Source organism: Cannabis sativa, chromosome 3, assembly GCF_029168945.1.
Source record: "Cannabis sativa cultivar Pink pepper isolate KNU-18-1 chromosome 3, ASM2916894v1, whole genome shotgun sequence".
Classification (NCBI taxonomy): domain Eukaryota; kingdom Viridiplantae; phylum Streptophyta; class Magnoliopsida; order Rosales; family Cannabaceae; genus Cannabis; species Cannabis sativa.
Window position 1 is genome coordinate 9,656,263 of NC_083603.1, and position 72,089 is coordinate 9,728,351.

A 72,089-nucleotide genomic window follows, 5' to 3' on the forward strand; every position below is an offset into this window, starting at 1 on the left:
AGTAGAAACAAAACAGGAAATAGGGGAAAGCACAAGGGCAAGAACGGTTATGGTAGTCACAAATTGAAAGCAGTGGACAAGAAGAAGAACACGAAGCAAAGGAAGATATGTAAAAAGGTAGTTAAAAAAAAAGGAACAGTTAAAAACTAAAAAACTGCAACAGACCTAAATACAGGCACAATTATTTAAGCTAGTTTAAGTTTAGATTTATTATATGTATTTGATATTTTTATTAGGCTAATTTGCAATTTTCCCCTCCGAACTATGACACTTGCTAAATCGTGCCCCTTGAACTATTTTTGACGTTAAAAATTCCCCTCAAACTATTGACAATGCTTAATTTAAGGTATTCTGTAGTGTTCCGTTCATTTTAGTAACGGAGTGATGACGTGGCTGCCATTAGGCAGTCCACGTCATTTTACACATGTAAATTTATTTTATTTTATTTTTATTTTTTATTTTTAAATCTAATTAGGGTAAACACTACCCCACCATCATACACACAACCACCCCACTGTATCTTCACCAGCCACACGAACCCATCCCCACGAACCCACACCCCACCCACACGAACCCACACCCACCCACGCGAACGCAGCCACCCTCATCCACCACCGGACTGGAACCGACGCCGGTCACCGCTCCGAGCAGACGCAGCAGCCCCACCATCGACCAGACGCGAACCCAACCACCCACCAGCCACGAACTCGCGTCTCCATTATTTTGGGTCTTCTCCTTCTACGGTAAGTGAAATTGGAATATTAAAGGTGTGAGTTTTGGTGTTTTTTTTGTATATCTTGTTATTACTCCTGATTATTGTTAATTGCCTCAACTCTAATTCAGGGATTGATATATATATATATATATAGTCAACACTATCATATTTTGAATAGTGTATAAAAGCAGACTATGATAACATCACAGTAAATTAGTCACTCACTTTTAAATGATATTATAGAACATTTCATATTAATCGTAAATCTATTCAGATTTAAAAGAACATGTTCATTTTCATTTATAATCAAAGGAATCAAATCTGTATTTTTTTTTAAAAAAAAAGGTAATAATAATTAAACAACTAAACTCATAAATACAGTGGGACTTGGTAGATCGATATATACAGTTTCATATGATATATTTGCTCTCTTTAACAAAAAAAAAATTAAACATTTCACCACTATAGAAAGGCAACACTATATATAAATATAAACCACATATTATAATTACATTGTTTCATCAACATTCACCATGTAAAACAAATGCAGTATATATATAATCGTGTCAGAAAACCCAACACATATGAGAGATATCACAACAACAACAACAACAATACGTATATTATATGCATGAGTTCAAAACAAGAAATTGCAAAGTATGATAGTAATGGCAGAGAAGGCATAGATGATGCAAGTTGTTATGACTGAGGCGAAGAAAGCCGTGACAGCAGACAAGAATCCTAGATGTTCTTACATACGAGCTATTATGGGAAACTTGGAGGCAATGCATTTGCTTATCAATACTAAAGCAAATGACAGTAAGATGGCCATTGAAATTAAATCATTTATATTGTATTTAAATTTGAGTTAATTTGGGAACAAAAACACAACTTCAGAATCTCACACAATGAACAAAAATCAAGTTTCAACCTCTTCCCTATCACTAGCTAGGATATGTTACATAGTGTTACATTTCTCGAAATTGATATGGATATCAAAATCAAGATTCACATATGCTTAGTAATATCAACCCATATAATAATCATACACTATGACAAGATTAAAATATAGTAATTTACACACCTATTGACTTGTGAATTCTCTCCGATTTCCAGCCCACTTTGTAGATGAGATATCTGCGAACTAGGTCCACCTTCTTTTATTGGGGTCACATTTTCATCATCCAAATTAGGCCCACCATCTTTACCCACATCACCCAACTCAACCACAGTAGGAAAAGTGGCTTCACTTTCATAAGCTACATTTTCATTTAATTGTGGATGACTAAAAAAACACTCAATCTCATGATCATAATCCTTCAAAGCAGCTGCAATTTTCTCGGTTAACACAAAGTCTGTGGTCACACACTCCAATGTCACACATTGTGGCCACTTGAAATAAAAAGTAATTGAACTACTATCTTTCACATAACCTAAATCCCTTGCTATTAGCTCTAACTCAAACATAGACATATATTTCAAATCTAGCCAATGAACATACTCAACTACCCCACCATTGTAACTAGTAGGAACATTAAGTGTGAAATCAATTGTCCCTTTGTGATGCACTTTTAGAGTGAAAAAGGTACTAGTGGGCTCTGCAAAGACAATAATAGAATATAATATAAGCATTTGTCATTAACTAAACAATCAATGGTCCCTACAACTTTTAACTTATTCAATACAAAGAATCAAATAACAAAGCTAAAGCTAGGGTCAAACACACACATCCATACCGATACATGTGCAATTAGTACAAAAAGACAAAGTTAAACCACACAAACATCACTAAAATGACCAAAAACACCTCTCTTTACTGTAAAGAAACAATATTTTAAACTAAATAGAGACATAAAGGAATTGAAAAAAAAAACTGACCATAAAATGGAATTTCATTCTCATCATCCTTAGGAATAGGCCAACCCTTCTTCCTTCCAGCATATTGCTTCTTCCTCCCCATTTAGAGGTGTTCAAATATCAAAAAACACTACCTGAACAAAGATCAAAAAAATAATTATTATGGAAGCACTATGAAAGATTCCCACCCAAACTTAGAAATAAAAAAAAACCCAAAAAAAACAAACACCAAAACTCACACCTTTAATATTCCAATTTCACTTACCGTAGAAGGAGAAGACCCAAAACAATGGAGACGCGAGTTCGTGGCTGGTGGGTGGTTGGGTTCGCGTCTGGTCGATGGTGGGGCTGCTGCGTCTGCTCGGAGCGGTGACCGGCGTCGGTTCCAGTCCGGTGGTGGATGAGGGTGGCTGGTTCGCGTGGGTGGGTGTGGGTTTGTGTGGGTGGGGTGTGGGTTCGTGGGGATGGGTTCGTGTGGCTGGTGAAGATACAGTGGGGTGGTTGTGTGTATGATGGTGGGGTAGTGTTTACCCTAATTAGATTTAAAAAAAAATAAATAATAAAATAAAATAAATTTACATTTGTAAAATGACGTGGACTGCCTAATGGCAGCCACGTCATCACTCCGTTACTAAAATGAACGAAACACTACAGAATACCTAAAATTAAGCATTGTCAATAGTTTGAGGGGAATGTTTAACGTCAAAAATAGTTCAGGGGGCACGATTTAGCAAGTGTCATAGTTCGGGGGAAAATTGCAAATTAGCCTTTTTATTATATTTAATGTTTTCTACACTACCTTTTTATAAATTAATTTTTAGTTAGTTATTAAGAAAAATTATTGTATATTCTTTTGTATTAGCCTATTAAGATTAGTTTATAATTCTCTTTCGTATTTTTATTATAAGGTAGATATTATTAGTACTACTAAAATCATTAGTTGTTTATTATTAAAGTATATTAGTTATTAGTTATTAGAGTTTGAGTGATTTAAGTTATTAATTATTTATTAGTTATTAGTACTATTGTTACTATGTATCAATACTAGGGGTGTACATCAAACCGCTTAAACCGCTCAAACCGCCCGCACCGCACCACACCGCAAAAAAAATGCGGTTTGAAATTCTTCGCGGTGCGGTTGCGGTTTGAAATTTTCCCAAACCGCGCGGTGCGGTGCGGTTTGCGGTTTGGAATTATTAAACCGCGATTCAAACCGCACCGCATGTTTTAAAATTTTAATTTTTATATTTATTTAATTAAGCCCATATATATGAGCCCAACCCAAGCCCATAAATCTTAGGATAAAATCCATAACTCTTCACAAACCCTCTCTTCTTAGCAACAAACCAAAGCCCATACATATGTATTAAAATTTGGAGTTAGAAGTTTGTGTTTGTACATTTATATTGTTGTTGGAATTTAATTAGTTTCAAGTTTATTATTTTGATTTAGGTGTGTTGTTGAAACTTTTAAAAAATTATTAACTTATTGTTGTTGTTATAACTTTTATTAGTCTCAAGTTTGTTGTATTTTCTTAAGTGTTTTGGAATAATTATATTAATGATGTTTAATTATTTTGTGATGACTTCAAAAAAAAAATTGTGATAGTTCAAACCGCATAAACCGCAAAAACCGCACCGCACCGCATCATTTTTTGCGGTGCGGTTTTTGCGGTTTTTTAGTATCGCGGTGCGGGTGCGGTTTGGAAAATTGGAAAAACCGCATGTGCGGGTTGGTTTGAAAAAATGGTTAAAAACCGCACCACCCGCACCGCGAACACCCCTAATCAATACTATTTATCTGTAGTGAAAATTTATTATAAAATTTATAATAATGTTTATTTATTTGTTATAATTATTATTTTTTTTTATTTTTTTCTTACTAATGTATTTTTTTTTTTTTTGTTTATTTACAGATTTTTTTTTTTTTTTCAAGGGAGACAATCCTTTCAAGTACAAGATTCTCACATTTATCCTGATAAAATTTTCCTCCGGCCAAGAAATGTTCATTGCTGGGTTTTTTCATTTCTTTCATAGAGAGTGATGCTGAAGTATTTGAATTATTTTTTTTTTTTTTTAAAAAAAATTTATTAAGTTTTTGTTATTTCTCTTTCTAAATGTATGTCTTTTAGATATAATGTAAAATTTCTATTTATTTAATAACCAATGTATTAATAGGATTTGAGAAATGAATATGAGAGAGGTCTGCCCACTTTGTGCTCTGTGGCAGTTGGTTTCGGTTTTGGTAGTTATTTTTTAAAATTTTTTGAGTTTTTTCTTTCCCTCCTGTTTCTTTCGCCAGTTACTCTACCGGGTTTGTTCTTCTGGGTTTGATTTGTATCTCTCACCTTTGAATTCTGCATCATGGATCCTTTTATTGATCGTATGAAGTCTACTGTTTCTTTAACCGATGATGAGAAATTGGTGGTAGCCATTGCTGATGATGGTGCCTCTGCTTTGAACGAGAGACTTGACTTAGTGCTGGTTGTTCGAATTCTTTCTCCTAAGAAAGTCTGGCTTTCAACCTTACAAAACCAGATGTCTCAACACTGGGATGGACGATTCAAGGCTGTCATCTCGGAACATCATTCTGATTTATTTTTAATCACTTTTGGCTGCATTGGTGACAAAATTCGGGCTTTAGATAAGGAACCGTGGCATTTCCAAGGTCACCATATTGTTCTGCTTCAACCCTCTGCATTGCATTCAATCACTCCACAACAAATGATTTTCTCACCCTTTTGGGTTCAGGCCTATCGTCTCCCTTTCCTTAGTAAAACTCAATCTCTTGCTAAGGCTTTAGGGAACCTTATTGGAGAATTCATGGAAGTTTATCAGGACTCTTGCTTTGAAGGATGGGGTCCCTTCCTTCGTTTTAGAGTTCGAATGGATATTACCAAACCTCTGCTGCGAGGGAAAATGATTTCTCTTCCTAATATTAAAGATGAATTCTGGGTGGAATTCCGTTATGAACGTCTTCCGGACTACTGTATGGAGTGTGGACGAATTGGACATGTTTTTAACAAGTGTGTTGTGCATCTTGAAAATATGGATAATGGGATTGAGTCTGAACTGGCTTACAGACCAACTCTCAAGGGTGCTCCTTTGCCTACTTCTAGTTATGATCGGTACAGATCGGATTTCTCTAAAGGAAGCGCTTGGCCTCTCTTGACACGTTTGGCTCGATCTACCCTTACTGCTACTCTCCCACAGTTAAACAACAGACCTCTCTCTCACCCGAATCCACTCTTATATGGGGAATCCTCTAACACAGATCAGAGTAACCAAACTCCCATTGCTTCCTCTGTTCTTACTCAAATAACTACTCCGACCACATCCATCACCAATTCCCCAGTGCCTGTAGTTGTGACTACACATGTGCCTACTGCTGCAATACATACTTTTCCTACTACTGGTGCAAACACTACAAGGCCTGCTATTGACACTCTACCTGTCTCCAGTGGTTCTGCTGTTGTTCATCTTAAAGATGTTTATACTCCTGACATTGGCTCTTTATCTACAAATCATACCTTTGCCACATACCCTCCAACTACCACTCTTCACCACGAAACCAAGTGCCAGGATATTACTATGGATTTCTCTTCAAAAAGGGCTGGCAAGGCTATCGCTACAACCATTACCTCTCATCAGCCTTCTTCCCCTTTGGATGACATGGATGATTTTATTGATCAGGAGAATACACATCCCAACAAGACCTTTAAGAGACAGTTTGATAATCTTTCTCTTCGAAAAACTCTCAAACGATGTCGTGCTACTAATGTCCAAAGTGCTTCTCCCTCCTCAGTTGAAGCATCTGCTCACCTGCAAGTTTCAGATTCTGGTGCTGATTTTGCTGGTATGGAGGATCATTCAGCGGTGATTGCTCGGCAATCCCGCCAATCATCATGAATATTGTAAGTTGGAATGCACGGGGCCTGGGGAATCCGAGTGCATTCCGTCACTTGTGTTTGCTTGTTCGTGAGCAAACTCCCCATCTGTTGTTTCTTATGGAAACAAAGTTAAATTCTGGTTGTATTACTCGTTTTAAGCAATGTTTAAAGTTTAATAATGGTCTGGAAGTCCCTCGCTCTGGTCTGAAGGGTGGCTTAATGCTATTATGGCATGATGATGTGAATGTAACTCTTTTATCAATGAACTCTAATTATTTTGATTGTTACATCTCGTACAATGATGGCCCTCGATGGCACTTTTCGGCTGTATATGGTTTTCCTGAAGCAATCAATAAAAAACACACTTGGACACTTTTAGAGAGACTTGCTGATGTTTCTCCTTTGGATCCGTGGCTACTAGTAGGAGATTTGAATGAAATTTTTTCACATTCGCACAAAAACTCTGGTCCTTTAAGATCTGACAATCATATGATGGCATTCCGTACTACTTTAGACCTTTGCGCTCTCCTTGAAATTCCTTTTGCTGGTCCAGACTTCACCTGGTGCAAAAACAGACGAGATCCTCAAGCTTTACAGGAACGTCTAGACTGGGTCTTTATTAATATGGTTTGGAATGATCGTTTTGCCACACCACATGTGACACACCTTGGCTACTACGGATCAGATCATCGTGCAATCCTGAGTACTATTAACTTGCAATCTACCATTTCAGAGTTCAAATATCGTTCGCGATTTCGTTTTGAAAAGATGTGGATTAAAGATGCTGAATGTTCTCACATTATCTCTCATTGCTGGAATTCCTCTACAGCTAATCCAATTGAGGTTCTAAATGGAAATTTATCTCAGTGTGCATCAGACCTGCGATCGTGGCACAGAGCTAAATATGGAAATTTTAAGCAACAAATTACTTCAGCTCAAGCTACTGTCACGGCTCTTTCTAACACATCAATTCACTCCACTTCTCACTACCAGCAAGTGCAGCAGGCAGAAGCAATTTTGGATGATTTGCTTGCTTCTGAAGAACAATATTGGAAACAGCGTGCAAGGATTGATTGGTTGCAATCTGGAGATCAAAACACGAAGTTTTTTCATGCGAAAGCTTCTGCAAGATTTTCCAACAATAAGATCAAGTTTTTAACAGATGAACAGGGCAAAGTCCACACGTCAAAGAATGAAATTTCTGGTTTGGTTGCTGCTTATTTTGAAAATCTTTTTCAAGCTCAAACTGAAGACCATTGGGCACTGCAACATGTTCTAAATGTTATTCCACCTACGGTTACAGATCAACATAATGAATTCCTTGGTCGTGAGTTTACTGCTGCTGATGTTTTGGAAGCTCTAAAAACTATGAATGGTGATGGCAGTCCAGGCATTGATGGGATGTCGGCTCTTTTTTACCAACATAATTGGCATATTGTTGGTGATCTAGTCACTCGTGCGGTTCTTTATGTCCTGAATGAAGGGGGAAGTCCTGAAGCTCTCAACAAAACACTGATTACTCTCATTCCGAAGACTAAAAAACCAAAATCAATGAAAGATTTCAGGCCCATCAGTTTGTGTAATGTTGTCTACAAGCTTATCTCAAAGTCTTTGGTGATTCGATTTAAAGCAGTCCTTCCACATGTAATCTCGGAGACACAAAGTGCTTTCTTGCCTAATAGACTTATTACAGATAACATCTTGGTGGCTTTTGAGTTGGTTCACTGCCTCAAACACAAGACCCGAGGCAAAAAAGGTTTTTCAGCTCTTAAACTCGACATGAGTAAGGCATTTGATAGAGTGGAGTGGTCTTTTTTAGCAGCTGTAATGGGCAAGATGGGGTTCAGCATTCGTTGGATCACCCTCATCTTGAATTGTTTACAAACTACACAGCTTTCATTTATCATCAATGGTGCAATTTCGGGCAATGTGAAACCACAACGGGGTCTTAGACAAGGAGATCCTTTATCTCCTTACTTATTTCTGATTTGTTCTGAAGGCTTGTCTCGATTGTTACAATATGAAGAGTCCATTGGATGTTTAAAAGGATTAGCTGTTTCTAGGCATTCTCCATCTGTATCGCACCTTCTTTTTGCTGATGATAGTTTGTTGTTTTGTGAAGCGGATGATCGATCTTGTGGTGCCATCAAAAGAGTCTTGGATACATATCACAAAGCCTCGGGTCAACAGCTCAACACGGACAAATCAGTTATGTCTTTTTCACCAAATACTTCTGAGGCTTCAAAACAATCCTTTCAAAATATTCTTGGCATGCCCATTTGTGAGTGTCATGAATCATACCTGGGCCTTCCTGCGTATTCTGAACGGGATAAAAAACAATTGTTCAATCAAATTAAAGAGCGCATTTGGAAGTTGTTAAATGCATGGACTGATAAGATTTTCTCGGTTGGTGGTAAGGAGGTTCTTCTCAAGGCTGTCATTCAATCTATTCCCACCTATGCTATGAGCTGCTTCAAGCTTCCCGTTAAATTTTGCCATGAAATTGAGAGTTTGATGTCTAATTTTTGGTGGGGCTCTACTTCTGATAAAAAGAAAATTCATTGGAAACAATGGAAGTTTCTTTGTAAATCAAAATTGGAAGGTGGTCTTGGTTTCAGGAATTTTATCCACTTCAATCAAGCACTTTTGGCTAAACAAGCTTGGAGGTTGTTTCAAAATCCAGAGTCTCTTCTATTTCGTGTTCTCAAAGGACGATATTTCTCAAGATCTGATTTCCTTTCTGCTGCTACTTGTGGTGTTTCATCTCTCACTTGGCAAGGAATTTGCTGGGGCCGAGAGTTGCTGAAGAAAGGATTACGTTTGCAAGTGGGGAATGGTTTTGATATAGCCTGTGCAACTGACCCTTGGATCCCTGGTAACTCCATTTTCACTCCTATATATTTTACGGGTGCTCCAACTAATACTGTGGCGGACTATATCACACCAGAAAAAGAATGGAATGTTAGCAAATTGAATGCTGATTTTTCATCAGCTGATGTAGAGCGGATTCTTTCCTTACCTTTGTCTCATCATGCTCACTCTGATTACTGGGTTTGGCATGCTACTGGTGGGCAGTATGAGGTAAAGTCGGGTTATCATTTTGCTTGTATGTTAGCAGATGAGACTCCTGTTTCTGTATCCAGCCCACATGTTTCATGGTGGAAGTCCTTTTGGCAGCTCAAACTTCCTCCTAAAGTGAAGCTTTTTGCTTGGAAAGCTATCCATAATGCTTTGCCGGTTGCTTCAGAGCTTTATAAGAGGAAATCGCTCACTTCTGCCTCATGTAGTTTGTGCCTCAATGCTTGGGAATCTGTGGGGCATGCAATGTTTGCTTGTAAACATGCTCGACATGTGTGGAAAATTGCTGGGTTTTCTTTTAACAACAAAGCTGCTGTTTCAATGAAAATTGAAGATTTTTTGTTTCAGATATCAGAATGCTACACCAAATCTGAGTTGGAAATGATTTTTTGCACTTTGTGGTCTATTTGGTCTGATCGAAACAATGTTCTTCATGGTAAAATTGCCCAACAACCTTCGGTTATTTCTGCTAAAGCTGCCTCTTTCCTTAGCAGTTTTCAATCGGCCCAGCAGCTTTCTCTTCATGCTGGTTTGGCACCAGCTGACACTCCAACCGCACACAAAGCATGGACTCCACCTCCTCCTAATCTCCTAAAATTGAATGTCGATGCAGCCTTTGATGACACCAGAAAACGGATTGGGTTCGGTGCTATTATAAGAGACTCTACTGGTAATGTAAAGGCTGCAATGTCTCACCCTATTGATGGTTGCTGTCGTCCTCAAGACATGGAAGCCAAGGGACTGTTTTACAGCCTCAAATGGGCTAGACAACTTAATTTCAAGGTCGATTTGGTGGAAACGGATTCCTTGATTCTTGTTAATGCTCTTCGCAAATCAACATCAAAAAGTTCTTCTTTTCAAGATTTAATTTTTGATGTTCAAACTCAATTATCCTATCTCCCTACTGTTTGTGTTCATCATGTTTATCGTGATGGTAACCAAGCTGCTCACGGCTTGGCTAAACATGCCCTAGTGTTGGATAATGTTTGTACATGGCTTGAGGATTTCCCCTCAGCTATTCTCTCTGTTATTGTAAAAGACTCTCTTATTTTATAATAACAGTTCTATTTCTCAAAAAAAAAAAAAAATAGGATTTGAGCAATAAATTAGTTATTATATTCACAAATAAAAAAAATAAATCCCTAATATTATAAATTTAGGGGACGACGAAGTCTGTAGCATCCAAAACTGAGAGGGTCACTTCTTCTCCGTTTTATCCAAATGGATGAACCAAATCCCACGCCACCACCCACCTCCGCCACCAGTGCCGCAAACCCACCTACCGTACCACCATTACAAGCACAACCCCCTCCTCAGATTCCACAACCTCCGCCCCAAGCACCACCTCCATCGTCCACGACAGCTCCGTCGATCTCTACTCCCGCGACGCCCTCCACAAACTCAAACCCAAACCCCAATCCCAGCCTAAACCTTAACCCTAAGCCCCAAACCCAATTTCAGTCTCACCAGTCACCGCTGCAGCATTCTCAGTCCCTTCCCGGTGCTCTTCTTCCTAACCGTCCTCCGGCCACATTGGTTCGAGCTTGGCAACAGTCCCATTTTCAGCCTCCTTCTTCTTCTCCTTCCGTTGCTGTTTCGGCTGGGCCTCCTTCTTCATCGACTCCCACGTTGCCGTCGACCTCTGCTGCGCCGACGCCCAGAGGTGGCATTGCACTTGGCGTTCCGGCACATCGTCCGACCACTTCGCCATCGCAGCCTGCTCCTTTTTCTTCTACGTATGGGCATTTTGGTGGCTTGGGTCGCAGTGGGGTCAATTTGCCCGAACCCTCCTCAAATTCCAGTGCTTCGCAGGTACTATAGTGGGCACTTCATTTATGATCCTTTAAAACAACAAATTTTCATTCAAGGTTTTAAATGTTGTTTAATGATATTGTAACCAAAAGAACCAAATTTCAATGCTTGAACAATAAGTGTCTTTGTAAATGTAGGTGAGACCTTCCATGCAAGGTGTGCAGGGAATGGGGATGTTGGGATCGATCAATTCTAGTTCTCAAATGCGCCCAGTTGGGATTCCGGCACACCATCAACAGCGACCTTTACAGTCTTCGCTAAGGCCAGTATCTACTCCCAGTAATCAGCTTCCTTCGTCTCAAGTTAGTATCATTTCTTTTTACAGTTCATTTTCATTTAAATAGTCAATACCTCTGCTTTATTAGTCATTAGATGAAGTAAGTGATGAACTTTTCGTGGTTAAGGTTTGGAAGGAAAATTTAATGGTAGAACAAAAAAATTATTTTAGAAGTTCTAGTAGGTTGTTCCACGTTCAGAACCCTCTATAAGGCATGTGGATATGAGCATTTCACTTTTCGTAGCAGAGAAAAAATCCTTCTTTTTTCTGTATTGATAGATAAACTTACATTTTCATCATTTATGGAGAAATGACTGCAATTTTCTTTTTTTTAACTAATAAGTATTACAACTGCTGTTTACTGCAAGATGCCAAAATTAGTGCTGGAATAACATATTACTTACTTTTTTATTGATTAAAATCAAATATATTGGAATGGTGCAATTAGGAATATATCTTCCTTCTGCGTTGAACTTGGTTATAATTGAAACTAGTACTTGCTTGCATATTTCCTTTGCAATTTGCTTCTTTAATTTACAGGAGATACCTGATTATTATGAGTTCCTATTCCTGTTATACTAGTTTGTTTGTTAATGTGGTTTATCTGGATTAGAATTATCAAGGGCCTGGCCTTCTAAGAGTCTCATCAGCGGTATCTCCAAGTTCACCTTCACCAACTACGTCCCAAGGTATGCAGTCCCCTAATCAGCCATGGTTGGCATCTGGACCACAAGGAAAGCCTCCTCTTCCATCCCCATCTTTTAGGCAGCCGGTGACAGCACAATCTCTGCAGCAGAGATCGCATGTTCAACAGCAATCACATCATTCTCTGCCTTTGACTTCCCAGCAACAGCATATGTCGCCTTTGCAGCAACAACAGCCACAGCAGCAGCAGCAGCAACCTTCTTCATCACAGCAGGCACATGAACATTTTGGGCAACAAGTTCCACAATCAAGGGTTCAACCAGTTTTACCCCATCAGCAGCAGGTTACAAGGGTTCAGAGTTTAGCAAACCAGAAGTCCTCTACTCCTGCAAGTCTACAACCTAGCACAGTTCAACCTGGGCTTCAGAGTAAAATAGCCACTACAGATACTGATGAAACTTGTAATAGAATTCTTAGCAAAAGAAGCATCCATGAGCTCGTCAACCAGGTGAGTTATAGCAGCCCTTTGCTAGATTACTTTGAAATTGGTGGATGCTAGTATTAAATCCTTATGAATTTAAATTTGTTATGTAGCAATGTTAATTGCCAAAAATAATGTTAGAAGAAATCTAATTTGCATTTGGGGTACCATTTGTGCCACCATGATTGTGATTTAGCTCTACCCTTTATATTTGTTGAAAATGGTTTTACATTTCATTATGTTTTTATATTGTTTCTTTTTGGACAAATAATACTCTCTGATTTTGCCTTAAAAGGGGTTAGACAGAGCTGCAGTGCTAAATTCCTTAATTCTTTATGAACCCACTTTATTACTTTAACCAATGGTTTTTTCTTTTCTTTTTCTATAATGATCTTCTTTGATTTAAGTTTTTCTTCGTTTAACCCCAATTTAAATGTCTCCTATTTATTGGACAGATTGATCCTTCTGAAAAATTGGATCCTGAAGTTGAAGACATTCTTATGGATATTGCCGATGATTTTGTTGAGTCTGTAAGTAATCAAACTAAATTTTTATTTATTTGTCTTGTTTTATGTATAATTTTAATAGCTACCTAGATTTGGGTTTGTTTGTAGAGAAATATTATTGTTATTATTTTCTTTTTCTCATTGTTTACTTTGCTATGTAGTTTTTTTTACCTTCCCTAGTTTATCTCCTTCATGATATTTCCATTTTCAAATTGGTTATGTATGTGATAGGTTTTCTAGTCTCAATAATATTTTTTCCTTGTTTGGTAGATTACAACATTTGGTTGTTCACTGGCCAAGCATCGAAAGTCAACAACGTTGGAAGCAAAGGATATACTTATACATCTTGGTTAGTTTTGTTGGGAAAGACATAGTTGTTCTTTCTCAATTATGGACCTTTGAAGCTCAAAATATATTCTCATTTGGTTTGATGCAGAACGAAATTGGAGCATAACTCTGCCTGGGTTTGCTGGTGATGAAATTAAAAGCTACAGAAAACCCGTAAGAATTGTCATGTACTTGACTGTGCTATATCGTGCCAGAATTTTGGCTTTTGACGATGATCTTATTGATAATGGTTTTGCAGCTTGTTAATGATACTCACAAGGAACGCCTTGCAGCAGTAAGTTGCTAGTAGAGGTGTATATTTATATGCATATTCTCTATTATGTTTTATGCGTAGAATCATTGTTTCTAAAACAACCATTTGTATACAATTCTGCAGATAAAGAAATCCATCGTATCAACCGAGACAACAAACACCAGACATGGCCCTGGACAAGCCACTGGAAACGCCAAAGGAAGTTTGACAAAAGCCCCTGCCAATGTCATAGGCTCCCCAAATGTCAAAATATAGTTACACCAAAGGCATTGATCAGTTCGTCTTCTTTCGAGTAATTTTAAGCTAACAAAGGTACGCCAAATTTACATGCAATTTTTTCACGAAAAACTTGTGGAACATCTGTGACCAAGTTCTGCAGAATGAAGTTCTGACTTGATGATGGGAGTCAAATTTTGGTTTTTTGAAGTCTGCCTTGGTCCATATCCATACACAACTATGTATTTGCCATATGATAACTTCACTTACTGATCCATTTTGCTTGCACAAACTTTCTGGTGCTTATCCCCTAACTGTGATGTAAATGGTGGGACAACTTGGTAAATCTTATTATCATTTTTTCAGTTTGTGTCTGCTGGAAATGGGCAAACTAAAATGTTGTTACTTAAGTTGTGTATAAAGAAAAACAGAAGAAAGAAATGACGACCATTTTTGTTTATTCTTTAAAAGCAGTGCTTTTATTTATTTTTATTTCCCACTCTTTGTCAATTATCATCATACATGCTCTTTTGTGGGATTGTTCGTTCATGATGTTATTGCAAATTTTCTGTCGTAGAGAATTATGCATTACACGTGTGTGCACATGCAATTGTTATATAAATCTGAAAAAAAAAAATACATGATCCGATGGGACACCAAAACATTTGGCAGTGTATCATGTGCCAAACCAACAACTTAAGTTTTCAAGGTATGTTACTTTAATTAATTGTGCCAAATTATGTAACAGTTTTAGTCAATGAATTTAAAAAAGACTATGAATAGACCATGCCTCCATTGTATGTTTCTCTTCACAAAAATCAATTGGTTTCTTTAAAATTTTGTCTTTAGTATTTTATAAATTTTACTTATCTGTTTTGTAATGATGCACGTGGGGCGAGTGCCTCTCTCGTTCCTATTAAGAATTTTAATTTTCATTCTTGCCATGAAAATTAAAGTTTAAATTTAAATTTTAATTATATAAGAGAATTAACAAAAGTTTTAATTTTTTTTTTTTTTTTATAGGGTTTCTTGTTCTTAAATTTGTAGTTATAGGAGGTTATATTTTTTCTCCGGCAAGGTCTGTCAGCCTTTCCTGAGTATATGTGCATCTCAGTCGGAGTTGTGTTTTGCTATTGCAATTCAATTTCTGCTACTGCGATTAGTCTTGTTTCTGTAACATGGTTTTGACTTTTGAGTGTTTTACTCTTATTTTTTAAATATGATTTTGAGTGTTTGTCTTGTTTCTATGATATGATTTTTAGTGTTTTAATTTGTATGTGTGATATAGTTTTATTTTGTTTTTTTTTATTGTTGGTTATTTTTTGTTCTTTGATGGTTCACCATCAAATTACCGTTAGTGATTGGGAATAACAAGTTTTATACGATTGAAGGAAGGAGTTGTTAGTTGTGTAGTTACGTGCCTTGCATAATAGTTGAGTGCTCAAGCTACGAGGTTTAATAAACCTGTTACAACAGTTTTTATTATTGTGCCTTCTAAGCACTATATGAAACTGAATATTGTTCTTAAGGTTAATTGTGATGTTGCAATTTTTTTTATTTGATTTTATTTTTAGTTTTTTGTCAAACGAATTGGAAATTAGATGGTTGATTATTTGATTTATTTTTCTAATTGTAATCTTGGTTGTCTTCAAATTGGGGAGATGTCTGATTGAATTGTAAACTATTATTTTAGTTGATTGTTATTAATAAATTACATAATTAATTAAAAAAAATGATTTACATAAAAATTAAAATATTAAAAATTATTTATCATTAAATATACTAATTATTATTCAAAATAAAAAAATACTAATATATTAGAAAAAAGTGTAAATAAAAGGGGAATTACCCCGTATATTATTATTATTTTTAATTTACAGTTTGAGTTCTAGTAATTTTTTTGTGAATTGCTATGTAGATTTCGTTGCGATTTGATTGTTATATGGTTTTTTTATGTGAATTTATGTAAAAATATAAAAGAAATTTTTTTTGAAGTGAAAATGAAAAAAATATAAAACTATATTAGAAGTTTATTTAAAATATTAAACGGATATGGAGAGTGCTATCTTCATCCTTGCCTCATTTAACATTCCGGGATAAAAAAATTATTTCATCCCCACTGCAGTACAATCTTTCACTTTCATCAGTGGACCATTATATGAATTTCAAGTTTGATGTCCAAAATTCAACCATGTTGAACGTGACCAGGCTTGCACCAAATGTAAAAGCAAGCATTAGCTGTAACAGATAGAGACACCAAATTTGAGGTTAACAATAATAATAAATTAATTCTTATAAAATAATAATAATAATTTTAGTGTAATCCAATACATGTTTTTAATAATACAAGTTTCAACACGTTACATGATTTTTTTTTTTGAAGCTTTATTTTTACACATGAATTAATAGGTAATCACATGTGTTTTATAAGTTAAAACCATCAACATGGCACAGGGAAGTCATTTTTTTATTAAATGGAAATTCTAGACGCAAACAGGCAAACATTTTCTTTTTTCAATAAAAATTATAAAAAAGTTTCATATGATATATATTTTAAAATTTAAAATAAAAAGAGAAAAATAAAAATTAGGCCCCTCTAGCTTCTTCATCAATGTTTTTATTCAAAATTGGTAACCATAAATGTATGATGTCTCAAGTTGTAGGGACTTTCTTTACAATATTTGTACTTATTTGTTGCCTTTTTTTGACCTAAGCAAAAGAAGCGAAAAAGTGTTTCTCTCACTTTTTTTTTTCTTTACAAAAGCTAAAAATAGAAACCATGTACAACGTTTTTTTTTTTTTTTTTGAGTGTAGTGTAATAGTTTTTATAATTATATATTAAGTTGTCCTGGATTCGAACCCATGACCTCTCCTTTTTTCCCATCCTTCCCTCACCACTAAGCTAGCCTTAGTGGCTTAAACCATGTACAACGTTACAAACTCACAAATATTCATTTCATTTTTATATTTCATTTCGAAAAACGTTATTAAAATTATAAATAAAGAGTAACACGTTATGGAAAAATAAATAAATTAAATAAAATTGGAATAATTTGATCATCCAATCAGAGTAGTTAGGCTGTGAATCATCTCTTTCATAGCGATCTCCGGGAATATCCAAATAATATTTTTTAATAAATAATTAAAATAAAAAACATAATACCTTTTTATATGCACTACGTGGCAGTTTCTCATTGGTTGATATTAAATCTGAACAAAACTTCGTCCTCTTCGTACACATACCTACCTTAAGACTCTATAAACCATTTGTATATATTTTCATCCAGAGTGCAGCTCAGCTCAGCGTCACCCCATCGATCACGACAAACCCTAATCTACTCATAATCTCAATTCATATACAATTATATATATATGTATATAAATATTCGCTCTCTATCTATATAGTAACGTCACATGCATATATATATTTATTAGGATTTGATTAATCGATTCAGATTGTGCTGTGCGGAGAGCTCTAAGAGATTGTGTGTTGTATCTCGCCATGAATTGCCACAACGGAGATTTGGGTTCGCATTCGAAGCTTGAGAAGCTCATTATCGATACTGATCCCGGAATCGGTGAGTTCACATCTCTCTCTCTCTCTCTGTTTTGCTTTTGTTGTTGATGAGATTCTTAATACGGGAAAAGGAAAAGCACTTTTGAGTTTGTGGATGATGATTTTGTTTAAACAAGGCGAAGAATGATTGAATTAGGCTGGGTTTGGTTCACTTTCTTATTTTGACTCTGTAATTTTGTTTTTTTTGGTGAATTTGGAACTGTGCAATGTGTTTAAATCACTTTTAATGTGTTTGTTTTCCCTTTATTTTCTTCATTGCACATTTTTGAAGTTTTTCGAGGTTTATGTTTTGGTCTGAAAATGTTTCCCTTTATACGAGTGGGTCTGTAAAAGAGATTCTCATTCTCCATTAAATTGTGACTTGAAAAAGACATGGCTCTTTCTTCGTAAAGGATTTATTTAAGATAAATAAATATAAATTTTCGGGATTTGTTCTTTGGTCCGAAAAAGTTTCATGACTTTTGCTTCTTTTGTGAAATTTTATTTTGGTTTTGTTATTTTTAATCCCAGAAAGCAAACTTCCTTACTGTCTAAACTAGAACCAAAAAACAAAAGGTCATTTTCTTGAAGAAAAATAAAGGACTTAAATAATGGTTTATTTATGAAGACTTTTCTTAAACCCATTTGCTCAGTTGGTTTTGTCTTGTGTTGTTTACATAATTTTACTAACAATCAAAAGATTTTGATTTAGATCCTTTTCTGCGGTTTTAACACCCAGAGACAAAGAAAAAGGGGGAAACGATTGTTTTATCTTCCGATGGCTAATGTTGCTAGATAGTCCGCCCTCTTGTAGAAAGATTTTGTTTGTTTATGCATTTGTTACTTATTTTTATCACATTGACATAATTTGGTGGGTTTTTGTTTATTCACAGATGATAGCATGGCCATCTTAATGGCGTTTCAAACTCCAGGACTGGAAATTTTGGGCCTGACTACAGTTTTTGGTAATGTCACGACAAAAGATGCCACACGGAATGCATTGCTTCTGGTAGGTGATCGTTTTAGTTGATTTTAAATTCTTGTATGTGCAGCTTTGATTCTCTTCATGGACTCTCTTTTCGGAATAAATTTGTGATCGATTAATGTTTTGATGTTCAAAAGGATAGTGTGAGATTGCAGGATGTCCAGATTTGCCTGTGGCGGAGGGCAGTCCTGAGCCTCTAAAGGTGATTATTCTAACTTTAATTCATTATTTATAAAGAAATACATCTTCACCACAATTAACCAATTATACCCTATTTACACTTTTTCTTATTTATTACTTTTTAGTATGTTACACTATTTTTATTATATCCTCAAAATGTTTTAATACTTTATTAGATCAATTAGTCTCAGGAGCCTTATTTATCTCATTATGCTTGAACTTGTTTATTTTAAAATAGGGAGTAGAACCACGTGTAGCTGATTTTGTCCATGGCTCTGATGGTATGGGAAACATGTTCCTACCTTCTCCAAAAGCGAAGAAAATTGAAAAGCATGCTTCTGAATTCTTAGTTGACAAGGTCTCTGAATATCCTGGTGAAGTATCAGTCCTTGCTTTGGGACCCCTGACAAACATAGCTTTGGTAAGTTGTAATGTCTTTTGTTTTCTTCCTGTAGATTTTACAACTGAACATTGTAATTAATTACAGTTATGTTTATCTTGATTAGGCAATCAAACGGGATTCTTCCTTTGCAAAGAATGTGAAGAGACTAGTGATTCTTGGTGGAGCTTTCTTTGCTTTGGGAAATGTAAATCCTGCTGCCGAAGCAAATGTAAGCATTACATTTCCTTTGTTTGTCATCACGAAACAGATAACAGGCAAAACTAATCAAACATTCTGCAACATATCTTGTTTGCTAAAATGGAATAATTTTTGGTTATAATGGAAACCTTGTTTTGGTTTATTGCTGCTAAAATTGTTTCCTTATCTAAATTGTTTCCTTATCTTTCTGTTTCTTGGTAAATTTAGTTTCTTTTTCCCCTAGTAGTAACAGTCTCTTATCTAATACAATTAATTCTGAACTCCATACTTATCTGTTATAACAATTTACAAAATCTCAAGTAAATTTTCACTTTAGAAGTGTCAACCAACTGTAAATAACAGGATCTGTCTAATTTGCAGATTTATGGAGACCCAGAGGCTGCAGATATTGTGTTTACTTCTGGAGCAAATATCGTTGTCGTTGGAATAAACATTACAACTCAAGTCAAACTTACAGGTGACATTTTCTGATCAGTTTCTCACTGATATTTGAGTTCTGATTCTGAAATAGTATCATTTAGAGTTTAATAACAAATTTGTTGGTTTCAGATGCTGACCTCCTTAACTTAAAGCAATCAAAAGGAAAGCATGCTCAAATTCTAAGCACCATGACCAAATTCTACAGAGACTGGCATGTGAAGTCGGACGGTGTCTATGGTACTCCCTGTCATGTTTTATAGATGCTTCAACTGCCCTGTTTGTAACTCTATTATTTTCCATCAACTTTTAAATTTATTTAAACTGTTTTCAGGTATTTTTCTTCATGACCCGGTTAGTTTTGTTGCACTAGTTCGACCTGACCTCTTTACATACAAGAAAGGAGTTGTGCGGGTCGAAACGCAGGGCTTATGTACAGGCCATACTTTAATGGATCAAGGACTTAAAAAGTAAGAGCACCATATTCCTTAGTATCTTTTTTCCACAATAAATTTTATGATTGTTGTTGGTTTTTTTTTTCTCATTTCCATTTTTAATTTTTACTCTTGCATGGTATACAGATGGAATACAAGCAACCCTTGGACAGGCTACTCTCCCATCTCTGTTGCTTGGACAGTGAATGTAGATGAGGTGGTCAGCTATATTAAGAATACATTATTCAATCCATGAAAACCTTGGGAATTTAGCTTCAAATTACAGAAGATGCTAAAGCTAAAATGAAGATTGGGTTACCTTTACTAATATTCCTGTCTTCTTTCCTCTTTTTCCGGGGGACAACCGGATCGATGCTCGATGCCAAGAGCTCAATGTGAATCCTTTCTTCCCCTTGTTTATTCAGCTTGTAAAAAACTTTTCTATAATGAATTGATGCTAATGTTTGCGTGGTAATTAAAAAAAATTCATTTGCACCCTCTACGTAATTTGAGATTCTTATTCATTTTTTCCCCTATTTTTGATGAGAAATAATTTGAGATTCTTGTTCTTTTCATTTAAAGATATGAACGCAATCTTAAAACTGACTATTAATCTGTTTTATTTTCATTTTTTCCTTCTCAATTTCTTGGGCTGAAAAGAATGACTAGCTCAATTGTCATTGTTAATAAATTCATAATGAGCAGTAGTTACCTAATTGCAGGCACTATTTTCAAGACTCACCATCTTTAAACTGAGCCAATAGACCTTCCCTATGAATAGGAATGAGTAGAAAGAAAACAACTGAAATGTTAGCCAATAATATAGGATTGGTACATTTCTTTCTCATCTAGATTTTTACCTAAATTTCCTAGACAAACATAATATTGGTACATTAACTAGAGCATATAGGGTTGACATATTTCATTGACTTATATATGTAACATTAATATCAATCACACCCCAACCTGTCAATGACTCCTTTGTCGATTTTATAAATTAATTGCATGGTTGTCAAAGGATTTAATTTGTACAAATACGTGAAGATACTGTAAGAACACATTAATGACCGTGGACCATATATCAATACCAAATATATAAAGAAACCAAAGGCTTAAAACTTAATCACATTTCATAAAAGCAGTTAAACTAACTCACTCTTTCCTCCCTACTAGTTTTTTTGGACAGTCACCTACTACACTTAGACTTGAGAAGATAACCATTTCAATTCTTTCTTGCCAAGACTTGTTGTCTTAGTTCCAACCACCAAGAAAGAAAACAAACCCTTCTCTTATATATAACTCCTCTAAACCTAGTCATAATCATAGAACAGAAAAATACATATTTTATCATGGTTTTTGGTTCATCTTCTACTGCAATGGCTGATAGAGTTTCATTGTACTGTGCTTTGTTATTAGCAGTTTTGTTGGTTATGAGCTGCTGCGAATCAAGGGAGAGCGAAATCGCGCCACCAAAACACATCAACAATCACAAGATTTGTGATGAAATTTATGTTGTTCGCGAAGGCGAAACGCTGCAAACAATCAGTGAAAGGTGTGGTGATCCTTATATTGTTGAAGAGAATCCTCATATTCATGATCTTGATGATATTTACCCTGGTTTAGTCATCAAGGTAACTCCATTCAGGGATAGGTACTAATACTAGTGTTTTTAACCTTCTTTTTGAAGTGAAAATCTACTTGATTTTAAAAGTAGCTCTAAGTCTTGTATCTTGAGCTTATGAAGGAAATGTTATATGTATTTGAGAGGCACTTTAGCCCTTATATATCTATTCTATGCAGTTCTATATATATTCTCAGAAAATTCCCATGAATATAATGTATTTCAGTTTATTCTTCTTGATGAAATACATTCATTACTCTGTTTTTTTACACAACATTCATTACTTGTATATATTGGATTTCGGAAGTTTGTCTATTTTATTTTATTGGGGATGCTAATAACCACTATATAAGACCAAAATCACTTATAAGTTTATATTTAGGGATTTTAGCAGTTAAATTACTTGAATTTTAATTTTTTTAATACTTAACCACAAAAATTAATTTTTTTGGGCAAAACTACATAAATTCTCATTCCGTTTTGCTCAGTACCCCTATCCAAAAATCACAGTTAAGTGCCACAGTGGACTGCTCATGTGTACATACTTGTACACGTGGCCCACGTAATATTAATTTTAAAAAATAATTATAAATATTTAAAATATTAAAAAACCAGAAAAAAAAATAATCTTAAAAATATTTTCTTTTTGAGATATTGGCGGCTAAACCATCCAAACTTAAAATTTTTTAATACTTAACCACAAAAAATCGATTTAGGGTTAATTGCGGCAAAACCCCCAATACTTTCATTTTACTTGCACTTAACCCCCAAAACTCATCTTTTGGCAGCAAAACCCCCAAAACCACGATTTTGTTAGTAATTTACACATTTCATCCAAATTTAGCTGTTAAGTGCCATGTTGGATTGTTCACGTGGACACATTGTACACGTTGCACAATTTTATTGGTCCACATAAATATATATTTTTCAAAAAATAAAAAATCATTAAAAAAAAATAAAAATATTTTTTAAATAATTAATTTTAAAAAAAATTAAAACAAAAATCATAATATTTTTTTCTTCTATTCTTTCTTTTCTTTTTCTTTTTTCTTTCTTTTTCATTTTCTCGATACCTTCTTCTTCTTCTCTCTCTCTCTGGTATGGATGCAAATACTAGGTGCGACGCCATTGCCGAGGACCACCGAGTCGGTCGAGGACCACCAAGCCAGCGCCGTTGCTGAGGACCACCGACCCAGGTGTAGTCACCGATAACCACCGCGTAGAACCGATCGATCTTAACCACTGCGTAGAACCACCGAGGACCACTACGTAGAATCGTCGATCTCTTAGCCGGTTAGCCCCGATTCTCTCTCTCAACCCCGATCGATCTCAGCCACGATCGATCTCCTCTCTCTCCCAATATCGATCACCTTTCGCTCTCTCCCGATCTAGAGTTTTTCAGATTTTTTTTGCAATCTTTGTTGTTGATATTTCTGTGTATACATATCCCTCTTTGGATATTTTTGTGTTTTTAGATTTAGATGAGAAAAGATAATAGTTTGGGAAAATAAATTTAGGGTTTTTAAGTATGAGTTTTGGGGCTGAGATTTTGTGTATATATATATGTATATGTGTGTGTTTGTTTTTTTTTTGTTGGATTTGAATTTGTTTAAATTAATTTGAGTTTTATTTTGTTGATTCTTTTTTTTTGTGATTTGGATTTGAAAAATAGATTGTGTGGTGATTTCGGTAGTGATGGGTGGTGTTTTACTTTGATTTTTTTTTTTTTTTTTTTTTTTGTGATTTGGATTTGAAAATAGGCAGTGGTGGTGGTTTCGGCACCAGTAGGTGGTGGTGATTTTAGAAGTGGTGGGTGGTGGTTTCGATGGCTGTGGATGGTGGTGGTGGTGATAATTTGTGACTGAAAGAAGAAGAAGGAAGAAGAAAATGAAAACTGAAAAAAAAATGTATGAAAAATATGATATTTAGGGAAAAAATATTTTTATTTTTGTAATGATTTTTTTTTTAAAAAAAATATATATTTATGTGGACCAATAAAATTGTGCCACGTGTACACTGTGTCCACATGGATAATCCAACATGGCACTTAACAACTAAATTTGGACAGAAAGTGTAAATTGTTAACGATATCATGGTTTGGGGGGTTTTACCGCCAAAAAATGAGTTTTGGAGGTTAAGTGCAAGCAAAATGAAAGTATTGGGGGTTTTGCCGCAATTAACCCAATCGATTTATTGGGGGCAAAACTACCTAAACTCCAATTCCGTTTTTAACACTTTTCCTTTTCTTTTTCTTCTTCTTCTTAACTGATATTGCTTGCCATATTACTTGTATTTATTTGATTAAGTGTTCAATTGCTTAATTTTGTGTTAAAAGTTTTAATTTATTGAAATTAGTTTAAATTTCCAATTCACTCCCCTCTTGGAAACATATCTTGGGCTAACAAATGACATCGATTACCTAGGGTTGGCGAAGAGATTGAAGAAGGTCAAAGACCAATAATTTGCAATTTCGGCTGCACAGACTGAGATGAAGGCTACCTTTCAGAGTAGTTAGAAAGAGATGAAGAATCTTATCATGGATTAAGTTGCGACCGTGATAGTTTGTTACAAAAGCAACCATCACAGCCGGTAGATGATGGAGGTCGTGAGTATGATTTTGATGAGGATGATGTGTATCCAGAATATTAGGAACCCAACGTAGATGAGGTTCCTTCTACTCCAATGAATGCCATTATTATTGCCTTCGGTGATACACAGTCTCAGGATGTGCAACACTTGGATGACCCTAATTATTACTTACTTGAAAACTGGTAAATTTCCTGACAATAATCTCGAAGCCAGAAGATTCCGATACTAAATCGCTCGATATGTGATCTATGACGACAAGCTATATTGCAGAAATTTCAATCAGCCACTTTTGAGGTGTATCGATGGTGAAGAATGCGATTACATCCTCCGAGAGGTACACGGAGGCATATGTGGTAACCATATTGGTGGAAACTCCCTAGCCCTGAAAATCATGCGACAAGGCTATTATTAGCCAAATTTATGGGCAGATGCGATTAACTTCGCAAAAAGGTGCGACAAATGTTAGCGGATTGTCACATATGTGAACAAACTACCAAGCTATTTAAATTCTATCACCAGCTCATGACATTTTACAGTCTAGGACATAGATTTGATTGGTGAATTACCAAAAGGTAAGAGAGGAGTAAAATATGCAGTAGTGGCTGTAGACTATTTCACTAAGTGGGTTGAGGTCGAAGCCTTAGCGATAATAACAACTATGAAATTGCGTGAGTTTGTGTGCCGTACAATTATCTGTAGATTTGGCATTCTGTACAAATTATTTTTTAATAACATGAAACAATTTGATTGCAAAGAAATGCAAAAATTATCCGAAGATTTGGGAATACAAAAAGCCTTTTTCAGCGGTCGCATATCCCCAGAGCAACGGACAGAATGAAGCAGTCAATAAAATAATTAAACACACCATAATTACCACAAGTCTTATGGCCTTTTAATACAACCCCTCAGTCAATGATTGGTGAAACCCCTTTCTCATTCTCTTACGGGTGCAAAGCCATGGTTCCAGTCGAGGTAGGAGTTGGGTCCTTACGACAAGATATTTTAAACATCGAAGACAATGAGAAGAACCAAATACTTCAGTTAGATCTACTAGAAGTGTAAAGCCCGCTTAGTTAATTTGGAAATTAGCAGTTATTTATGTTAATCAGGAAATTATTTATAGCTATTTAAATAATTTATTATGGAATTCAGATATGCATGTGTATGTTATCAGCAGTTTTTATATTTCGCATTTCCGGTGTCCGGTATTTTGGAACGCGGCGTTTGGCTCAGTAGAAATCACAACTTAGTATGTTAGTATTTTGGGGACGGGTTTAGACATTTGGAATGTCGGGAATGGCCGGGAATTTAGAATGTCCCAAAAATACCCCTTTAGTGGTTATTATGTGGTTTTAGTATGGAGGGGCAAAATGGTCTTTTTGCCCCAATGATATTTTGTCTTATGTGATTTTTAAATGGAATTAAATGTTTATTTCTAATTAATCTTTTGGCTGAAATGGTTTTATTAAGATGGTATTAAATGACTTTTCTTTCATTTTATAACACTTAGAAAAATTCCAAAAAAAGTTTCAAACTCTCTCTTTCTTTCTCTTCCATTTTCGGCCAGCCTTGAGCAGCTTGGAGAGGGTGTTTTTCCTTTGATTTTGGCTGGTTATTCTTCATCCTTTAAGGTCTATTGCAAGCTAGGTTGGTTCATGTCCCTTTCCCTCTTTAAATTCTTGAAGAAAATGTATGAAAATGTGAATTGCATGTTGGATTTTTATGTTGTTGTTGCTGCTGTAATCTGATGATCATTTTGTGTTTAAGCATGTTAGTTTAGGGTTGTTTTTGATGCTTGATTACTAGGTTGAACATGCTAGAGGTTTATATGTGAAAATATGTGATTTTGTGAGAAAATGCCATGTTTTGTTGCTGTGAAGTTCTTTGGGTGTTTCGTATATTTTACGAGGTGATTATATGCTTAGTTAAGTAGAATTAACTAGGCTAGGGTGCATGCTAGTGGGTTTAACCAAGTTTGAGTTCTTGAACTCAAAGCTTGGTCTTCAATGGTGAAATTTGCTTGTGAGGTTTACGGGTAGGTTTGAGGCCTTGAAATGGTCATTTGGGACCTATGTAGGAGGTACGGGAAAGTTTGGGACCATTTGGGTTCGAATTGGTCAAGATATGGGGATTTTTGGTTCTTTGCTGCGAGGAACCGGAATTCGGTTGAGCATCCGGAATTCGGATGGGGGTTCGAATTTTCCCGACCGGAATTCGGTTGGGCAACGGACTTCGGATGGGGGATTTTTCCGAACCCTAGTTTTCCTCGTTTTTGGGTTTTTAGGGGTATTGCCATGCTTTTTATCGATAGGGAAACTTTTAGTTTCGAGTTTTAGTCCCGGGAAGTGATTTAGCGTGTCACTTATAGAGTTGTGATTTTTATGGTTTAGGAGCCGATCCGCCGTTCGGCTTCGGTTCCGGTCGGGTTGGCCAAGCACACACGAAATCGGAATCCGAGTAAGATTAGTATAACGGTATGCATATGTAGATTACATGTTTAGCGTGCATGTAGGAAGCTCGTTAGATTACATTAGATATGTATTAGGCTTCGAACCATCCAACCCCGTCACGTCGGTACGAGGCCGGAGTATGACCAAGGCGGAGTATGACCGGTTTGACCGATCAGTGACACTTGGTTGGTGGTTCCGTGCTATTGACGTATCCGTCGGTACGAAATTTGGAGTATGACCGACGGAGTATGACCAGGTTCGACCGATCGGGAGGATATAGTAACACGTCGGTACGAGCCGGAGTATGACCAAGAATGAGTATGACCGGTTCGACCGATCGGGTTGTTACGTGTCAATAGTACCGTCCCCCGAACGTTCAAAACTCGGTACCATGTTGGACATGGCGGTAGTGCTCGGTACCATGTTGGACATGGCGATGGCGGGACTCGGCATCGTGTTGGACACGGCGGTCGGTTTTATGTATGATATTATTATGCTTTTCTTGCGAGTACGTCGACTCACGGTTTACGTTGCATGTGTAGGTAAAGGCAAGGCGATTCTTGATGGACCGTGAGCGAGCTTATGGGATTGTACATGTCGGGGCGGTTAGGCACAGGAGCGTACGATCCTCGGGACAGCACGGCTGAGATTTTGTAATTGTCGTTAGACGACTCTATTTTGATGTAAAAGTTGAACAGTGAAAACGTTTGTAAATATTTTTATAAATCGGGATCCCGAGACTTTTTGTAAAATGGTTTATAAGTTAATGAAAAAGCAAAATTTTAATTAATCACGTTTTTCCATAAACCTCGTTGATTAGCAACGAGCTGCACAGTACGTTTAAAAATCACGTAATACGCCTAAGATAGTTAGGGTGTTACAATTTGGTATCGTAGCCGCTGTGTTGTCTTCCGAAGATCGTCACGACATGTACAATCATCATCAGCAGTTAGCTCGGTTCACGGTTCAGTAAGCCTTTATTGCTTTAGTAGTTTATTTTATTCAGTTATGAAAAAGAAAAGCCTGTTAGGAAGCATGTTAGTAGCCTGATAGTAGAATAGGCGCATGTTTCATTTCTAATTTCCAAATTAAGCGGCATTAGTAAGCTCGCCCTGAATACGACCTGATATGCCAACTCTTGGTTTCGCAGGCGGTTCTAGCTAGATGGACGCCAGGCGGACCACGAGGAGTCAGGGCAACTCAGTGGGGTCGAATCGGGGACGGGGAGCTCGGTTTCCCCACCCGCGGGCCGAGGCGAGAGGTCCCCGAGGCGGGGCTCGTGGTCGGGGTGATGAGAACCCGCCACGAGCTGCCCGTGCTCCCGGCCGATCGGGGAGCCCCGAATCGGGAGTTGCGGTTTGCGGAGATGCAAGCCGGGATCGAAGAACAAGACCTCGAGATTCGAGAGGTTGAGACGGCGGGGTGCTCCTGCCGGTTCCGGTGCGGTAGTTCCGGCGGCACTCGCCCCTCGCCCGTGCCGAGATAGTAGTGGCGGCCCACAGATTGGAACCTTTATATGAGCGGTTCCGGAAGCAAGCACCTCCGGTATTCCTGGGAGGTCCAGATGTGTCGAAAGCCGAGCAGTGGCTTACGGTGATCACCAGGATTCTGAACTTTATGGGTGTCACCGGCAATGACAGAGTGGTGTGCGCCACATTTCAGTTCCTGTGAGGATGCCCTGGTATGGTGGGACATGGTGTCACAGATTCACGATGTCACCACCATGACCTGGGAAAGGTTCCAGGAACTTTTCAACGCGAAGTACTACAACGAGGCGGTTAGAAGCGCCAAGAGAAAGGAATTCGTTCACCTGACTCAGCGGGAGAACATGAGTGTCACTGAGTATACTACTCAGTTTGACCGGTTGGCGAGGTTAGCCTCGGGTATTGTGCCGACCGACTTCAGTAGAAAGGAGAAGTATCTGGACGGGTTGAATCCCAAGATCAGGCATGACCTGATGATTACCACCGACGATAGCACCACCTACGCTCAGATGGTGGAGAAGGCACTGCGAGCTGAGGGCGCAGTGGGGTGTATGTCAGATTCAGCCAGTACTCCGGTTGGTGGCGGAGCTCCTACCCCTCCTGCATCAGGATTTAGCAGGGGGAGTAGTGGTTCGGCCATTGATCAGAGGAAGAGGGCACCCACTGCTTCCGGCGGCTCGAGTCAGAACAAGAGGTTCCGGGGGAACCAGAACAGAGGAAGTCGTCCCGGTGGTAATGAGACTCGCTTCTCCTATCCCGAGTGCCCTATCTGTAAGAGGCATCATCGGGGAGAGTGCAAGGGGCAGGGATGCTTTCATTGTGGCATGCCCGGGCACTTCAAGAGGGAATGTCCCCAGCTCCGGCCAGAGGCACCGAGAGCTCCAGCGATGCCCACTCCAGCCAGGGTATTCGCGATCACGCAGGCTGATGCAGATGCCAGCCCATCAGTTGTTACAGGTCAGATTCTTATTAACGACTCGCTTTATTCAGTGTTGTTTGATTCTGGGGCTACACGTTCTTATGTGGCGGCCAGAATCTTTAGTAAGTTGGGTAGACCCTATGATAGATATGAGTCAGGGTTTGGAACCCTGTTACCTGGCGGAGAATTGGTTATCTCCAATAGGTGGATTAGGTCTATGCCGATCAGGATAGATGGTAGAGAGTTGAGCGCTGATCTGATAGAGATGAGCTTAGTCGAATTTGATATTATTTTAGGAATGGATTTCCTATCTAAATATTCGGCGAGCATTGATTGTAAGAGGAAGATGGTGGTCTTCCAACCGGAAAGTGAAGAACCGTTCGTGTTTGTGGGTTCGGTTCAGGGATCTCGGATCCCGGTGATCTCGGCTATGTCAGCGAGAGAATTATTGCACGGTGGGTGCTTAGGGTTTCTGGCCGTGGTGGTGGACACCACTCGGCCAGACACCATTCGGCCAGAGGACATCAGAGTGGTTCGGGAATTTTTGGACGTTTTTCCCGAAGAACTTCCAGGGTTACCACCTCATCGGGAGATTGACTTTGTGATTGACTTGGCACCAGGGGTGGATCCGGTTTCTAAAGCCCCGTATAGGATGGCTCCAGCTGAACTTAAGGAGTTAAAGATTCAGCTCCAGGGGTTGCTTGACATAGGGTTCATTCGGCCCAGTGTATCACCTTGGGGAGCCCCGGTTTTGTTCGTGAAGAAGAAGGATGGCTCTATGAGGATGTGCATCGACTACAGAGAGTTGAACAAGCTGACGGTGAAGAATAGATATCCATTACCTAGGATCGATGACTTGTTCGATCAGCTTCAGGGGAAGACGGTCTTTTCTAAGATTGATCTCCGTTCGGGTTATCATCAGTTGAGGATCCGAGAGGAGGACATTCCAAAGACGGCTTTCCGCACTAGGTATGGACACTACGAGTTTCTGGTTATGTCATTCGGACTAACCAATGCTCCTGCGGACATTCATGGACACGATGAATAGAGTATTCAAGGATTTCCTCGATATCTGTGTGATTGTGTTTATCGACGACATCCTCGTGTACTCTCAGTCAGAAGAGGAGCATGAGTTACATCTTCAGATGGTACTGCAACGACTTCGAGAACATAGACTCTACGCCAAGTTCAAGAAATGTGAGTTCTGGTTGTCTCAGGTGTCCTTCCTAGGGCACATAGTGAGTAAAGATGGGATCAAGGTGGATCCCGGGAAGATCGAATCCGTCAGGGATTGGCCGAGACCGAAGACAGTGACAGAGATCAGAAGCTTTTTGGGATTAGCTGGGTATTACCGTAGGTTCGTGGAGGGGTTCTCCAAAATTTCTATGCCCCTAACCGAGCTTACAAAGAAGAATCAGCGATTTATTTGGACAGATAAATGCGAAGCTAGTTTTCAGGAGCTGAAACAGAGGTTGATTACTGCTCCGGTACTAGCTTTGCCTTCGGACAAGGAGAAGTTCGTGGTCTATTGTGACGCATCCAAACAGGGTTTGGGGTGCGTATTGATGCAAGCCGATCGGGTTATCGCTTACGCCTCCCGTCAGTTAAAGGATTATGAACAGCGATACCCGACTCATGATTTAGAATTGGCCGCGGTGGTTTTTGCACTGAAGATTTGGCGGCATTACTTGTATGGTGAGAAGTGCGAGATCTATACCGAGCCATAAAAGTCTCAAGTATTTCTTTACTCGAAAGATTTGAACATGAGACGGGCGTTGGTTGGAATTAGTGAAGGATTATGATTGCGAGATCCTCTATCATCCCGGGAAAGCCAATGTAGTGGCCGATGCCCTGAGTAGAAAGGGGCCCGGGCAGGTAGCTAGCATGGTTCAGATCTCCCCTCGGCTAGCAGAGGATATGGTCAGGTCCAGCATTGAGTTCGTGGTAGGTCAGCTACACAACTTAACGCTGCAATCTGATCTGTTAGAAAGAATAAAAGTTGCTCAGACGACAGATCCGGAGTTAGTGAAGACCCGAGATGAGGTATTGGCTGGTCAAGCCAAGGACTTTTCAGTGTCAGATAGTGGGATGCTTTTGTATAAAGCCAGGGTTTGCGTCCCGAACAGTGTGGACTTGAGGAACGAGATCTTTGAGGAGGCTCATTCTACCCCATATTCTCTGCATCCCGGCACCACCAAGATGTACCAAGACTTGAAACCGTACTTCTGGTGGAACGGTATGAAGAAGAATTTGGTAGAATTCGTATCGAGATGCCTCACATGTCAGCAGATCAAGGCTGAACATCAGAGACCAGCCGGGTTGTTGCAGCCTCTAACCCTACCAGAATGGAAATGGGAGGATATTACTATGGATTTTGTGGTCGGGTTACCTAGGACCACGGGTATGTATGATTCCATCTGGGTAGTGGTGGACCGATTTACGAAATCTGCTCATTTTCTGCCGGTCAGAACGACGTTTACAGTGGATCAGTTGGCAGAGTTATACGTCAGGGAGATAGTGAGACTTCACGGGGTACCGAAGTCTATAGTTTCGGACAGGGATCCGAAATTCACCTCCAAATTTTGGCAAAGTTTGCAACGGGCAATGGGAACGAAGCTAAAATTCAGCACAGCATTTCATCCTCAGACAGATGGTCAGTCCGAGAGGACAATTCAGATATTGGAGGATATGCTGAGAGCCTGTGTTATGGACTTTGAGGGTTCATGGAATAAATATCTACCGTTGATAGAGTTCTCGTATAACAACAGTTATCAGAGTACGATAGGGATGGCACCCTACGAACTGTTGTACGGTAGAAAGTGTAGATCCCCTATCCACTGGGATGAGACAGGGGAGAGGAAATACTTAGGTCCGGAGTCAGTTCAGCGGACCAATGAGGCAATAGAAAAGATTAAAGCTAGAATGCTTGCCTCCCAGAACAGACAGAAGAGTTACGCAGATCCGAAACGTAGAGATGTTGAGTTCCGAGTAGGGGACCATGTGTTTTTGCGAGTATCTCCGATGAAGGGGATTAAACGTTTCGGGAAAAGAGGCAAGTTATGCCCTAGATTTACAGGACCATTCGAGATTCTCGAGAAGATAGGTCAAGTGGCATATCGGTTAGCATTGCCTCCAGCTTTATCGACGGTGCACAACGTATTTCATGTCTCAAGGTTGAGAAAATACGTTTCAGACCCCTCTCATATACTCAGTTATGAGAGCCTTCGGCTCGATCGGATATGTCTTACGAGGAACGACGGTGCAGATGCTGGATAGAAAGGATAAAGTCCTTCGGAATAAGACCATAGCGTTGGTCAAGGTTCTCTGGAGAAACAGTAAGGTGGAAGAAGCCACCTGGGAGCTAGAATCAGATATGCGAGCTCAATATCCAGAGTTATTCGGGGTTAGATTTCGGGGACGAAATCCTTTTAAGGGGGGGAGAGTTGTAAAGCCCGCTTAGTTAATTTGGAAATTAGCGATTATTTATGTTAATCGGGAAATTATTTATAGCTATTTAAATAATTTATTATGGAATTCGGATATGCATGTGTATGTTATCGGCGGTTTTATATTTCGCATTTCGGTGTCGGTATTTTGGAACGCGGCGTTTGGCTCAGTAGAAATCACAACTTCGTATGTTAGTATTTTGGGGACGGGTTTAGACATTTGGAATGTCGGGAATGGCCGGGAATTTAGAATGTCCCAAAAATACCCCTTTAGTGGTTATTATGTGGTTTTAGTATGGAGGGGCAAAATGGTCTTTTTGCCCCAATGATATTTTGTCTTATGTGATTTTTAAATGGAATTAAATGTTTATTTCTAATTAATCTTTTGGCTGAAATGGTTTTATTAAGATGGTATTAAATGACTTTTCTTTCATTTTATAACACTTAGAAAAATTCCAAAAAAGTTTCAAACTCTCTCTTTCTTTCTCTTCCATTTTCGGCCGACCTTGAGCGACTTGGAGAGGGTGTTTTTCCTTTGATTTTGGCTGGTTATTCTTCATCCTTTAAGGTCTATTGCAAGCTAGGTTGGTTCATGTCCCTTTCCCTCTTTAAATTCTTGAAGAAAATGTATGAAAATGTGAATTGCATGTTGGATTTTTATGTTGTTGTTCTTCTTTGTAATCGATGATCATTTTGTGTTTAAGCATGTTAGTTTAGGGTTGTTTTTGATGCTTGATTACTAGGTTGAACATGCTAGAGGTTTATATGTGAAAATATGTGATTTTGTGAGAAAATGCCATGTTTTGTTGCTGTGAAGTTCTTTGGGTGTTTACGTATATTTTACGAGGTGATTATATGCTTAGTTAAGTAGAATTAACTAGGCTAGGGTGCATGCTAGTGGGTTTAACCAAGTTTGAGTTCTTGAACTCAAAGCTTGGTCTTCAATGGTGAAATTTGCTTGTGAGGTTTACGGGTAGGTTTGAGGCCTTGAAATGGTCATTTGGGACCTATGTAGGAGGTACGGGAAAGTTTGGGACCATTTGGGTTCGAATTGGTCAAGATATGGGGATTTTTGGTTCTTTGCTGCGAGGAACCGAATTCGGTTGAGCATCCGGAATTCGGATGGGGGTTCGAATTTTCCCGAACCGGAATTCGGTTGGGCAACCGGACTTCGGATGGGGGATTTTTCCGAACCACTAGTTTTCCTCGTTTTTGGGTTTTTAGGGGTATTGCCATGCTTTTTACCGATAGGGAAACTTTTAGTTTCGAGTTTTAGTCCCCGGGAAGTGATTCAGCGTGTCACTTATAGCGTTGTGATTTTTATGGTTTAGGAGCCGATGTCCGCCGTTCGGCTTCGGTTCCGGTCGGGTTGACCGCACACCCGAAATCGGAATCCGGGTAAGATTAGTATAACAAGATGCATATGTAGATTACATGTTTAGCGTGCATGTAGGAAGCTTTGTTAGATTACATTAGATATGTATTAGGCTTCGAACCATCCAACCCCGTCACGTCGGTACGACAGTGGAGTATGACCAAGAATGAGTATGGCCGGTTTGACCGATCAGGCTGACACTTGGTTGGTGGTTCCGTGCTATTGACGTATCCCGTCGGTACAGCCGGAGTATGACCAAGAATGAGTATGACCGGTTCGACCGATCGGGAGGATATAGTAACACGTCGGTACAGCCGGAGTATGACCGGCGGAGTATGACCGGTTCGACCGATCAGGTTGTTACGTGTCAATAGTACCGTCCCCTGAACGTTCAAAACTCAGTACCATGTTGGACATGGCAGTAGTGCTCAGTACCATGTTGGACATGGCAGTAGCGGGACTCAGTATCGTGTTGGACACGGCAGTCAGTTTTATGTATGATATTATTATGCTTTTCTTACTGAGTCTGTCTACTCACAGTTTACGTTGCATGTGTAGGTAAAGGCAAGGCAGTTGCTGATGGACCGTGAGCGAGCTTATGGGATTGTACATGTCGGGGCGGTTAGGCCTGGAGCGTACGATCCTCGGGACAGCACGGCTGAGATTTTGTAATTGTCGTTAGACGACTCTATTTTGATGTAAAAGTTGAACAGTGAAAACGTTTGTAAATATTTTTATAAATCGGGATCCCGAGACTTTTTGTAAAATGGTTTATAAGTTAATGAAAAAGCAAAATTTTAATTAATCACGTTTTTCCATAAACCTCGTTGATTAGCAACGAGCTGCACAGTACGTTTAAAAATCACGTAATACGCCTAAGATAGTTAGGGTGTTACAAGAAGAATGGCACGATCATGCTCAAATAAAAAATGCAGCCTATCAACAGCACACAACACGCTATTTTAAGTCCAAAGTAAGAGAATGAAGTCTGCGAGTAAGAGACTTGGTATTGAGAAAAGTTATTTCATGATTTTTTGTTTAATGTAAAATTCTATTGAATCCAGAACATATATTTATTCATGATTATTAGACTGACATGATAATCTGCAATAAAGTATACTTACACCTTGGATAAGTGTTATGTCCTTTCTAGGGCATTAACAAAGTATGTTAGTATCGGATGTATGGAATATACATCAGATATTGAACTTGGATAAGATATCATAAACTTACCGTTATATCTTTCTAAGCCAATATACTGGTTGATCTTAGGTCCATAGATCTTAAACTTGAGATGTTTAGGTTCGATCTTAATTTTATTATTTATGTTCTTAGAGTTGTTCGTTAAAGCTTACGACTGAACACCTACATCTTGGGAACATGATAGTATAATTGAGTGGGAGCGCTAATCATAGATACGGAATCTATGACTTCTATAAGTATTTAGAAGTGAAACGATAATTTTCTTCGAGCTTGGCTTAATGGAGATAAATGATTGAGATCTCATTTCAGTAATTATATTAGTTTACTGAAATATCATTTATAGGTAGCTAAATTTTTAAGGATAAAATACATTGAAGGGTAGAAAGGTAAATTTGTCCCTATTCGGTGTAGATCATCTATAGAGGATCTTTGACTATTTAGATTGTAACAATAGATAAGTCATAGTGTATTCATATCTTGGTACATATAGAACGTTCTATATAATTAAGAGTGCAATTCCGAATCTATAGTGGCGCATGGAGGAATTAATAAGTTAGAGAATTTACTTGGTAAATTCTAGATCTACTTATTGGAAGCTTGATTATATAGGCCCATGGTCCTCACACTAGTTGAGATAATATTGCTTGCAGACTCAATTAATTAGTTTTAATTAATCAATTATAATTCTAAAATTAGACTATGTCTTATTTATGAATTTTCACTAAGCAAGGGGTTTAATTGTGAAGAAAACATGTTTTGGAGTTTATTTGTTAATTAAGAGACTTTGTTAAGTCTAATTAATAAATAAAATAGGCTAATTAAAATTTTTTCCCCTGAATTTTTTTGGCCGTTAAAAATTCTCCTGGTACATGTCAACACGCAAGATGTCCTTCAATGTGATTCAAGGTGAACGCAGACATCCAAGCAATAGGCCCATTAGCCATTTAACAAATATAGACAGCACCTAAAGCCTGTGAGCTTGTGCAAGAATATGAACAGGCAACTCATGCTCAACAAGTTGCATACGTTGATGTACTTAATACAAGAACAGATTAAACTGTTCTTCATTTATTCTTTTACGTTTATCTTGATTTAATACTACCATTTATTGTAAAAACGATTCCAAAACTGATCAGTCACGTAAAAAACTAAAAGGACACTTGCTTTCTATATAAAATAGTGATCCAAATCATATAAACTAAGCATAAATTAGTTGCAATAGTGGACTAAACAGACCGAGATCTGACTGAACTACTATACATTTTCTTGTGTTTTTATCATTTCCAGTTGTTCTTTTGTCTTCGGTAGCTTATTGTTGAATACTCGCTATTCTAAGTGAGTGTTCACACTTTTTTGTTTGACTTGTTTATTATTTACACGTATTTTGGTGTTGTCTAAATTTCGGTGAGAATAATAATATTATAAAATTAATTTAGAATATTATATTAAATAATAGTATATTCTGTTAAGTTAACAAAAAAATAAAAAATTAAAAAAAATACGGTTAAATCAAGAATTCCATTATGTACCCACATTTTACATATAAAGATACTAGGCGAGTTTACACGTGCAATTGCACGTGTGTAACTCATCATTTGATTTTTTGTTTTAATTTTTATTTTATAATTAATTATGATAAAATAAAAAATATGAAATTGAGATTTAATATTTTTAAATAAAATAAAAATTGTGAAATATATATTATGTTATACAATAAAAATTACAAGCTAACTAAAATTGAGCATTTTAATTACATATATAAGGTGTCCTATATAAGATGCTCATTATTTGAGGTGCTCGACTCAACATCACTTTCAAGTAGTGAGATAACGTTGTATTTAGTTTGACTTCCGCCACTATATTCATCCGCTTTTGTTTTTAAGTAAATGAAAATTTTACTCGTAGTAAAAAGTCTTGCAACCGATAATATATTTTGATCCTATTATTAAAAACATCATTGAGAAAGATAGTAATATTAATGTATGTTAATGAAGTGAATGAGTTTAAGTAGTAGAATTTATATTTGGGATGTGAATAAGCTCTTTTGCGGTACAATTTAAAAACTTTTCTACATTTTCGCCGAACAATATTGCTATTAGTGAGCCTGTGTGGTCTGTTAGTTGAGCTTGAAAGTGGCATCTAATATATTCAAATACAAATCAATTTATTTAAGTAGCAAATTATGATAATAAGATTTGTACTAAATTGAGTTAATATAAACCTTGGAATTGTCTCAATAGATGATTCGTTGCATTCGTAGCATTTAAAACTTGAAGTTGTATTGTCAAGATGTGCTTGTTGACGGTATTTTGTGCAAGCCATATACCAGAAGGGTTGTCTTAAATTTTTGACGAAGATTGATGCATTGATCCAAAAAGTAGTTTGCTAATAAAACATGATATGGTTATTGTTATTGAAATTAAGTATATAATATTATGTGAAACAAAAAAATAATTATAAACACTAAGAAAGAAACTAATCAATTAATTAAAAGTTAAATAAATATATTTTATATACTTCTTCTATAAGATTTTGGATGCCATTAATAGTAATGATATCATTATATTGAAGAGTTCTTAGAGCAGTTTGAGTTGGGAAGAGTTTCTTCTCACTGATAATGGTAGGTATATATCCTTTATTGTTAATGCTCTTACATTATCATGAGAAGATTAATTTCTATTTTTATCAGCTCCGTTAATTTTCTCATGCCAACCAAAGTACACAAAATGCAATGCACATGTATTATTTGTATAAACTTTTGAGTTTATTTACAAAATAGAAAAATCTTATTTTAATTATTTACCATCATTATGGATTTTGTGATAATGATGAGTATGATGTAAAATAGTAGAAGTGACATATTTAGTAGATAAAATGATGTTAGTTTGAAACAAAACAAAAATATACAGATTTGCATGAGGAAAGTAAACATTATATATTCCCTATATATGTTATATGTATGTATGCATTTGAAGCACACATAATCTATTTATTTAACAGAATTCACTGTTTTGTTATTAATTTAGGGTGTGTAAAAGGGTACTTAGAGTGCATTGAGTAGGAGAGAATACCTTCCAAGATTCTTACGTACCAAGCTGCAAAGGACCCACTGTACAAGGGCTACCAAACAGTGGTACAATCTTCAAGCCAAGAGGAAACTCTGGTACATGACTACACAACAACACTACTATCTCCCAAATAATTTCTCATCATCTCTTTCTGATCTACATATTCATGATTTGACAGAATAAAAAAAGGAAGAAAGTGATATAAAATTACTACTTTATTAATTAATGAGTTTAATTAAATTCTTTTATTTCTTAGAATATTAATTAATTAATTATTGTGATGAACTTTAATAAGAAAATTAATTATGTGCAATGAATCAAATAATCTCAGTTAGGTTTTGCAGTGTGGGAACCACCTCATGGTCGTTATGTACCAATACCCTTGGAAGAACTATATCAAAGTGAGCGGCACCGTTAGACACTGCGCCTTCACTGTCATGGCCCTTAATGGCTGCATTCTTTATAAGATACATGTCAGCTAGCTAGAGCTATATATGCCTCTATTCCACTCATCTTTTCACACTAATAATCTTCATTATTATCATCAATTTAATGTTAGTAGTGTTGTGAGAAAGAGAAGGAGGAGATTTAGATAGAAAGAGACTTAGAAAAAATTATCAGAGAGAAAAAAAGAAAAGAGTTAAAACTTGACTTAGTCAACAAAATGGGAAAATTGTTAATATTTAGATTTGAGAAGAAAAAGGAAGAGTTAAAAATTGACTTTTGACCAGTCAACAAAATGGCAAAGTTGTTCATATTTATTTTCACAAAGGGTAAAATTATTAATAGAACTATCACACAATGAAGACATTTTTATAATAGTACGGTGAAATTTTATTTACATCCCAAAAAGTTCTAAAGGCACCCCATTTGATAATTTTTATTTTATATAAAATTTATATTTTTAATTGTACTAATTTTTTTTTAACTTTTTTCTTTCATTTCATATTCTTAAAAAATATACCTATCAAACAAAAATAAAGTGTATTTTAAATATTATGACAAAAAAATTAAAATAAAAAATTATGTGAAATTTTTTTAGAAAAAAAAAAATACACATAAGTTAGAAAAAATTATGAAAATGAAATCAAAATAAGTATTGAAATTAACATAAAATAATGTAAAGAAAAAATTTTAAAAAAATATTAAGAGTAATTTTTAAAAATGATTTAAGTTTATATTTTTTTTAATAATGGAATGTATTTATAAGTTTAAGGGGTGCAAATAGAATTCTCCAAGAGTAAGATATAAATATAAAAAAAATCAAGTGATGAATAAAAAAAAAATAAAAATGATTATATAGTTTAATTTTTTAATTTTTTTTTTTATAAAAACTTATATACAGTTGTATATATAAGATTGAAATCAAAGTTATATACAACCGATTACAGTATATAATATAACATCAATTATAAAATTTTAAATTTTTGTATATAATTGTATAAATGTATAAATTTACCTTCGTATTGAATAATTCATCTATAAATAGAATTTCAATATTGTTTCATTTAAGAAATGAATTGTAATATGTCGGGTGTACTTATTAGAAATAAATAATTTTAGAATAAAAATTAATTTTAAAATTATTTATTTTTGTCAATTCACATCAAGATAAAAAAAATATATAAAATTTTAGATGTTTAATTAATTTGCTCACGTCAATTTTTTTTTTTTGGAATAAGGTGAAAAAATATTTTTTTTGTATCCATTAATAAAAATACTATTATATTATATTTCATTAAAATGTACCAATTTTTATGAGTATGTTGTCCAATATATATATTATCACACTCTACTTAAGTCTAGTACATAATTTATATTAACTTAAAGAATATAATTAATATATTATCTATAAAAGTGAATATATTTTAAAAAATATAAAAATAAAAATAAAAGTTAAAATATATAAAATAAAATAGATATACAAATACAATAATGTTTTCTTTTTTTTTTTTTTAGGATATGTTTTCATATCAATTCATTATCTTTATTAAGGCACGTGGTCATGACTTTTAAAAATTTGAAATATAGTTCTTTTTTATTTTACTTGAATAGCAATCTTAACCAGTGTTGGATATAAATATATACAATCTCTGTATACTATGTAGAATATTAAATAAATAAAATTATTTAGTAAATATAATAAATTATTCTATGACAATTTATTAATTTATGAAATATATATAAATGTTACTAAAATATAATTTAAATAATAAGATATTGTAATAAAAAGTATATCATTAATGGTTTGTATGTGTTACATACTTTAGAGTAAATACAGTTTATTAAAACAGTACTTCTTATTTTCACAAACAAACTTATAAGTTACTTAAAATAATTAATATAACCTAAATAATTAAGAAATTTTTACACTAAAAATACAAAAAGCTAACTTTATTACATATATACTGCAACACGGTAAAAGTAACTCTTATACACTTTTGCTTAAATTTTTACATTTTGACCACATGCACACACATATCATACATTTTGACACACATCTACATTATTTTCCTCTTTTTTCTCTTCTTTTTCCTATTATTTTATATTTCTTTTCAATTTTTTTTTTAAAAAATATCAACTTCCATAGTTAAACACTTTCCCCTCCACGATCCCAACTCCATTTTCCATTTTCTTTTTGTTCTTCAAATTTTTTTTCAACTCCCATTAACCGAATTCCATAACCGTTTTCTCTCTTTTTATTTTTCTCTTAATCCATATATAAATATGGCTGTAACTTGTTCTTCATCAACTTCTTCCCCTGTTCAAAAGAAAAGCTCTAAATTGAGGTTGAAATCTTTAGCTAATAGAAACAAGGGTAAACGACCTGTTGTTAATCAGGAGGATGACTCTGATTTTGCTCCTCCATTGTCGAAACGTGGGCGAGCTCCTCCAAAGAAGAAATCGAAGGTGGCTGCCCAGGAAAAAATTCCTCAAGATGATGCTCAGAAAAATAATCAAGTTGATGGTGTTCTTCTATCTCATGTTTGTTTTCGGTTTCTTTTTGGTTTTCCCCCATTTTTGAAATTTTTTCATATTCAACTTTTGTGGGTTTTGTGTTTATTGATTTATCATTTTGTAATAGTTTTTTAATAGTGTAAACACCTTCTGTATGTATTTTTTTAATATGTTTTTTATCTAGTTGTTTCCTGTCCATTTTTATATCATGAATGGGTAACAATGAGATTTATCATGGATGTTGATGTTCAAAGAGTTTTTCCTATATTTTAGTTTGTATACAGTTGTTTTGTAGTTTTATTATAGTTTTGCTACTTGCATATGTTATTTCATTATAAAACTAATATGTAACTATTTGCACAAAACTTATTATGTATAACTACTATTTCTTAGTCCCCGTCAAATTAAATTCCTGCATAATATATAAACTATCATAAGACGATAATGCAACTATAAGGCAACCAAAACAAAAAATAAACAGACTTATACGTAACTGGTTGTACCTTAATTCGATTTTACTCTTCTTATTTTGTTTTTAAGAAAATATATTTATATTGGAAACTAGTAATCAATCAAAATGCAACTGTATATAACGTAGATGTATTATTCATGAGGTTTTCTTAAAAATTTTCACATCATACATTGTTTTGGATTTGATGGGAGCTCCAGATCTATTTGTTACAGATCTACATTTCATGAATTTAGATTTCGATATTAGGGGGAGTTGTTTTGATCGAATAAAACAGAAAACAAATGTGTAATTTCAGTTTCTTCACAGTTTTTCTGATTTTTTTTTCGTCATTTTCTGTTTAGATCATTGCAGGTCTTCTTTTCCAGTTGATTTCGCCAGAATTAATGGTTGTATTTTCCTCGTTTTGGTTTCATTTTGGTTGTTTTGCGGTTTTGAAACGATCGAGGTATGTTCATCTTCAATGTTCGCTCTGTACAGTTGAAAACTTAGTGCATGTGGTATTTTTGTAAATATTTATATGTGGACTGTATAAATATTTAATGGGCCGGCCCAAAGTATTTTTGTAATTTTTTTTTCCTTTTTTGTATTTTTCTGTTTTTTCCCAATTATTAATTAATTATTAAAGTGTATGCATTTGGAGGTAACCAAAATGTATTACAAATTATATAATATAAAAGTGATTTTTTTTTTTGGGAAATTACCCCATATACTGTTTTTTTATTTTTATTTTTATTTTTTTTTTCAAATTTATGGTTTGAGTTTCTAAAATAGTTGTAGCACTAGTTACAATAGGAAATTCTGTACGATTTTTTGTTGCGATTTAGGTTGCAGCGCAAGTTGTAATATGAGTTTTCATGTAGAATTCCGTAAAAATGTAAAAAAAAAAAAAACATATTTTGAAGTGTAAAAATAAAAAATCCCCTATTTTTTATATGAAAAAGTTACTTATTGGTTTATTATCAACATCATAAATAACCAAAATGTTACTTTTAAAATGCAAAATAATTAAAAAAAAAAAGAATTTCGGGATCAGTTTTATTTTAGGTATATTATTTTGGAATTAATGTATTTTTTAATGACGTGATAATATATTATTGTAATTGAGATTTATTAAGTTATTTTTGTAATTATTTTATATTTTACGTATATTTTTGAAAAAATCCCATAATACAAGGGATGCAAATATAATTTGCCCTAAATTAAATTTGGAGAAATTTTGATATTATTTTTCACTTGAGAAATATGTAATGAGATTCTTAATAAATAATAGTATGGATAATTTGTACCATAAATATATAAGTAATAAATATTTAAGTTTAATTTTTAATGGTAATAATACTTAAATTATATTTTTTAGAACTTTCGTAAGTACTTGACGTTAAGTCTCAAGTTAATGATCATATGGCAGTCCTTAAATGGTCAAAGTTATTAAATTTTTATTTTTTATTTAAAAATTAATTTTTTTTTTTTTTTTTTGACAAAGTGATTAAAATCACTCATGAATTTACGATGCCCACGTCCGCCGGCTGGAACCTCCTCAAACCAGGATAGCTCATCGTCTAACCGCAGAGCATGCTTTGCCAACCATGAGCCGCGAAAATCTTAGAGCGAGCCCCATGGGACAAAACTGCTCCCGGAAGTTTAGACAATAAAGCTATAACATCTTCAAAGAACGCTCCTAACTCAATAAAATACTGAAGTTCCACCTGAAAAAAAACATAAAAATAGCATAAAACTTTAATTAGAAAACTATTCAAACTGAAGAGAATCAACCAACCACCAAAACTAAGCAGCTAGATCTCCCTATAAAATACTAGAACTAGCCAAAGGGATTACCCTTTGGCTAGTTACAACTAAATTATAACATTATATTTCATAACCTTCATAGGATAACTATTCCTTAATTTTACCCTTTTAAAATCAAACATAAATAAAATTTTCCTTTTAATACCTATTATTCCTTAAATATTCAAAATATTATATACTAATTATTTAATTTTATCTCTTAAAAATATTACTTATTTATAGACTAAAACATGTCAAAATCCTTAATAAGTCAAATTATTTATTATTTTATTTATAGCGTAAAACATAGTATCTATAATCTTTATTCAACCTAAATTAAACCAAAATTGTATTAATATCCTTAAAACTTAATATTGCAATTTTCACATTCAAAAGTACCATTTTCCTATTACCACTTCATCATACATTTAATTAATAATATTAAATTAATATTAATTAATCCAATTCGGTATTATGACATAATGCTTCCTTAATTATTATTTAAATAGATAACCTCCTAATTATTATACCATTCAAATTATTATAAAAACTATTCATATTAGTATTTTCCTATACAACTAATAAGGCAATAATCTCAATACTTCATTAGCATTTACTTTCCATTTATTTCAATATCTTTCCAAAAATAAAAAATAAAATAAAACAAAATATTCTCAATTCACAATTAATTTCCCTATCTCCAATTTATTACAAAATCCCACATTTATATTTACTAGGTGAATCTACGTGCCGAGCCACGTATTGCTAGTTTTATTTAAGATTTTGGTATTTTTAAGATTTTGAATGTATTTTATTTTTAAAGATTACAAATTTTTTGTTTGAAAAAATTAAATATTTATATTTGAAATATTATTTAATAATGTATTAAAAATAATATTAGTGTAATTATAAAATTGTAAATAAATTTATTATTGGAGTAGTAGATTATTCTATTTAGTTCTTTTTTTAACATAGCATTGTAATGTAAGTTTATATTTATAAATATTCTGTAAAGTGTTAATATTATATGAACATCTCCATTTATAAAGCTAAAAAGTGGGTCAATGACAGAAGTGGTATATCTGCAATCACACAAAGATAGAAGTGATATTTCTGCTTCTATCTTAGATAACGTAATGTTAACTTTAATATATAAAAATTTTTCTTTTTTAAAAAATAAATAAAAAAAAATATTAATATTCTCCCAAAATAGGTTTGTTAGAGAGATATGTGGGTAAAATGATTTTTTTTCATTTAAAAAAAGATTATTAATATTTAAAAGATTGTTTAATTTTTTGGTTTAATTATTGGGTTTATTTGTTAACGGGAGATCAAACCTAATCGTTAAATTTAACAGAATATTCTTTTTATTTTTAAGAATATTCTGTTAAACCAAGAATTGCCGTTAGATAGGCACTTTTAATATATAAAGATATACCAAAATTAATATTATGTTATCTATAATAAACTCATATTTATATTTTATATACCCAAAATTAATATTATGTTACCTATAATAAACTAATAAGGCAATAATCTCATAATTATATACCATAATTGTTAGCTATTAAATTTTATAATATTTTTTAAAATTCATGATATCTTATAATTTTAATCAATTACCCTAAATAATTAGGGGCCAGCCATAAATCATGCGCAAAAATCTTAAAAGGCACCAAAGCCATAAATAATAGCGCCGCTCATCCTTCAAATTTATACTTCTATTTCTTCCATCAAAAAACTAATAACACTCATCCAGAAATTCTTTAAAAATACAAATAATATAATAATTTTGGTACATTCCCATAATATTGAGAACAAACTAAATTTTCATAATAATTTGCTTCCCAAATATATCTAAACCAATATATTAAACATTAGTGTTTCCACCTCCCTTTATTACAAGATCCTCAAGATCTTATTCTTCATTTTACTTAATTAATTACAATATTAAAATCTGAATACTAAAATTCCAAACACTTTTCTTTTATGCTGAAAATTCCTAAAAAAATATAAACCAAAACATAGCTAATAAGAATTAGCGTTTAAAGTAAAACCTCTTAAACCTTATTTCAGTTTAAAATATTCTTTAAATCATATCTTAACCAAAATAATCCTTTTATTCCGACTAATAAATCTGTATAGTGCATAACTTATTAACTTTAAAATATTATTGTGTCAAAATTTTCTTATACATTCAATACCGAAAAACGTGAAAATTTAAACAAACTACCCTAAATAATTAGGGACCCAACCATATAATAGGTGCTAAAGCCTTGTAAGGCGCCAAAGCCATAAATAATGGCGCAAAATAGAACAAAATCAATATAAAACAAACCTATAACAAAAAGAAAAACATTGAAAAAAGAAAGAATATAAAAGAGTTGTGAAACAAAAAAGAAAGAAAAACATTGAACTCATTTACAACAACAAACGATAGACAAAAAAATTAAAATAGAAACCTCTTAAGGTAACTTTGAAGAATGAATATGATCAAGAGTCTTCACTTTTAAATAAGACAAATATATGATGATTGAAAAATGTTAAAGAAAAGAGAATAAATCAGATCCACTGGAAAATGACAAACAAAGGAATTGTAAACAATGACTCTGTAGAGTAGAGTATTAAAGGAGTGCTTAGCTTAGAGACTTCTTCTTGGAGATGATTCCATAAGAAATAAGCAGATCCTATAACAACAACAGAAACCAGTCAGTACCTATTCCAGTCCAGGTTGACGAAGACGAAGACTGCACGCTATAAGAGAGACCCTGCCAATGGAAGCTTGAATAGAGTGAAGAAACAAAGATCCCATGCGAGAACCCAAAGAGGGAAAATGAGTCTTCATTTAAAAAACATAAATTATAAATGTTGGGAGTCAGAATAATAACTTAACATATACAAAAATTCTAAAAATATATCTTAACTATTATTGCAGTAAAAATTTTTTTAATGAATAATCCAATGATAAACTTAATTATTTACCCCACAATTTACTTGGTCTTTTTTTTTTTTTTTGGTTAGAACTTGAGTAAAATGTGAGTTGGAAGGAAGAGGGAATAGGTTGTATTGAATATTGATGTGATGTGTGTGTTGTTAAAAACATAAATTATAAATGTTGGGAGTCAGAATGAATCAGACTGATTCTGAATGGACAGTTTTAATAATAATGGATTGGATGATAGATAGGTCTGGTCATGGCCTTATTATTATTATTATCAATGATGCACCTGTTCACTACTGCATCGTAAACTCCCCAAACAAGTACTACAACAACAACATCTCATCTACTTATATCCAATTCAAAAAAATTAAAAAAAATTGATTTTCTTATTTCATTTCCTCTAAAATATTTGTCTTAAAGAAAAATTAGGCAACCAAAAAAAGAAGATAAATTTTATGGTGTTGTTCTAAATAACTTTCATAATATGACAATGTTAAATACAGCATATGTGTCATGGTATCTTTTAAAAAGTGTTTTGGTAGTTTTTTTATTTTTATTTTTTGAAAAATAACAGAAACTTCATTGATGAGAAAGTACGTTGGTCATAATACATGGAGAAGTTATGTAATTTATGTTGAAATTATATATAAAAAATATTATTATATAAATAAATAAAGAGTGAAAAAAGCTTTAAATTATTCAAAAAAACAAATTAGTGGTAAAATAATAAATAAAAATGTGACTTAGTGTGAACAAATTAAGTTCATATTATATTTTGTACTAAATTTAATACACATTTTGAATTATTATTGGAGTATCTTTTTGTCAACATGTCCTAAAAAATGAGAATATACTTCGTTTATAGTACTTTTATTGGAGTACTAACTAGTTACGAGAACCACTATGGAATTGAAAATGTTAGTAGCCAGTTACTAAATTAGAAAAATAACAAAAATTCAGTGTTTTTCAGTAATAAAAGAAACATTTAGTACTTTTTTTTCCTTTGAAATCAACCAATTAGTACTTGAAAATTAGTAAACGCATACTAAATTTTTTTTAACAATGAAATAATGTGTTTAACGAGCAAAACTCAAAACAAACTCCTAGGCTACTCAAAATTCAAAACAAACAACCCCTAAATGTTGTGCAATGAGCAAAAATGAAAAGAATTAGAATGTCTGTATGTGTTTTGTAAAAGTTATCAATTGGACCTTCTGTTTTGTTAAATGACAAAATGGATCATGTATTATATTTTCTGTATCTGTTCATATTAGAAATTATCTTAAATTTAGTTTTATTAAAAAATGAAATTGTTAAAAAGTGAGTTCAGAGTCTTATTTTTATTATTTTGAAAAAATATAGGGTTTATTTTGTCATTAACAAAACAGAGAATCCAATTAATAATTTTTGTAAAATATAAATAAAGTCCAAAATAACATTTAACCTAATAAATATTAGATAATAGACCAAAAAATAGAGAAGTATAATAAATTAGCAAGTATAATATAACTAAAAACTATGAGAAGTTAGTAACATTATTGACCAACTTGCTTAATATATATCCAATAGGGGGTCCTTAAACTTAAAGAAATTAATGATGAAAACATCATGAGATAATAAAGTTAATTAATAAGATTCGAATTAACATGTTTTTTTTTTTCAATAAATTTATTTTTTTTTTTCTAAATATTTTTACAAATATGCTTTTGATATAAAAGTATGTTTTTTTTTGGGAACTTCCATTAAAAAATTAAAATTCAATGTTTAATTGGTAAATTTCAATATATTTCAAAACATAATTAAGATATAAGAGTTGCAATACTTAACAGAATAGTAAAACATTATAACTACGAGTGATTGAAAAAAGTAATCAATTAAAAGCCTTGAATATAATTTTAATAATAAAAATAATAATAATATGAGAGGGTTAAAAAAAATAAAGGAGACAAAAATAAAAGTAATAACACAAGAAGAAGAAGGTCACACAACTATTTGAACTTTGTTTTTGTTGTGTTAAATTTTTTCGAATTTTTTTAAATTTTACAGAATATTTTAAATAACTATAACGTACATGATTACGAGAAAAAATTTGACTAAAAAATTATTACGAATACTAAAACAAATTTGGTGCACCGGTGGAGTGCACTGTAAAATTTTCTAATAATTATTATCATTTTGTAACGAATATTTATAATAAATCTTATCTAATAATATTTTAAATAAATAAAATTATCTTCATAACTCAAGTTTTATTTTTATTATATTAACCTAATTTAATTTTTTACTTTATAAGTTGGGTTATAACTGGGGGTGTTCATCAAACCGTGTACAACTGCACTAATCGCCTGCACCACACTATACTCTCAAAAAAATATACTTTGAAATCTTTTGCAGTGCAATTGCAGTTTGTATTTTGCCAAACTGAATTGTGCGGTACAATTTGTAATTTTGAATTTAACAATCACGATTTTAACTACAGTGCATTATATATTATAAAGATACATACTTTTACAATATAGCTTTTATATATATATATATATATATATATATATATATATATGGAAAACTCACTTGTTTGTTTACATTATGGAAGCCATACAATTGAATTTTAAAAAACATCTATATAAGTTATTGTTTTTATTTATTCTTGAACAGAAAACATTTTGTGGTTCAACAAAATATCAGAATTTAGGATCGAAATCAAAGACCCAGAAGCAAATCAACATGGGTCAGAAAGCAAAATCGAAAAACACACTCATTAAGTTGAACTAAAAAGATTTTTCCAAGATTAAGTTGAAAAGAACAATAATTGTTGGCTTGGCTGTAAGTGAAAACAAAGATTTACATATGAAAAGCATTTAGTCATTATTCCTTAAATTTCAAAGCATATGGAATCTATCTTTCTCTATAATTGTAATTAGCTCTTCAAATTGAACCATATAGAAGAAGAAAAAAACAAGTTGAGTGATCATTCAAAAAAGTGAGCTGAAAACACAAACTGAGAACAAATAATCAAAACCCATATAAAGAAATAAAGAAAGAAAAGAGAAACCTTGGGGACCAATAATGGTGGCGACCCAATGGTAGAGATTGTCGCCTTTAGTGCCAGTAGAGCAATCAAGAGGAGGATCAGTGTTGAGCTGAGCCATTTCCCTCTAAATTCGCTTACCGGAAGCTGAGACTAAGTGGTGGATACCCAAGTGGAAGCGGAGGAAGAAGACGATGCAGGGTTGGATGACATCATCACCATGCCTCTCTTGTTCATACCTCAGTTTCAATTGATGATACTGTGTTTTTTTACAGTATACAAATCAATAAATTAACACATAAACTTATGAAGTAAAATGTGAACATGCACTCACTCTGGCTCATTTGCGTCAAAATGGTAAATACCATTATCAAATCCCCAGTCTGCAAGCTGCTTCTTCTTCTTCATAATGCTTGTGCAAGTACCAGACACATCCTTGATAATCCACTTCAGAAGCTCCAACATTCGGAAACTTTTTCTAAATATATTAACACAGTAAAATTAATTCAAACAAAGAGATCATATGAATCTTTACCATCCTTGGCTCTTGAGCTATTGAGCAAAATAGTGGCCGACAAATCCCATACCGAAAATGAACATCCTTTTTCGATCCTCAGGTTCCAAGGAATAAGTTTCCATACGTGAATGTTCCATCACTATTCGACTGAAGAAAGCCCCAATCAAGAAGCTTGAGAGACCGTACCAGACCTTGAAGATTGAGCCATCTTTTGTAGACGAGTGAGTTGGTGTTGCGATGAGACAGGGGAAGCTTGGCGAGAATAGTGAGTGGGATTTCGTCGGAGAAAAGGAGGACGAAAATATTCTTTGGAAGTCTTTTTAATATATGATCTCAACGTTGAAATGGGGTATAAAGGGTACGAATGGAATCACAATTTTAGGAGAATTAGTTTCATTCTCGCTATCAAGCTTACAATTTGTTAGGTCTCCCTAACAATTTGTTTCATTATCTTCTCCTAATTTTTAGCATAATTGGTTATTTTTGGGATGTTAACGGAATGTGTATTTTTTTTTAATAAAATAATGTGTATTCTTAAACAATTATGAGAATTTTGTTTTGTTTGAATTTAACAATCACGATTTTAACTGCAGTGCATTATATATTATAAAGATACATACTTTTACAATATAGCTTTTATATATCTTTATATATTAAAAGTGCCTATCTAACAGCATTTCTTGGTTTAACAGAATATACTTAAAAATAAAAAGAATATTCTGTTAAATTTAACGATTAGGTTTGATATCCCGTTAACAAATAAACCCAATAATTAAACCAAAAAATAAACAATCTTTTAAATATTAATAATCTTTTTTTTTTAAAAAATTAAAAAAATCATCTTAGCCACATATCTCTCTAACAAATCTATCTTGGGAGAATATTAATAATTTTTTTTATTTATTTTTTAAAAAATCTTTATTTTTTTGATTCCGATGCATAATGTGATGTTATTCTTTTTAATTGCTTTATTAATTTCTTTTCTATTCTAATGTGAAGAAATTTTTAGCTGCACTCCATAATTTATATATCTATCTATAATATAGGTCATTACTCTTTATTTTAACCTATTGATTATACAGGTATAATTATTAATTTTAATTGATGATAAAATTTAATTTTTCTATTTTTCTATCATATAAGGATAACTATTTCTTTTTATTGTTATTATTTTTTTCACTATGATGTTTGTAGATATTTTTTTGACTAAATAATTATTAAATATTAAATAGATTAATTAAAAATATCTAAATCATATACCATTTAAATTTAAATTTGATTAGATTTAATTTTGTATCTACTTTCTCATTATTTGTAATTGTTCTAAATCTGATCGTGCAAACTCATATATTAAACACAATACTCCACCTTGAAACCGTTCTCTATTTTTTTTTTCTTTCTTATTGGTTGGTGTTAATTCGCCCCGATGATTCAAGTGTCATGGTTTAGCAGAAATACCACTTCTATCTTTGTGTGATTGCAGATATACCACTTCTGTCATTGACCCACTTTTTAGCTTTATAAATGCAGATGTTCATATAATATTAACACTTTACAGAATATTTATAGATATAAACTTACATTACAATACTATGTTAAATAAAGAACTAAATAGAATAATCTACTACTCCAATAATAAATTTATTTACAATTTTATAATTACACTAATATTATTTTTAATACATTATTAAATAATTTTCAAATATAAATATTTAATTTTTTCAAACAAAAGATTTGTAATCTTTAAAAATAAAATATGTTCAAAATCTTAAAATGACCAAAATCTTAAATGAAACTAGCAATACGTGGCTCGGCACGTACATTCACCTAGTATATATATATATGGAAAACTCATTTGTTTGTTTACATTATGGAAGCCATACAATTGAATTTAAAAAAACATCTATATAAGTTATTGTTTTTATTTATTCTTACTTCATATTGTTAACATATTATTATTATTATTATTATTATTATTATTATTATTATTATTATTATTATTATTATTATGTAATGTACATTATATAAATTTTTAGAGACAATTCAACCCAATGACTTAATGAATGTATATGTTATAATGTTAAAAATTTAATAAATCCATTTCGCTGCTGAGTTGTAATTTTGGCTGTGGCATTTGCTTGTTGATTAATAAAAATCGTTTTCTTTGATAAAAAAAATTCTTTCATTCAATAATTATATATATTAATCTAATGAATACCTCACTATAAATATGTACTCTTGATAATTATAGACATATTTTTACTGAGTACTTTATCAAATAATAAAACGTCCATTGATATAATCATTACATACATCATTAACCCTCTATTAACAATTCATAATTAAAGAGAATAAAAGTTAATAATTATTTTACCCAATTTAATTATCTGTTGTTCCAAGAGTACCATTGACTTTACTAGTAAGAATTGTCTCATAGATTCCATATTGCTAAGTTATGTTCCCAATCATATAAATCAATAAAATAATTTTTGTTAGTCTGATCAACTTGACAAACCCTAACGCACGAATCAAAGGATTGTGTAGCATATATAGAAATTCATACACTACTACAAAAGTCAGAATTTGCGACGGTTCTAAAAATATTTTTTTGGGAGGACCGTCACTAAAAAAATTAAGTAACTGTTTAACATCGTGTGGAAAAATTAGTATTCTTGATGGTATATAACAGTAACTACAGGAATAGGTGACAATTTTAATTGAAATTCGTGAATTTATTAAGCCCTTATACCCGACGATTTAAAATCGTCGTCAATACTACACCCAACGGTTTAAAACTGTCGGGTATAAAGGGCCGTTAAAAAATCGTTTCTCTCACATATATACCATATTTCAGCTAACCTAGCATACTCATTTCAGACCGCCTCTCTCATCTCTAACTTTTAATATTTACAAAACCTAGATAAAATTGTTAACCCACACCCATTGCAAAACCTTGACGAACCCACACCGATTGACAAACCCACACTGACAAACCCACATTGACGGGGTTTTTCACCTAACCTCGTCTCTAGCTCCGCCTAGCCTCTACACCCATGAAACCCACACGACCGGAGTTCTTACCTCCATAACCACCATCGCTACACCCACTCGACAACCAAAGTTCATTGGTCGGGCTCCATCTCGAGGTATATATCTATATATTATATATTTATTTATATATTCATTTATTATTTTTTTTATATATTTATATATTCTCTTCAAACTTTTCTTAAGAATTTCTTATTATATTTTCTTTGCATTGGTGTACATCCATTGACCATGAGTTTTTTAATTTTTTGCAACTAAATTGAAAAGTTATTGAAACTTAATTGAGCTTGAATATTTTCTATTATGGTCAAGAGGTATAGGAGGAATTTTTAGTTTTTTTTAAATCTTATGTGGTTTTTTTTATTGCGAACTTAGGTTTTGTTTGGATTTGAAATTGTTGTAGGAATAGTTTTTGGCCGCTTCACAACCTAATCGTGGCTTATGGTATATGATATTTGGACTTTGAATAGTGTTTATTTAATATGATAGGATTTTTTGACAATTTGGGGTTTAAACTTTATGTTGAGATTAAAATTTATATGATATTTGGCCTATGTAAGAAAATTTGGTAATTATTTAAACTTTTATTGATCACTTCTTGACACTTGAGATGAATTCTTGAATGGTAGACTTGAAAACATTGAATTTGATGATGAAATACCAACCCTTGATCTTGAAACTTTTGGAGTTTTACATGTTGATTAATTTTCAAGCATGGTCGAGACCCCCTATGGGCATTCTATCCAACTTGATTATTATAGCACCATAATTTTCACTTGATTGTGTTGTGGGTCACCTAAACATTAAATTTCAAAGTTGGGTTGAACTTTTTACTTCCATAGGCCGAAGCATGCATGCATGGTTCTAGACTTGGTAATCTATTTAAACTTTTTTATTTAATATTTGGAAATATTAGAAAAAATTGAAGTATTTCGCATTGTTAATTTCAATTATTTTTAGGTATTAGTGTGATGTTATTGGAGTAAGCTTTTAATTTAATATTTAAAATATTTTATAGGTTTCGGGTTTTTGTGTTGATTGAAGAGTGGACAATTGTAGCTATCTTTATTGGAGAAAGGTATAATCTTTAAAACTTTAAAATTCTTTATTTATAGTGGAGTTTGAATATGTTAGATATTCATTCGTAGTGAAGTAGGTTCTGTGATTAATTGTACTTCGTTCGGATGGGTGGAATATGCATGTTATTAGAAGAGTTTGAATATCTTAAATATTTATCTGTAGTGAAGTAGGTTCTGCGAATACATGTACTGCGGTCAGATGGGTGGATAATTTTGTATTGTTAATGTTATTTTGTTATTATTGTATTGTTATATGTATTTATTAATTATTTTTTCATGTTTAAAATTTTTGGAAATGCCCGATTACAGCCGTTACGCTGTCCAAATTTCGCTAAATAAGAACAAATTTTAATAAAATTCATAAAATTGATTAAAATATATATATGTGGTAATTAATTTAACTAATTATTTACTACAGATATTCAAATAAATAATTTAATAAAATTTTGTTTTTTAAGAAGTTTCTAAATGGATAGAAATTAAATGAGTGCGAATAAATTATCAACGAAGTAAAGTGAATGTGTTGACCATTTCTTGGACTTTTGTCAGAAGTATGCCAAAAATTCTAAATTAGTTCTTTGTCCTTATTTTAAATGTGGTAGCATGGAACGTATGGACATTACTAAGATAATGGAGCATTTATTTAGAAACGGAATAGACAAGAGTTAAAGTAAGCACTCAAGTATATCGATGTAATTCTTAATTATAATAAGAAATAAAAGATGTCACACTAATCACAATAACAGAAAAGTTCACATTGCATTAATTAAAATACAATTATCAGTAAACTCAAGGCTTAATTAATAATTCAAATGATAGAATTTGTTTTATTTTTATAAAAGTAGAGACCTTTAATCATTAAACCAAGTATATATATTCAATTGTTATTATATGTACACAATTAAAAGGGTACGTAAAAATAAAACAAAAGAGGGAGTAGTGATGAGTGATGAGAAAAAAGGGGTTATCTTTTGCTTTATTTGATTTTTTTGGTTTGTTTTGTTTTGTTTTTTCTATCTTTTATGTACATATACACCTTTGCGATATCTTGATGACTTGTTCTGTGGTGAGGTTTCTTTTACCACGCAATGGCTCTTAAGAATCTAAATTAATGTATGTGTGAAAATATATGTAATATATTTCTATTTCACACATGACCTCATGTTTCTCATTTTTTAAAAACCCCCCAATTAAATTAAAAGAGAAATAATTTTAAGTTACATCACTTACCTAATTATATTAGTCTTCACCATCTATAAATATATAATATGAATATTAGTGAATGGTTACCAAATAAATTTAACTATAAATATTAATTTTAAAAATATTAAACTATTAGATTTTGTGAATAATAAAAAGGAAATTTGAATTTCTATACTTAATTGTGTTACTTAATTTAAAAAAAATATATATTTTTTTACACTATATCAAAAATATGTTTATATACAAAATACTTAAGTCAAACTTAATATTTTTTTGTCAATTTTTTTTAGTCGATGAAACAACTCCAACCCATATAATATAAAAATGAGTGATTTTTTTAATGAGATAAAAATAATTAAGCATAAAAACTCAAATTTTCTTAATATTACCCATTTATGGGCAATACTCATTAAGAGTAGGGGTGTGCATAAATCGATCCAATCCAATAAGAACCGACCGATCCAATTACAACGGACTGCCAAACATTGAATATCCAATTGTGATCGGATCGGATTGGATGTTATTTTTAAATATCCAATTGGATCGGATCGGATGGAGGATGTGGTGTCTTTAAATTCAATACATCCAACATTCAATCGAACTAATTAGTATTTTCATTTAGTTTGGATGAGTAATTGAATTTTATATTGTAATACGTCAAATCTATATGTATATATGAAAATTAACATTAACACTTTACTTTTTTTTCATGGATTGGATGGATCCAGTCCAATCCAATATATACTGGACTTAAAATATTGGATGGATCCGATCCGATCCAAAAAATACTAGGTCTAAAATATTAAATAAACTCAAATTAAACCCATAAATATATATGAAATACATCCAATGGATAGAACCTTGGATGACCGAAATTAATCGGATCGAATCGAATGGTAAAATCTAACATCCAATATATGATTGGATCGGATCTGAATATGCCTAAAAACATTGGACGTGATTCAATAAACACCCATAATTAAGGGTGCACCCTTCATATATAAATATATATATATATAAGAAATTTAAATTTAGTAAATTAATTTCTCTTAGATATTAATATATTTGGATTTATAATATATACTAGGTGGATATTACGTGCCGAGGCACGTAAATGTTAGTTTTATTTAAGTTTTAATATTTTTTTAGATTTTTGTAACTATTTTTGATTGATTATTTGAACTATTTGTTTTATCAAAGTAAACTGTGTTTTGCAAAATTTAACGAAAACATTATGTAGCAAAAATTAATGAAAAAGTGTCATCTTAAAATAGAGGAAAAGGTATTAAAATAGAAAACCCTATAACAAATAAAACTAAGCATAGTGAAACTTTATCTTAATCTTCCATCGGTTCAGCAGTTTGAATGGTGAATTGATTGTACTTTGGACTCATTCCTCGTTTTCGATCTACATATAACTGGATTCTCCATTTATTGACTGATAATTTCTCTGTAGTTTTTTGGAGAAAGAATCGATCTCTAAGATTAATTTATATAATTTAATCATCTTGAACTGAAAGAAAAAAAGGAAGAAAAAAAAAGAGTGGACCCTCTAATCAATATATAATTTATTAAAGTTTAACCAACATATTTAAAAAGAGACCACAATAAAACTGGTCACTTACTTATAAAGTCTTTATTTCAGCTTATATATATAGAAAGTGGTCTATTTTAGGTTGGTTGTGACTTTTTTTTTTTTTTCACTCTGTTTTTGCTAAAATTGCATACATTTCTTATAAGGGTCTTTGAATACATGAGTCTTTTGGGGCCTGTCTCACTATCAATATAAGATACTTGATTCAAATAAAAAATGGTCTTTGATAAGGAACAAACATGTATAAATATAAGAGACTTAATTCCATAGAATGATATATGCTCCATCTCAATTGAATAAAATACCTCTTTGGAGCCCTGATTATATATGCTCCATCTCTATTGACAAAAGACGAATGAGACGGCTAGATGCTCCAAAGCTAGACAATACCACCATGCTGGTAAGACCATTGATCCCAATTCTACTAACCAATTAAGGAGTTGTAAAGAAAAATCCTGCACAAATAAATTGAGTTAGAAGATAATGTCACTGATTTAGTTTTGCTCTTTGGTATGGCTTCAAAATAAATAAGGTTGAAGAATAGCAAATTTATACTTGTCATCATGCCAAAATGAGTTTGCATCCAACTCTAGTAGCACGAGCAGAGTTGCATTCATTTGTGTAACTAAACCGAATTACAAATCTATATTATCTAAGATAACAATTGAGAAGAAATATCAGTTAGTAAGAACAGAAGTGCAACTTGAAAATAATCTTTACTAATTTAAAATAAAAATAAAATAAGAGAAAGCTACAAACTGCAGCTTGTTGCTGATTGAGAACAGCATTACATCGCATTCATAGGTAACCACCATTGCTTCCAATTGACGGTGCTCTCACAAAGTGAAGAAATAAATTAAATTAAATTCTACGTCTCATTACTTTAGTATAATATTTTTCAAAAAAATGAAATGAACATACAAAAGCATTCAGTCTCCAACCAGTAGAATTAGCAATTTCACAAGATTCTTCTACATTTAGTAGCACACACAAGGTAAGAGCTTGAACAAAAAAATTTAAACTGAACTTATACAGGTTAATAAAACATAAATACAGTTGTTGTATGTATTATTTACTAAAGAGAAAGATTATAATAATAACATTGACAATGTAATATGATCAAAACCTTCTTTGACAATGACCACAATCATGGTCACAACTGTTCTTTTTATTAATTGAACCCTATTAGCCATATTGAATGTGAATGGTCCAAAACTTCAGTAGTACGCTAACTATGTACAACAATTCCTCCCAAAAGACTCAAATTTTGAAGCATTAAACTGAATCATTCATCCTAATCCACCAATTTTTAAGTTTCCTAAACAATCAAATAGTAACCCACATTTCCCAAGTAGCGATAACATACCTAAATCTACAACACAATTTGAAAAATTCAGAAACATGAAGTTTTAACTAACCTGTGAATGGGGATATTGTCTACAATGCGATAACCACATTGTTGGTAAATTTAACCAAGAAAGCGAAACCCACCTTATTTAGTAAATATTATAACATACCCACTGTTCATCAAAGAATGTATCTAACCTGTGAATGATAACATACCCACTGATACATTGTCGATTCACTTAATAATGAAAATTAGAAGTTGGCACTGCAATAATCCAATTTAAAAAGGTGTAGAAGAGAAAGTGAACAAAAATAAAAGAACTATCAAAAATGAAACGAACCCATTCTTTGATGAACCAAATTCTTCTTGGCATATCGATTCTTTCACGAAGGTCTGAAGCATGAAAATAAATTGGATCAGAACCCTCCCATATATATATGTATGAATTATCATATATATGTATTACATTAGAAACGAAATATCAAAAATTAAGAGAGGAAAAAGGGAAGCGAACGACATTCTTCTTGGCCTCAATTCTTTCACGAAGGTCTGAAGCATGAAATCACATTGGATCAGAACCCTCTCCCTCTGAGCTGATATCCAAGCTACGAGGGTAACTATTGGGGAATGAAGGAGCTACATCTGAATCATTGTATGTGAGAATTGGATCTGCTGCAATATTTGATCGATTAACTTTTTGGGCGACATCGATTTGGATCTCTTCTTCCAATAAAATCTAGCGACATCGATTAGGATTTCTTCAAAAGAAGAGATGATCAATCGATTGGGATTTTGAATTTGCGATGAACGTTTCAGATTTTTTTGAATTCATGAGGCCATTGTTGTTGCAGACGTTCTCCGATTTCGATTTCTTTAAAAGAAGAGAGGATTGATATATTGGAATTTTGAATTCGTGTTCGATTTTGATTTCTAGGATCGATCGATTGGGATTTTGAATTCAGTTTTTTTTTTTAATTTGTTTTTAGTTTTTTTTTAAGAATAATAGGTTAACGGCATTAATAAAATCGTTAAAAAAAATAAAAAGGATCGTTAAACCAAGAATTGCCGTTAAATAGACACTTTTAATATATAAAGATAACTACTAAAATGACAATTTCTTCAAAATTTAAGAACTGACAAAAAAACTTGAAATAGAGGTTTACGTCAAGAATATAAGTTTTTTGTTTAATCCAATCCGTACTATTTTATTTATAGTGCATTTGAATTTTATATTTTGAATCTAATAGCTCAAATTTAATTTAATTCAACCCGTAAAAATACAAATTGGATCGGTCATTTGAATTATTTACTTTTAATATTAAATTATTTAATATTTATGAAAAATATCTATATTTTTTTTTTTACAAAATTAGTAACAAATAAAACAAATTAATATTATTTTATATAAAAAAGTTAAAATAAATAAAACAATAAATTTAAAGGAAGAAAAATATATATATAAAAAAATATTTTAATTTTGTTCTAAATTGTATGTGGAAAAAAAATTATATATAAAAGTAAAATATACATTTGATCTATTAAGTTTTAAAATATATTTATATTATATGTATTACAGTTTTAAATTACTATTTTCTTTACATTAAAATATTAATTATATATATATAATTTTTTATAAATATGTGTGGATTGTATGTGATTGATTATTTTTACATATCAATCAAAATCTAATCCACGGATTTTCAATTTTTCAATATAATCGAATATGCATAAGTATAAATATTTACACGTTACATATTGAATTGAATTAAATGATGCAAATTAAATTGGATAAACTATTTTATGAACAATCCTAAAAATTAAATTATTAAAAAGCTTCTTATATTTATAATAAGGACACAGATATCTATATTGGATTCCAATGACAACAATATTTATGATTTAGCCTTTGTGATGTTATTGCCAAACTTAGAGATCTAACAATATTTTTATGTATACTAATATTAGAGCATAAGAAGTTTCTTTAAGTTAACTAAAAACCAAATAATCTAATTATGTGTGCAATATTCAATGATCTCACAACTATAACAGCATCTTTTAACGCATTACCCTCAAACCGAATAAGTTTAGTTATACATACCAAAGTTTCAAAACCACACGTAATACTGTTTTGCTTATAAATCTTAATTTATGTTAGTTTTGCCCGTTAAAAACAGTTCTACCTAAAAAAATAATTATAATAAAATATGAAAAGAAATTGAAGAAGGGACATCACTTTTGCTTCTACTGTCATATTTTTTATATATGGAAAAATTATAATTATAGTAGAAATTGTGTTTGTTTTTAAGAATTTTTAAATAATTTACGATACAAAAATTAAGATTCAAATAATAATTTGCAATTGTGCCTTTTCTATTTTATAAGCGTGCAACAGATTAATTTCAACTATATTTTAAATATCATAAATTATTTAAATTTTTTTGAAAGCTAGTCACATGCCTATTATATGTACTATAATGTAAATTATCATATAAAAATAATTGGGTTTGAGTATCAAAATTGAAAATATCCTTAAGAAAAATAGGCTTTAGAAAAGGCATGCATTCGTCGTTTCTAAAAAACCCCTTTGACGTCTAATAAGTTTTTGGAACAAATCGTTCTTGTAAAGTTCCAAAAAGTTGGTCCCTAACGTCAATATTATTTGAAACAACATACTTTGATGACTTATATAATTATAATATATATTGTCATATAAAAATAGAAAATTACATAAGACATTATTTTTTGTAAAATATTTACATTTTTACGTTCAAATAATTTTTTTTTTTTTTTTTTTTTACATTTTTACGGTTTTTCAAAAAAATAACACGTAAACAACATAAAATCAACAAGAAAACTACATAAAAGTAATATGAAAATAATATCAAAATAACAACAAAAATAACATACAGATAACAAAAAATCAACAACAAATTAACAAGATTACAACATAAAAGACCGTATTTTCTGTAAATAAAATAAAAAAAATCGTAAAAATATTTAAAATTCCGTGAAACCGTATTTTTGTAATTTTTTTTTTGTTGTTTTAATGTTTTTGTGAAATAATCCCAATAAAAATATTAATATATATACTTTTAATGGGTATTACCTATGAGTAGGTAATATTAGGAAATTTTAAATTTTTTATACTTAATTTTTTTTATTTGATTTAAAAAAATATCTCATTTTTACATTAAATATGCTAGGGTTGTGGGGTTGTTCCTTAAAATATTTTTTATATAAACGTAATTTTAATATAGTGTGAAAAAAATACTTTTTGATATATTTTTAAATAAGTAACTAAATTAAGCATAGAAATTCTGATTTTTTTTTTATTATTTCCCATCAAATCAAAATCTGCTGATTTAATAAGTTTAAAATTAATATTTATAGTTAAAATTATTTAGTAACAATCAATGGCTAATACCCATTAAAAAATATTTGATATATATATTTTCTAGGTAGAGGTACTATTTTTTTAAAGTTGTATTAGAATCGATAATAATTTTAATAAAATAGTTCGAATTTTTTAGTGTTTTGTACAAGATATACAACTTGTATGATAATATATAAAAGTTTATTAATAAATTGTATTTTTTTTTTGTTAAGGGTCTAATTTTTTAAATAAGAACTGAGTCTTCAAAATATTTAAGAGACTGTGAGGGCAGTGTGATTTATTTGATAAAAAGAACTATATATAGAGCAGCATGATTTTTTTGATCAAATCCCATTTTATTGAATAATCAATAAACTATATAGGCAGCATGATTTATTTGATCAAATCCCAATTTATTTTTTAATACTAGTAGGGAAAAAAAAATAAAGAAAAATAATTTTTTGTTTTTCTTTGATTCGAGGTTGAAAAAAAAACAGATACAAATTCAACTACATTAATTTAATCAATTTATATTATTTCAAAAAACTATATTATTATATGATAAATGTTGAAAGATACTAATGATGCCTAATAGTCTAATCAAGTATCAGGTTTCTTATAATTAATATAATAATTTATAAGAAATATCGCTAGCCAAGACGACATGTCTAGAGGTGCTAAATATTACTGTGTCTAATAGCGAAGCTAATACAATTTTAAAATTGTTCTAAATATGAACTGAAATAATCAAAGCTAATACAATTTTAAGGGTCAAATTTCGTACATTAGACTCTATGGTCATGTGGCCAGATAATTGGGTTCATTAAGTAGGACCAAATCCCTAGCAAGTAGCCAGTTTGGGTTGTTCAAACAAATCCCTAGTTATCCAGCAAAAAGAAAAGAAAAAAAAACACATCCCTAGTTTTGGAGTTCTAAAAATACCTTATATAAAATTTTAAATATTGTTTTCACTCCTTTAAATTGTTTTTTTCTTCAATATAATGATGTATATTCCACCCATTTCACAAAAAAAAAAAAAAAATAAAATGAAGTATACTCCACAATGACAATGACCTTAACATTAATAAAATGAAAATATTTTGTCTCACCTATATTTAGAGAAAAATTTACAAAAAAAAGACTGAAATTTAGATTAATTTTTACAAAAATACTGTCACACAGAAATTTTTTCAAAAATATTGTGTTTTTATAAAACAACAGTAGAACACAAAGCAGAACAACTAAAAATAACAATGGAACAACTAAAAAACAACAGTGAAAATTTAACACAATATACAGTATTTTTGAAAAAAAATTCGCCCCACAGTATAAAAGTAAAAAAGTTAGAAATTTCAGTATGTGGTGTAATTATTCATATTTAGACCATCTCCAATGGGAGATGTAAAAATTGTGCTATATTTGGCACAAAAAGTAGTTTTGAGGTAAATTTACATCAAATTTTAACTTTGTGCTCCAATGCACAGTTGCAAAATTTTGATGTAAAATTTAATATCTAATTAATGTTTTATTAAAAAAAAATAAAAACTGATAACTTTATAATTAATTTTATTATTATTTTAATATGTAAGATAATAAAAATAATAATATAAATGTTTCATAATTTAATGTCATAATTAAATATATTAATAAAATAATATAAATGACATAAATATAAATGAAAAAGTAGTGCATTTATTGTGGTATAAATTTTACATCATAGCAAATGTGCCAAATTTGGCACAAAATTTGTTTATGTGTCAAATTTACATCACTGGCACACTATTGGAGCACACTTTTTGTTAAATAAACTATATTTTAACTTTCCACCACTTATTTACATCTCCATTGAAGATGCTCTTACTTTCTTTCCAAAATTTATAACCCGATAAGTAAATTTTTAGAATATTGGTTGCATAAACAATAGCGGATTCATGAGTAAGTGTGGGCGTAGTTTTCTTTTTACTTATAAAAGATACTTAAAATACGGGTGTAAATACGTATGTTGTACAGTACTAGCTCAACTGATATTTTTTTTTGGGCTTTTTAAAATACGGGTTGTGCCGTAACGAGCTATAAATGGGTCATGCCATAAAAAAATATAAGTTGTGCCATGCCGTGATATAGTTTTATAGGGTAGTACTACAAAAAATCTTACTTTTAGTCACAACAAAACTTGTGATTAAAAGTAAAAAAATTATGACTAATTATAAATTACGTTGTGACTAAAAATCATGTGGCTAAAAGTATTAGTCACAAAAATCACAATTTGTAGTGACTAAATGTGTTTTAAGTTACTTGTTGTGACTAAAACTAAATTAGTGACAACTTGTAACGAAATACTATGTTTAGTCACAAGTAACTTTTTTGTTCTGATCAAAAGTCACATTTAGTAACAAATATTTTTTGTTGTAACTAAAAAGTTGTCACTAAAGATGGTCTTTTTGTAGTGTATAGGCTCGACATGCCCTGCAAGCATATTGTGCTCGAATTCATTTCATGCTTTAAATAGACCAATCTATTTTCTTATATAGGCTCATATCCGTCCTTTATATTTTTATATTTTTATTAAAATTGATGAGTTAATTACTAAAATACATGTGTATATTTATAGTTTTAATTACTTTTAAATTCTTTTTCAACAATAGTACTTACACACAATCATATAATAAATAATAATAATAATAATTAGAATTTTAATATTACTATCATTTTAATTAATAAATAAATATTTATAATTGTTAATATTATTATGATCAAATTATCAGATTTTGTTTATTGTATCGTGTATGCTTTCGAACAAATCAAATCATGCTTAAGTGTCATACTTTCGGGCTTATCGTGTTGTGTTGTGCCTAAGTCTATATTTTTTGTATCGTATCGTACTGTAGAAAAGTGAAAGACTAATACGTGCTTTTGAGCTTCTCTATGAAGCTCAGGCGCTTAGTGTGAGTCTTTACTAAGTTACCTATCTAAGGTTATTATTGTAACATTTAAAGCGAAGTTGATTTGGTCTCCACCCTATTTTTACTCTTAATGGAATGTTCTTTTGAGTGTTTTCATTAGAAACTTATTATCTTGCATTCCAACTTTGAGATTTCTACATTTATTCTTGATTATTAACTTTATGAATTATTGTATTTTTCTTAAATTTTTTATAAAAGTAATGTGTTTTATGTAGTTGTGTAAATTTGAGCTTTAATGATGATTTTATAGTAAATATGAAGCATGACAATGCTAATGAAGCAAAGTTCCATAACCGAGAAGTAAATGAGGTCACGAATCAAGCTATTTCAAGAAGCTTTTCTTGAGGTGCCATAATGCTAGATCAAAGCAATAGACGAAGGGCAGACAAACTTGTGGGAGAGTTAGAAAACACTTCACTAGACGCTACGACACTTGATGGTAGGCACTATTGCGCCTGTTACGAAGATTTTTAATTGATTGAAATTTTAAATGTCATTTTCAGGGAACTATAAATAGTTACTTATAGCTTCAATTTTAGATGAATTTTAGGTTAGAGAAACACATTAGCAAGAGAAAAGGAGATTCCAAGAAATTATTAATCATCATAAAATTGGTCTTCGATTGAAAAGACTGACTCAACATCGTTATCAGAGAGTGATGCCCCAGTGGCATCCTCTATGTGTGTTATCATTTTGGCAGTTTTACTTTTTGGGCATTATTTTGCAAAATGGCCCTTTTTTTTCCAAAGAGAAGCCATCATATGTTGCATTGCGTCAAAATCTATGGATCTCTCAGTCAAGAACCTACCAACAATACACCATCGATCATCATAATTATTACCATTAGTGACACTCGCATCATAGGATAATACGACCGCATCCTCTTCCTCAATGATAACATTAGCCATATCCTCTTCATTCATCCTTTGATTACTGCTAGAAGCCATCCCAAAACAAACGAAAAACAAGAAACTAAAACCAACAGACCCAACTCAATCTCAAACTAGAAAACTTAGACTCTCAAACCAGAAAACCATAAACAATCTCAAACCAGAAAACTTAGACTCTTATGCCAGAAAATAATAGCAAAAACTATAACAATCTCAAACCAATAAACAAGAACCAATCTCAGTCCAGAAAACAATCACACTATGTCACAAAAGACAAGAGTTTCAGAAGCTATCGCAGAACCAATCTCAGGCGGTGGCCGTTGTTGATTGATGACGCCAACCGACGTGAAACGAACGGAAGACGACTCGTCGTTATCTTAGAAGCTTCTCGACTCTCGATACTCTCGACTCGCTTCGGGGTTATTGCAGAAGCATCTCGACTCGTGATTATATCCTTATTAATTAATGGAAATGCATGATGTTTTTATTTTAATCCCACACGTGTTTTTTATTTTTAGTTGACATTTATTGATTGGCGACAACTTTTGTCATTTCTAAGTTAATAATTAATGTATTATACACATGTATAAACTTTAAACTATATTCTTTAGGTCTCTATGCAGGAAATATTTTTTTAAATCATCTTTATATATTAGTAATATAACCACATGCATATCTTTTAATTATTTATTTATTTTGAAAAGAATATACCTTTCAATTATTTAAACATGTACATATCTTAATTAATTTTTATTAATATTATCTATATAAGTTAAACGAATATGCATATAATTTACATATATCATATCACACTATTATATACGAGTTTTTTTATCATATCATATCATGATGGTTTTTTAGTTGAGATTTATTGGTGAGTATCATTATTTGATATTTTAAGATGTTTAATATGTGATATTTTATAATTAATTAATAATTTTTTATATTATTTATTAAATTAAATTAAACAAGATTTAATATTAAAATGCATTAATAATAATATGTTACATGCTTAATATCTTAACGTGTACCTTAGCATATGATTACAAATTTTATTATTTATAAAGTCAATTTTTTAGATGATTATATAATGCACCCCTAAAAAAATATCGACAATGCACTTTTTTTTTTTGAATAGGACAATGCACTTTTTATTTGTTTTAATATCTAGGAAAAAATTTTAATTTAATTTTTTTATAGTCATGTACTTTATAGTTATTTATGATATTCTATAAAATTTTGAGAAATTTAGTATAATTTATAATAAAAAAATTGTATTTAAAAAGTTTATTTCACACGCGTATAAAATAAAAGAGTCAGGCGTGCAACAGACTCTTCGAACCCTATTTTTAACGTGTTAAATTTTTTTAAAATTTTTCAAAATTTTTCTAAATGGCTTAAATAACTACAACCGTACATAACTATAAAAAAATGGACTGAAAAATTCTTCCAAATATCACAATAATTATAAGAATATATGGATATACACCCCTCTACCAAGGGTGCATTGTATAATTTTCTAATAATCTTTATTTAAACTATATTATATTTTTTTTTTAAAACATAAACTATATTATATTAGGTCTCTATACATACCAAATGTGTAAAATTATTTTCATATTTTAGTAAATTTTATTTGTATATTAACATGTCAACGGATCGGATTGGGTTTCTATTATAAAATTAGATTTTGTGGATACGGGTGGAGCTAGCCGTTTGTACACCTGTTTTAATCATAGTACAATAGTTACTATTGCTTTTTTTTTTTTTTTTTAAAAAAAAGGAAAAAAATGAAAGGTTTATTATTGATTTCTTCAAAATGAAATAAATAAATATAAAAAAGCAATGTCACAAACTATTTAAATGTGATATCATGAACTATTTAATATTTTACTTGCATCTTTCAAAAATAAAATTATATATGTAGCTTCAAATAATTACACATTACTGTGTAAACTAAGAATGTGTGAATCATTATTTATAAATAAATACACATTTTTTTTTTTTGATGAAAAGCGTTTATATTATAAAATAAAAACTCAGTTAGACCTCACGGTCGTTACAAAATAGAGTTTCCGGTATAGAAGAGACCGGTAGGGACCCATACATCTGATGGGAGAAGGCCCATCTAGCCACATTATGAGCGGCAAAATTACATGTTCTACTGACATAAGAGAAATTACAACTATTAAATGAAGGAGAAGATTTAGTACAAAATGAGATATAGTTCTCTAAAGCCCAACGAGATCCCTTCCCATTGATGGCGTCGATAACTACTCTCGAATCATTCTCCACAATAACAAACTTGTAGCCGGAATCCAAAGCGATTGACACAGCCAAGCAGCAAGCCGCAGCTTCACCACACAGAGCATCCGAGAACTCCTCCCGAGCTGTATGAACTCTAAGCACTCTGCCCAAATGATCTCTAGCCACAACAGCAATACACATACTCTCCAAACCCACTTTCACATCACAATTGAGCTTAACCCAGTCCAGAGGAGGAGGGGACCAGACATTTGGTAACGCAGGAGTGGGACTGGAGAGCAATGAATCATACATATCTGCATAGAAAGTACAAATAATATCAAAGCATTTGTTAAAATCAACAGAGCAGTTATTATGGATCTTGTCATTACGCACCCTCCATATAGTATCCACAATAATAGAAGCATACAAGAAAATATCATCAACATTAGCTCCTTTGTATTTAAGATCCCAGATGAACTTGACCCAGTCCCAGACACGAATACCCGTGTCACAGATCGGATAGATACCCCAAGGAGAAGAACGCCATAAATGTTGTGCCACATCACAGGAAAGAAACAGATGTTCAACAGATTCTTCCCACATTCCACAAAGGGGGCAGTTTGTGTCTGCTATTTGGAATCTGCGACCGATTGTAGCTCTCACCGGGAGAGCGTTAGACAAAATGCTCCACCACATAATCTTGTGCAGCTCCAAGATTTTGCTATTCCACAGTTTGTTCCAAAGTTTTGGAGCGACGACACAGTGTGGAGCTCTTTCTAAGGCTTGGGTTAGATAAGCAGACTTACACGTGAACTGTCCACTACTTTCCAGCGTCCACACCCATCTATCAAGACCCAAACCAGTGGGGTGGCCCCCTTTCAAGATGGCCGCAACAGTTTCATGATCAAAAAGACACTTCAACTTTTGTAAGTCCCATTGACCATTGTTAAGAATAAGCTCCGCCACTTTGATTGGGTTAGACGGCCCATCCCTTATTCGTTTCGGACAAAAGTCTTTCAAATGTGGAATCCAAGGATCCGACCAGATGTTCGTAGATTCACCATTAGCTACCAACTTGCAGGCCCCTTTTTTCAGGATAGAGGTAGCCTTGACGACACTTTTCCAAAACCAAGAGTCAGAATTTCTATACCTGCAAGAGAGGAGATCATTTCCCCGGAGGTACTTAGCCATCAAAACTTGAGAACACAAAGATTGGCTCCCATTCAAGATATTCCACCCCCATTTGGCCAAGAAAGCCTGGTTCATTTCTTTTGTTTTTCGAAACCCCAATCCACCTAAAGATTTAGGGAGACAGAGCTTATCCCAAGCCTTTAGATGGATCCCATGGTTTCCTTTCTCGAACCCCCACCAGAAATCTCTAACCAAACTATCAATCCGATTAACCATCTGAGAAGAGAGCTTAGTTGTTTGCATTGCGTACATAGGCAAAGACAAGCCCACAGATTTTATAAGAGTTGCACGCCCCTCCTTTGACAAGGTCTTTGCCTTCCAACCCTGAAGTTTTGACGTTAGGTTGTCTAGGATAAAGTTGAAGTCAGCATCTTTCTGCCTAGATCTGAACAAGGGAAGACCCAAATATTTTAAACACCCCTCAGGATAATCAATTCCTAAAGCTTCCTTGATATCTCTACGCATGTTCTCCGAGGTATTGTTACTGAAGAAAATTGTCGTCTTAAGCTTATTAACCTGATGGCCAGACCAAGAGCAGAAGTTTTCTAGGCAGCTCCAGAAGCCATTTGCCTCAATTAAATTGGCTCGACCCACCAAAATCAAGTCGTCCGCAAAGAAAATATGGGATAGAACAGGACCACCCCTACTAAGAGTAATACCTTTGATGGAGCCCCGGTCAAGGGCGTTATGGATTAATCTTGAGAGAATTTCAGCAGCCCAGATAAAAAGATAAGGGGAGAGCGGGTCTCCTTGGCGGAGTCCGCAAGAAGGATTAACTCTACCTACTTGCCCCCCATTAAGGCAAACATTGAGGGACGTAGTAGAAATGCATTGAGAAATCCAATGGCGGAATTTCAGAGGGATACCATAGCACTCTAGAACATGGTCAATGAATTTCCAGCTCAATCTATCATACGCTTTAACCAGGTCAATTTTGATGGAAAAGAAACCCTCCTTACCTCTCTTCCTATTAAATGAGTGAATTATCTCCTGAACAATGACATTGTTATCATGGATATTTCTTCCCGGGACGAAGGCAGCTTGAGTTGGGCAAATTATAGAAGGGAGAATAGGCCTAATTCTGTTCGCCAAAATCTTCGCTATGACTTTATACACCACATTACACAGAGAAATGGGCCTGAAGTGGTTGGTACGTTTAGGATTCTGGACCTTCGGGATGAGGACAATATTGGTGGCATTGATCCCTCTATGCATATTACCGTTCTCAAAGAAGTCAAGTACCGCATCGCAAAAATCAGATCCAACAGACTCCCAGTAGTGCTTGTAAAATAAAACTGACATCCCATCAGGACCCGGGGCTTTATGATTGTTCATTGCAAACAGAGTCCTCTTAATCTCATCAGAGCTGGGAGGGCTGACAAGGTGATCCAACTCCTCATGGGAGAGTCGCTCCTGAATCAACCGAGCGCAGTTGTACTCCTGGCTAGTAGCTGCCTCCGTAAAAATACCCTGAAAAAACTCAGTAAACTCCCTCCCAATGGCCTCACGTCCAGTTATCCAGACGTTATCTCCATTCATAATACTCTCAATGGCGTTTCGCCGGCCTTTAATGGCGGCCGAAAGGAAAAAGAACTTTGAGCACTTATCCCCATCTTTGAGCCACGAAATCCTGGCCCTTCGCTTCCAGTAGATCGCTTTTCTTTCCCTTGATTCGTTGAGTTCCCGGCGAACTTCACATTCCTGCTTCCAATTTCTAGATCCAGCCGGAAGACTCTGAAGAGAGTTGAGCTTATCTTCAAGCTCCTTAATAGTCACATCAAGCTTACCAAATTGGGTTCGATTCCAGTTTAGAAGCGCCACCCGTGTAGCACCAACTTTTTTGAAAATTCTCGCCGGTGCCCAGGCATGATTGATAGAGTTCCAAGCGTTATCCACCACCAGATTACTTCTAGAATCACGGGTCCAACCTTCCTCAAACCTAAAGCACCTTTTGAACTTGGTCGCCGGACCATTCGACAGAAGGCATAAGGGCCTATGGTCAGAGTTGCTAGTCTGGGACGAGCATAAGATAGCCCTGGGAAATAAATTGAGCCAAGCTCCATTCACTAATCCCTTATCTAAAGCAGATTTCACATGATGCCGCCCGGATCGATGATTGTCCCAGGTCAAGTTGTCCCCTTGGATCGGCATATTTATGAGGCCTCGAGCATCCATAAGATTAGATATGATTGGAATGAACGGATCCCGGCCAGAAGAACCTTCCCTTTCTGAGACATTAAGAACAAAATTTGTATCTCCCAAAATAAGCCAGGGCCCCCCGAATCTATCTCCTAAATTCAAGAACTCAGACCAGAATTTTTTCTTAGCATGCAAATAGGGGGGACCATAAACACACGAAAGGAGCCAAGGATGGGTAGGGGGATTCGAATACACTATCCCCGAGATATGATTACAAGTGCATGAAATACATTCAAAAATAAACCCAACTTTCCAAGCCAAGATAATACCACCCGCACTACCCTTAGCAGGAACACAAATATTATAATAAAAATGGAGGGACTTAAGAATACGTACCAGAGGATTAGCATCCACTTTGAGCTCGGTCAAAAAGAGAAAATCAGGAGATCGAGATCGGATGAGGGACTTCAATTCCGGAACTGTAGAGGTCTGCCCTAACCCTCTACAATTCCAAGCGATGCCTCTCATGGCTCCTGTGGAGGAGATTCCACATTCTCCTCCACAGGGGTGTGAGAGTAAGCAGACCCACTCGACACAGCATCATCGATCACAAATGAGCCAATCAGAGGATTCTTCAAGATACCAGAGCGGCTCGGGGAGTTGGAACTATCCTCTGAAGGCTCGTCAAATACATGGTCAGAGTCATTCTCTTTTTGCTTAGTGTCCTATGGAAAGTCGCGGACGACACCCGGGTACTTGCGATGAACTTTGTGAGGCCTTGAGCAGAGAGAAGCAGATGATTCAAATTTCCTTTTCTTGAAAGGTGTCGTCCTCTCATTAACTTCAGAGGAGGCCGGGACACCTATATCCCCACCTATCTTGCAAATCTCATATAAATCCAACTTGCC

General features: G+C 33.1%; 3 protein-coding genes across 4 annotated transcripts; all 3 read left to right on the forward strand.

Annotated features, from left to right (window-relative positions):
- Positions 1 to 10,656: 10,656 nt before the first annotated feature.
- Positions 10,657 to 14,547, forward strand: LOC115709767 (transcription initiation factor TFIID subunit 12-like). 2 transcript variants are annotated; one of them, XM_030637972.2, is made up of 8 exons: positions 10,657 to 11,351; positions 11,489 to 11,653; positions 12,242 to 12,781; positions 13,210 to 13,284; positions 13,531 to 13,609; positions 13,697 to 13,761; positions 13,847 to 13,882; positions 13,985 to 14,547. In XM_030637972.2, exons 1-8 carry the CDS (start codon positions 10,761 to 10,763, stop codon positions 14,114 to 14,116), a joined length of 1,683 nt encoding a protein of 560 aa, XP_030493832.2. In that variant the 5' UTR covers positions 10,657 to 10,760; the 3' UTR covers positions 14,117 to 14,547. The 2 variants fall into 2 exon arrangements, with proteins under 2 accessions (XP_030493832.2, XP_030493833.2); XM_030637973.2 differs by having other exon boundaries at positions 10,678 to 11,351; positions 13,847 to 13,899; positions 13,985 to 14,123.
- A 2,800-nt stretch (positions 14,548 to 17,347) lies between these two features.
- LOC115709769 (uridine nucleosidase 1) lies at positions 17,348 to 20,752 on the forward strand. The gene is made up of 9 exons (XM_030637974.2): positions 17,348 to 17,655; positions 18,527 to 18,642; positions 18,761 to 18,820; positions 19,037 to 19,219; positions 19,305 to 19,409; positions 19,760 to 19,856; positions 19,949 to 20,056; positions 20,151 to 20,286; positions 20,398 to 20,752. The coding sequence occupies exons 1-9, from the start codon at positions 17,580 to 17,582 to the stop codon at positions 20,504 to 20,506; spliced, it is 990 nt and encodes a 329-aa protein (XP_030493834.2). The 5' UTR covers positions 17,348 to 17,579; the 3' UTR covers positions 20,507 to 20,752.
- An 847-nt stretch (positions 20,753 to 21,599) lies between these two features.
- LOC115710914 (uncharacterized) lies at positions 21,600 to 21,908 on the forward strand. Its single transcript, XM_030639265.2, has one exon. It carries the CDS (start codon positions 21,600 to 21,602, stop codon positions 21,906 to 21,908), a length of 309 nt encoding a protein of 102 aa, XP_030495125.2.
- Positions 21,909 to 72,089: the final 50,181 nt, after the last annotated feature.

What these genes read in the sequence shown, in the direction of transcription:
- LOC115709767 (XM_030637972.2), top strand. Translation starts at nt 10,761, where the DNA reads ATGGATGAACCAAATCCCACGCCACCACCCACCTCCGCCACCAGTGCC. An exon ending in CCGATGATTTTGTTGAGTCT is followed by an intron (nt 13,285 to 13,530) that starts GTAAGTAATCAA and finishes CTTGTTTGGTAG; the next exon opens with ATTACAACATTTGGTTGTTC. An exon ending in GGATATACTTATACATCTTG is followed by an intron (nt 13,610 to 13,696) that starts GTTAGTTTTGTT and finishes GGTTTGATGCAG; the next exon opens with AACGAAATTGGAGCATAACT.
- LOC115709769 (XM_030637974.2), top strand. Translation starts at nt 17,580, where the DNA reads ATGAATTGCCACAACGGAGATTTGGGTTCGCATTCGAAGCTTGAGAAG. An exon ending in CCCTGACAAACATAGCTTTG is followed by an intron (nt 19,220 to 19,304) that starts GTAAGTTGTAAT and finishes TATCTTGATTAG; the next exon opens with GCAATCAAACGGGATTCTTC. An exon ending in ATCCTGCTGCCGAAGCAAAT is followed by an intron (nt 19,410 to 19,759) that starts GTAAGCATTACA and finishes TCTAATTTGCAG; the next exon opens with ATTTATGGAGACCCAGAGGC.
- LOC115710914 (XM_030639265.2), top strand. Translation starts at nt 21,600, where the DNA reads ATGGTTTTTGGTTCATCTTCTACTGCAATGGCTGATAGAGTTTCATTG.